This window comes from Vanellus vanellus (assembly GCF_965231255.1).
Source record: "Vanellus vanellus genome assembly, chromosome: 12".
NCBI lineage: Eukaryota > Metazoa > Chordata > Aves > Charadriiformes > Charadriidae > Vanellus > Vanellus vanellus.
The window spans coordinates 8,198,923-8,271,011 of record NC_138917.1 but is presented as its reverse complement, the minus strand read 5'-3'; the positions used below and the strand labels follow the sequence as shown (position 1 = coordinate 8,271,011).

The window sequence follows — 72,089 nt, the reverse complement described above, 5'->3', positions numbered from 1 at the left end:
AACCCCAGAGATGGTGGGACTGAGGCCGCATTCTTGGTTTTCAGCAGCTCAGAGGAGTATGCGTGAAACAGGCTATTCATTGATCTTAAACACAAGGATAAGACCAGCAATTCAGCACCTTGTCTACGTGCAACAGAAGCAAAAAGAATTCAACAAGAATAGAATAGGTGTTTGGTTTAATTCTAGATCAGTAATAAGGAAACCAGTTCTTTTAATGTGCTGTCTCTATGGTAACTGCGTAACAGGCACTCACTACATGTATTTGCTCACTGCTTTTTGCATTGCACAGGAAACATACATATGAATCCATGTGCTGATTTTCTTGACTAATCACACAAAAAAGCAGATGTCCAAAAAATAGAATTATCTAATTTCAGATATTCGTTTTCGGATCTAGACAGCCCCAAAATACCTGTTTTAACTAACCATCTTTTTATCAGTGGGAAAGCAATGAGTGGGTGGGAAATATTCCCTCAAGTGCAAAAGTCTGGACCTTTGTGGGCAGGAGAAGAATTTTTATCTTTTTTCGTCTGTGCCAGAGCTGCGTCTACTTTCTCTTTCCTACACCCACTGTGCCTCAAGCACATATGTAAGAAGGTGTAGATTTTGTTTCTCTGAACAATGACTTCTTCCTGGCAATATACAGAGGTCCTTTTGCTACATCTATCTGCAGCTTATCAGTAGGGTTGAGTGCATGGTATGATAGGACCAGGTTACAAGCTGAAGGGGGTGGGTGGGATGGCCTTTGTTCAAAGCCATCTCCTTTTCTGGAGACACAAAACATGAAGCAGGCATTTATATTTGAATTTTCACTTGGTCTTTTTGAAATTCATAGGACTCATCTGGACATTCATAGTCTCTAGATTTGGCCCTAAGGGAGAAGTTTTAATCTGCAGGTATATCAGGTCCTCAGTACTTCCGCTCTGTGCTTATACGGAGAAAGGGGCTTTACACAACGTGTGTCCTGGGATACCAAAGGTCTTTTATCTCTAAAGCTTCCCAAGACTGAAGCATGAACATAGCCCAAAAACAAAAATGAAAAGAAGCAACAAATGGTAATGCCAAGAAACAGACTGAGTTCAAGGCAGATTTATGATAGGGTTTCCTACTTTTCTTTCCACTGAAGTACAAGGAAATAAAAAACAATTAACCTGCTTAATTTACTCACGTCCTGAAACCAGTAACAAAACCATTTTGGAAGCCAATTGAAAATGATTGTATAATCTCTTCTTAGTTCTCCTAATGTCTCTGGAAAACATCACAGTCGGCTCTGCCCTGGGTTCAGACACTCACAGGGTGGCTGGAGCAACACAGCACAGTAACTACCAAGTCCTCTCCAAAATCCCAGGAGTGCTTTATTCAAGATACTAAGCTATAGACTCCAATCATTCTTGTGCTTACTGCAAGTGCTTTTAAGCATATAGCGTCCTTATTTCAAGGAATTGGTGGCCTCAGCTGGCTCCAGCATTCATAACTCGCACTTTTGCTAGCGACAGAGAGAAGTAAATGTGATTTTAAAAGATTTTGGGTCAAGTTCATTTATGTTTAATGCACCAGGGAATGATCTGCCCCATTTTGTGCATCTCAATTTTTTTGACTATTTGAAATACCAAGTGTTGCTGTATCCGAGCAAAGAACAAGACTTATATAGTCACACATACATAATTCATGGATTTTACTGCACTAATGAAAATGCAATGGCTTTGTGGCTATGACCTAACATAAAACAATGAGTTTTTACTGTGAATGGCTGCAGCTCACTTTGTGTTATGCTGCAAGGAGCGAGAGTGGGAATGTCAGCATGGCTGGGGCACTGATGAGACCGGATTTTCACCGGCTTCCTCTTGGCAGGGGCTTTGTGCTATTTCCTCTTTCCAGTCCCAGGCCTCGTCCTTTCAACTGATGGCTCCATCCTCCACTCTTTTCTTTTACCCACTGACACTCCACCTTTCCACTGCAGAGCTTCTTCATATTCTACTACTACATTCTGCAGCAGCAGCAGCTTTTCCACTCCAGCCACCCTCCTACTTCCTGTCCCATCCTTCTTCAAATCTGGGGTTTTGACACTGATTTCCCTTCTGATCCCTTCCTACACACATTTCTTGGTTTCCTGTGCTTATCCCTGAAATGTTGATCCCACCTTGCTATTTTCCTGTGCTTGCCTGGCTGGTGAAGGGAGCCTGTCCAGGTATGTGCCAGGAGCTCAGGTCATATGAAAGATCTAACAAATCACAGCATGTGAAAAAAGGCAGGTAAGGTCCAAGCACCAGCTGAAGGATGAGGTTTAGAAAAATGTTTTTGATAAAAAGCACAAAATAAATAGCACAGTAGTGAAAGTAAGTGCATATTTCACCCTCAGAGCAGACTGAAAAAATGCGGAAGAAAGTCTAGTAAATTTAGCTAATGTTGATTCAGCTGATGTCCCCAGGGCAACCCACTAGATCTGCTTTATCCTTCAGGCCATTGCCTCCATCTTGGAGTCTTCATAAAGAAAAAAACAAACAAAACCCATCACCAATAAACAAACAACCTGCAAAAAAACCCAAACAGGGTTCATCTGTATGTATGTTTTAGTCTGTGCTGAGCCTTCCTGGAAGACACAATTCCAGGAACCACTGGTGCGTTTCAGGTACTGGCTGACCAGCTGGAAACATTCAGTTGAAATTCTCATTACCAAGTATTTGGCAGAATTATGAGCATTCATTCTCTGAAGTCAGTGATAAATGCCAAGAAAACCTGAAGTTCTAGGACTGCCTATTAAAGCACCTACAATGACCACATCGCAGAGCATGTATGTATGCTAAAATATCTGATTTAATGTAATACATATTTGATATATATTGATAAAAATATTTTTAAGTAGTTGATGTAAAATGTAAACAAAATTTACTAATTCCTTTCCCACTTTATCCCTACAAAGGGATTTTTAAGTTTGTAAACATACCATAATGTACCCAAGACATGGTGTATATCCAGCGATACATAGCTAACTCAGATGAAACACAGAAAGCCTTTAAGAATGCACAGAACAGCAACTGCTCATTTAGGATACCAGACCAAGAATAGTATCCATTTGAAACACTAAGGAGAATTTAGGTCAGGAGAACATAATTACCCAAGTTGGAGTTTGTCCAGGTTACCTGGATTACTACTGCTAAAAAAAGCAGAATGGGACCATCAGTGAGCACAAGTGATTAGGATCTGCGTTTAGCAAAAGCTTTTAAAGATACTAATGTGAACTAAGCATTCCATTCCAACCAACCTTTGGGATGAGTTGTGCCTCTATTTTATTAAAACCTCCCCTTTATGCATTCAGCTACTGCTTTCTGGCTAGTCACAGCAGTATACGTAATTTATTTTTCTCTAAATGCAAAAAATTACATATCCTTGAGGTCTTCTGCATTATATAATTAAAAAAAAAAAAAAAAGCACTAAATGCTAAACAACTGACAGCTAGTCATCTCTGCATTTTTGTTTTGGGGCTCCCTGTGGTCTCAGTCCTGCAAGGAACCTCCAGGTTGCCCAGGATTAAGGGCTCTCATTCCTATGAGCCCTGAATTGGTATCTCCAGATCTAAACCTATTATAAAGTCAATCAGTTCCCCCAAACCTACTGCAATATGTATCTGTAAAGCATGATATATTTCAAAATGTAGGTTAATAGGGTAAACTGGGTAGCAGTCTTTGCACAACGCGTGATTTGGTAGAACATCCTTGCGCACAGTTTGTCTCTGTGCTCATGCCAACTCAGGCAGGCTGACCCGCTTTATTATAATCTGTCACAAACCAACACTTCTCTTCACCTTCTGTGCACTTAGCTTTCAAAGAAATTAAAAATAATGAACCTCTCATTCCCAGAACAATAGTTACTGCTAAAGGAAACAGGCAGACTTGGACATGTTCAGGGTTGAGTAATTCCTGACAATTTTCCTTTCTGTGCTGGCCTGTCCCTTGCAGACCTATTTGCTGTATTTGCTGTATTTGCTGACTCACAAATCCTTCCATGTGGCAGACTTAAAAGACTTTATTATAAATACGCTAATAACCTGAGCTGTTGCTACTGCTAGCTGCTAAGCTCCTGCTTGGGGCACTGGTAATAATGAGTTCTTATATTCCTTTATTTTCCATGAGGGAGAGATAAACTGAATGGGTTTGTTATCGGACATCTGCCCTGTAGGATTCTACAGCTACTTACTCCTATTTCCACTTCCTGGGGAAGGGATGGATTGCCTTGGTTATTTGCTTGCAGATGGAAAAAAAAAAAAAAGCAGCTAATGCTCCCTCCTTTGTCTGAGTGAATTGTGTTATTCAGCAAGAACTGTTGCAGTTATTTGTTGTGGAGGGCTGTTGTACTTAACACAAGGGCCCAGGGAACACATATCTGTGACTCTTCAGCTTGTCAAGAAGCAGAGCAGTCATTTCTCCGTGCTTTTTAACACCAGCAATGAGAACAGGACTGGACAAGCTGCGTTGTGTCCTGGAGAGAGGCCACGACTTCAGTTCAGGAAGGAGGCTATGGCTGGAGCTTTGCCATAAGCAGGAGAAAAGGAAGTCATGCTAAGCCTCTAGTGAGCAAGGTTCATTACCAACTGTTATAGCCACAAGGCTTTGCTGCCCACTCCTCAGCCTTTCTCTGCTCCTTCCAGCTCCTCAGCCTAGAGGCTGGCAGAGTAGAATAGCTCCCCCATTCATATTTTTATTCTGTGATGTTAATCAAGTAGGCTAATTATATATATGCCAGGGTTGACATTGGCAGGAATAATGAAATTAGAACTACCTCCCACCCCCTCACGGTTTTCTCTGTTCAGACCAGAGCATTATTAATCCCCTAACACCAATTCAGTTTAATTCCATTCTTATAGTCATGGAAAGCTCGTGTGCACATTAGACTTTTGCCCCTAATTTGCACATGCACCTGAGTTTTGAACATTACACCTCTAGAAAGCCCCTTGGGAAAATGGGTCAAAATTAAATGACAAAAATATTTTGCTGCTACAAAGGACTGTTTCTGCAAAACCTCTGCTTTCTTTGAGAACATGTTGATTTTCATGTGTTAGCATGTAAAAAAAAAGTCCCCAAAACGTGAAATATTTTGATGTGGTAAAGTTATTCTGCTTTGGCTTTATGCCCAGGAAATACAGTTTTCTCGTGCATTTTCATTCAGAAGTAATAGGATTGATACTATAATTATTACGGGATTGCTATGCCCTGCAAACATTTGCTGTGTTGTATGCTTGAGATAGAGAGGGGTTAATCACTCATGAACTATTTCTGAGGGAGAGTCTTCAGGCTGCACCAGTCATTTCATATGCACTGCAACTTATTCATTGTCAGAAATATCACTCGAGAGACTACAGCTGCTCAGACTGGTATCGAATAAAAAGGAGATCTTCCATAGTAGGCACCAAGGGCACTACTGAACCAACAACACTATTTAACAAATATATTCATAAAACATAATCATATAAGATTGTCTGATTAAATACTGTACATTCTGTTCTTTAAAGTTTAGACAATAACAATATAACCCCTCATATCACCTTTACTGTCTTGTAGTATTTAACAATTCCTCAGATTGTCCCTATTCACTTTCAGCCGTGCTGATCTGCTAGTTCTGTTCAAAAAGAAAATTTAAAAATCAAAATCCTTTTTTTTCTTTATATCAAGTAAGAGACAATCAAAGCCAGATACATCTGGAAGCTCACCAAGACATGCTCTTTAGAGAGTTGAAAACGATGTTTTGGCTGAATTTTCCCTATTTCCTGTTTCAGCTACTATGATCCAGGAAATCACCCCTCCCATACAGCTGGTTCCCCTTTCAGCTAAAGGATGCAAGTAGAAATGTGTTGTTCTACCACGACAGCACACCACATCCATTTGTGTAAAATCTTAGATGGACTTAGAGGGAATTGTTTCAGCAAACGGTCAAAATCAGCTGAGATAAATCAGGGAAATCCAGGTTCTGAATATGCATGCAGCATATAGAGAATAAAACACGAGATCCCCCTGAGCTATTCTGCTACATCATGGGCAAGCAAAGGAATTCCTCAAATCTCCTGTTCATCACAAAGCTCATCTGATGGACAGAACTTTGCGTAAACATGTTGTTTGCACAAGTAGAATGATAGAAAAATTAAAGGTGTGATTATGCCACTATAGACAGATATCCAAGATGGAACCAAGCAAGCAGCTAGAGAGACAAAACCATTCCAGTCCAAGCAGCAGCAAAATAAATTCCCATCCATCGAAGCTCACAGTGCTCTTCTAAGCTGTGGTTAGAGGTCTGCATGCAGCTATTGAGTAGTTGCTTCTGCAATCAAGTTAGTAACCTTTCAGAACAGGGTGTAAGGAATAGATGAGGCAATAATCTCTTACACCATTTCTACAAGACTATACAGGGCTCATCTCCCAGGGTCTGAAAATTTTGGCACACAGAAAGCATACCAAAGCTTTTCTGGCTGTAGTAAGGGGGACTCTTTCCAAACAGAGCAACGCAAGACCAGCAGTTATAGACCTCACCTGACCGAGATATTATGGAACTGAAAAGAGCCACTAGACTGAGTGATTTCATTGCCAGGATCCTACTGATCTGAGTATCTGGAAAACAAACACCTGATATTCCCACTGACTCTGGGAGCAGCTGCATTTGCTCAGCCTCAAGAAGCAGAGGAACAAAGGGCTCCCAGTACACAAAGGGTCCATGATAAAGCTGCTATAGGCCCATCTGCTCAGAAACGATTTCTGTGATTGAGAAAATAAGAAGAGAGAAAAGCCCTTAAAATGTGGGCCTTCATGGGTTTTAGCATGAATCCTTTACAGTTTGTGATTGGGGTTGCCATAGCAATCACGAGCCTTTCTGAATAAAGGTAGATCTGAAGCAACATACAAGTGGGCAGTGTTTGTAGCCTCTCTGGTGTCTGCACACATTCAGAGCAGCCCTCCTGTAGCTGTAGCATTGCCGCTAAGACAAAAAACACATGCTGAACTTCCTCTCTGGCCTTTGGCGAGTTACTAAATCTTTCACCCATCACAAATGATGGGAGGCCTTGTAGAAGGTGAAATCCACTGCCTTTCAGGCTTTGGTACTGAATTTGTATAAGAGCAACAGGATCTACTTCTACGATATGAGTGTTAAAGAGGCAAATTACAATTGCTCAGAAAACTCTGAGTGCAACCAGGACTGGATTTTATCTCTTTGTTCACAAAGTACTTAGAAAATAACACTCAGTGAAAATGCCAGAACTTTTCAGGATGTTAGCAAGGGGAAAGAGTTCACCTCCACTAGCCAAAAACTTCACAGTAATCTTGCTTGAGAAGTCAGCACAGTATGGCCATTCAGGAGAAGCTGCAAGAGAGCAGGCCGAGTACTGGAACTTCTAACACTTGAGACAATGCCAGTCCTTTATGTGGATTACAGAACATGTTTTCTTCTATAGACAGACTCACATGCATTTTTATTCTATTACCACAGAATTTACCCACTTTTGACTCAAAAGCCAAATAGCGTGCGTTGCTAAACCCCCAGCGACAACAAGCACAGCTTTTTTAACTGAGCTCTTGTTTAACTTTAACTTTAGTATAGTAGCTTTTTAATAACCTCCTAACCCCCTGGATTCAGTATGCTTTGCGTTGCTGCATAGCCTGGAAGGGCAGTTACTGTGCGCATTAGAGTCGGTACTGCATTAAACATCTGCTGTGTGAAATCAGCAAACTCCCCAGCTGAGCAAATTGCTGGGTGTTGTTGGGACTGTGCTTGGTGCTGTGGTCATTTACTCGACTTAAACAAAAAAAATCCACCTCTCATACAAGCCTTAACAAGGGACTGCAGTGCATGCCAGCTGTCAGGATGGGAGAAGCACTGTAATTGGAGTGATTAAAAGCTCACAATGGCAACAGACATGCTTCTCCATTTAAGGTGGAGTGAAACTGTCTTATAATAGTGACATGGCTGCTCCAGTAAAGCCTACAAAATTGTGTCAGTCATCTTTGCCCCAGTATTTTTAACTCTGCAAAGCTAACTCCCACAAGTTGGCACCTTCATAAACACTTCTGTCCTGGACCAATTTTGTTCATTAACTTAACAATAAATATTGGGGAACTGAAGCATAAAAGGGGTCTGTTAACCTCCAAGCTGTACTATGGATCTGTGTTTTAAGAAGGTCTTACACTGGGATATGTTATTACAACAGTGGCAATTTGGGTGCCTAGTCAGGCGAACATAGGAGGGCTCTCATTTATTATTACACACAGTACAGCAGCAGTGGTCTGGGAAGGAGAAATTTCCACGTGTATTTGATAAGATCTCAGAAGTAAGGATCCAGAATCTCAGTAGAAATTAGTGCCTTCCAAAGCAATGGAATTACAATTGATTTGAATTGACTACACCAGGGGGCTTTTGCAAATGAATCTGCTGCTTTGTCCCTCAAAGAGTTGACCCAAAGAGTGTGGGTGTGCAGGATATCTGAATATTACCTAGGTTTTCTGGAAAATTGTTTCACTTCTCCCACACGTAAAAGAGACCTTGAGAAAAAACAAACAGTGCTGTCCTCTATCTCTGAATGCCTTCTCTCCATGCACATTTCGTGCTGGATAAAAATAGCTTTAAACCCTGGGTTAAGTAAGCTGCTTACATTCGCAAAACCTTTTTCAAGTGGACAAAGGAGGCACAACTGAGACGCCATAAAAAGGCCTTTGGTTTCAAGAAACCAAATGAAATGCTGTCCTGGTATCATTTTATGTGTCCAAGAGGCAACTAACATTGAGATGCTGATTGCAAAGAGCAGAGCAAGCATGAATATGGAGATGTGTGAAAACAGGGTGTGGCTGTCTAGTTCTCCTTTCCGCATTTCTCTCTCAAGATCAGACTAAGTTCCTTTTCAAGACTAACTTCACAGGAAAGAGACAAAAATCTATTCTGCATATCTCAGCAATACATCAGGAAAAGATAGTATACTTACAAGTTGGTCAAGATCTTGACTACAGAAGAATCATCTGAGATCAGGTCATTTCCATAGCTCATAATTTTGAGACTCTCTCACAAGAAAAAGTATTTCTAGAGACACCCACTTATTTCTGTTGTGATTATTTCTGATTTAGAGCTCAAAGGAAAGTTGATGAAATTCAGAGAACAGGATATAAGGTGGCGTGGTGCATTTTTAATCTGTAGCACGTGAAGCAGTAGGAGTCTGTAAATTACTCTGAAGGGACTGAGAAGGTAACTAAGAAAAGCAAGCCCATTGCCTCGCTAAATCTAGTAATCAAGGGTCCACAACCAAAAAAAGGGTGGGCAGGAAGCTAAACAAGATATTTGGAGACCTGATTCTAGTGCCCAGTTCTACAAGTCTGCTCCTTGCTGGCTATAACATTTCAGGCAAGCTTGGTCTCCTCAGTTTAGCACCGCACCCTCCCTCCCCCCAAAGAAAAAGTCAGAAGGCTAATCATCTCTTGCAGTTATCCACATTGAGATACCCTTGGAGAATTACGGCCCGAGTCCTTAAAGTTGATCTTTGCAGGAATAGGAACTAAAGCATTCTTAGTCTTCCTTATTAGTTATTACTATCCCCCCAAGAACCCTTTTTGACCAAAACCAGAGTTTCTGTGGGAATTGCCGAGGCAGAAGCAGGACAGGTAGCCAGCTGACAGAGGGGACTAATAACCATCCTGGAGCAAGCCATACCCACATCTGAATCAGCATCTTTTGTGAGGGCGTCCAGCTTAAAAGTGCAGTTTTCAGTTGGATCCCTCACCACACTCACTTAATTCTAGGTACTACAGCTTGTGGGGGCCACACTCCACTCCTGGCCATGAACAGATCAAAGTCTAGAAAGAAGAGAAGCTGGAAATAGTAGCCAGAATCACATCTACATTTTTCCAGTTTCTAATGTATGGAACAAGCAAAAGTATGTCACATTAGTAGGTAATATCTTAAAAATATAGGTGTGCAGGAAAGAGCAGACTGTATAGAGACATGAGAATGAGACAAAGGAATTCTTACTGGACACAGAAAAAAAAACTTCGTGCAGAAACTGCTCACAAAGGACTGAAGAAGGGAATCACTGCCCCAAAACCAGGGTTTTTTGAGACAGGGGTTTATGACCTTTTAAGATACTGCTTCCTTTGAGGGAGCAAGTCTGCGTTAGCAGTACCAGAGAAATCCCAAATCAGATCCGTAACCCACTGAGTCCAAGACTCAATGAGTATCCCAGTGCAACAGTCCAAACTGACACTCCCTTACTAAACTTAAAGCAAAAGTCAACCCACAGTAAATTCATACAATCTGCTTCTGAGAAGAGATGCTCCCAGACCACACTCTCAGCATCGCATGCACTTCGCATTGCTACAAATAGGGAAGCTAGATGAAAATAAGGTGGGTGGACAGATTTTACGTGTACTCTCTTCACAAAACAGTAACTGCTTCTCTAGGAGAGCTGCACCTTCCTACCAAACAACCTGATCTCAGGGTTGTGTTTCCTCCCCCGCCCCGAGTGATTAACCTCTTGGTCAGCCATTAACACAGCTGTCAGAAGAGCCACAGTATTTTTCCCCTGTTCTGTATATAGAGCCCAGCCAACATCGTGAACAGGTCCCTCAGACTGGATTTATGTAGCTCAAGACTTCATGTCATGTCACCAGCTCATGGTAATACCACCCTTTTCTTCCCCATAGATGCTCAAGAGGCCACAACATGAACCTGTCAGGAGACTGATCTGGCTTTAAAATCAGGTGATTTTTAAGCTGGATCAGTTCCCTGATCCACTTTGCTGTATAACAAAGTCCTTTGACAAAACCGAGGGCAGGACAAAAGCAGGAACAAGTGAAAATGGAAGAAGAAACCAGAAGGGCAAGAACACAGTAATCTGGCATTACCACTGAATAAAGTCATTCAAGTAATAAAATTATTACAAACAAACAACAAAAAAAAATCACATTACTGTGCCTTAGGCAGAATTAAGTATTAATACTTGCAATAGGTAGTTGTGGAAAGCTGTTTGTGCCCTGAGCCTCAGAAGACTTCAGCTTGCGAAATCTCCAGTTGAGAGAGCTACTGAATGCCTTGAACCAAGAAGAGCACATGCAGCCATTCTTTCTCAACACAACAATGTTCACATCATCTTAACATATATAAGTAAAGACCCTTAATGAAGATTTTTACATCCCAGCCTGATGCACAAGATGCATGTTAGCTCTGAAAAGCATCATGTAGGGATTTCAGAGAGTTCCATTTTTTTTTTTTTAATTCCTTGTCTTTCTCCTAAAGAGTTTAATGAGGAAATATCAGAAATGCTGGGAAAGGACAGGTCTCCTGTGGCTATTCAGTAATAAGTCACAGGCCAAGTCTGCTAGTCTTAGTATGTGGAGAGGGATTTCTGCTCCTGTCATTCAGTCTGAGAGTCAATAATAAGGAATTACGGTTAATTTAAACACATACCTGAATATGCCAGACGCAAGCGATGCAAAACTGTCAAAACTGTAGATCTTTCTTGAATTTTCTGTGGAGCTTTCCATGGGAGATTTTGCCAGCATGGAAAAATCTTTTGAAGAAATGAAACAAATATGTGAGTCACCTAAAAGTGTCTCCTTTTGAACAAAGAACTGAATTACTCAACCACTCTAATGGGGACCAGTATTAGGCTGAAAACCTAACTCTACTGCTTCAGTACATTAGTGTCTCAGAAGACAATTTACTCTAGTGTCCACGCAGGCTAGAAGTTGCTAGAGAGCAGGGAAGATGCCCATGTAATGCTTTACAGGACCTAGAACTGGAAGCAAAGAAACTACAATATTGCTAAAGAGGGAGAACTGAAGGGGGAAAAACCCACCTCCTTCATTTATTTCAAAACAGACATACATGCAGCAGCATTACGACAGCTTTACAAAATAGATGGGACATGCCTCTTGCCTACAAAACTCAGCAGTGATACTGAGCAAGTGAAGCCAGCTGAAGACCGTTCAACTATTCAGCACATCATCACATGGCCTGTGACCAACTATACATTTACGTGAGACAGTAGCTTCTCAGGGTGCTGCGGGTTGCTTTACGGATGACAGCCTTCCTAGGTCTGATTGCGTAATGTTGTATCAGCTTTGTAGAACACAAACACGCCTACAATTACTAAAATACACTGTCTACTTGGGAAAACCAAAGAGAGTTTAAGGACACCTGTGTGCAGGGGAAAAAGGGAATTTAGAATCAGGGCATGGTTCCTGGGCTCAATACAAGAATTACTGGGTGAAACTTTGTGGCCTTTGTTACGTAAGAAGCAGGTTAAAGCATTATAATGATCTCATTAGCTTAAAAAAATTAATGCACTGTGGGGCAAACAAGGAAACGGACTTCTAAATGAAAACACAAAAAAGCACTAAAGAGATTGAACAACTATCACGTTCAAGGTAATGCAAACAGATGATGGAGGCAGCGTTTCCACACACTGCGCTGATGCTTTCCAAAAAAACAGAACTGTAAGTTCTCTCCCTCAGACTACACAGGACACAAGAACTGATTGGGAATTGAGCTGCATATCATGCACAGTAGAAAGATTATACTGGTGAACGCGTTTTGTATCAGGTTCAAAACACCAGTATAAGACATAGATTGCTCATCTAATTTCTTCTCTCATATATTAACAGATCTTTCATATAAGCTTTTAAACAGTGCATTCAGCGGGAATTTCACCTTCAAAAGCACATGGCATTGGGTCTTTACGAGTTAGTAGGATGGTATATATGCTACAGCAATGAGAAGGCAGCCAAACAAAATGATAGGAAGCAGAAAATTCATTAAAGAAAAATGTAGACTAAACAAGAAGATCAGAGAAAAAGTATTTGATACACCATTACTTAACATTTAAATCACTAGCCTTTTTATTTATTCCTTATGTATATCATAATGGGGAAAGCATTTTGACTTGTCACTAACAGTTGCAGGTGGTGGTTCTTAGCTTTGAAAATCTTTGGGGATACCAAAGATTTTAAATATCCACTCTTTTTTTACACAAGTGTTTTACCAGAGATAGTTAGAGAAAGCTAATTGCAAACCTTGATTTCCACCTTTTGCATTTAAATGTATAACTAAGAACATGCCAGGTGTTAGCCAGTTCTAGAAGCTATCCAATCAAGAAACCTAAACCTAATATTTGAGAAACTATCAGCTTATGCATTCATTACACCCAATGAGCACAGCCTACCAGCAAGCTAGAATTTATTTATTCCAGAAGTTTATGAATAATTTTAACAAATCCACCTAAGAATTTTACAATTTGTCAGCAAACAAAGGGAGTGGCAGAATTTCTCAGATAAATTAGTTTTAATGAATTATTCACCAAAGCTTCCTGTATAATGAAGTAGAGAATAATTCTATATTGACAGACAGAACTAGGATAACAATCTAACAGGTATTTTTCATCTTTTGTTTCTATAAAGTAGCAGAGAAACACTCGTATTTGTATCCTTCATCACTGCCGTTAGCACCACTATGACCCAAAGCAAATTTAACACATATGGTGAAATATTTACTGACATAGCATTGCATTCACAGACTTTTACTTTTTTCTAACAAAGCAAAAAAAAAGGGGGGGGGGGGAAACAAATTTAAAGACAAATTACAACAAAACATGTCTAAAATCTTTACAAGACATTGTCACAAACTAGTTTGCTAGCAGAGCATTCCTTCTAGCAGTCTTACCCCAAGGCCTACTCAAAGCCAATCAATCACTCTCTACCCTCACCCTCATCATTTCCTTTTAAGCAATAGCTGGAAATAGCCCCATCTGCTTTAAAAATCAAAGAGCAGCAGCTGGTGATCAGTCCCCGTTATAGAAGCCTGTGAGACCTAAGGATATTGTCCTGAGCAACCCGGTCAAAATTAATTATAACCTAGATGGAATTAATTAGAGGCTATCTTTATTTCATCTCCATTGTTGTGCAGACAATTGTTTAGCTACTCTTCACATGACTTGGTAATTACAGTAAGATGAAACCACTTAAAATGAAATGTCCTGAATGGGCTTTGATTTAGATTTACAAGAGTGTGTTTGTGGAGGTGGGGGGAGAAAGAATGCTGTTTGTTAAATATGTAGGAAATCTATACACACACACACAAACGTTTGTCAATTCTTGTTATCACTCAGCTGTGGTATCAAAACAGAAAAACTACTTCAGAACAACACATTTCAGGAAATATACATGAGAAACACAAACAGCTTATTATATAGTTGGGAGAACACAAGCCCGTAACAATGAGTGGTGTAAATGAACAAGACTTCAATACGATTCAAATCATGCATATGGTATAAATATACACAGCTATAATGGCATGCACACGTGTGTGGATGTGTGCTTACAACATGTGTATTTATTTTCAGACATGCATTTTTTTCTTTTGTGCCAGTAGGCATTCATTTATTACTTATTAGGTGTTCTTGATCAGATATTAAAATACTTTGCAGCTGGACATAAGAAAGGTGCTGGTAATTTGCCATACTTGGGGTGAAGATGTCTTAAAGCTGAGGAAAACCCCTTCTTATATTCAGAAGTGGCTTTTCTGTTAATAATCATACAAAAAAACACAGCCCCACCAGACTAGCTAGGAGAAAGTTATCTCTATCACAGAGAAACTCTGATGGAAAACTGTTGTCAGATTCAGAAGATTTTAGATTCAGGAAATCTTCCCCTTGTAGCTGAAGGTCTAAGAAACCTGTCACATGTGAGGAACCAATAGTTTTATCTTGCACTGTGGGAGTGAGTTCTTCAAGGCACCTTAATACCAGTCCAGATCAAATGGCTCTAATCAGCATTTCCACAACCTACTATCAAGGCAGACATGTGCCAACAAGCGATGCAGACGCTTTCCAGACAGGTGGATTTCAGGGCCCGCTAAAAGGCAGGAGTGTCATCTGGACTGCAGTAAGACCATGGCAGTTTTCAATTTGGTTAGTAACCATTGCTCTCTTTATAAACAAATCTCATTATAAACATAAACATCAGGAATCAGATTCTCTAGTTTGATAACATAAAAAACCTTTGACTACAGAAAAAAAGGGGGAAAAAAAAGCATTTAAGTGAGGGGAAAACCCACCAATCTAGTAATTATCTATTGAAGTGAATTCTCCCTATAAACAGAGAAAAGCTAAATTGTTCTAAAATAATAATGTCTCTTGTGGGAGGCTAAATGCAAGATGACTCTCCCAATGGACACAAGTGCTTCATGCTTCCAGAAGTAATAAATAAAGCATCCCTTGTAACTGGCAAATGCATGCTTGGCACTCCTGGGAATTAGGCTAAGCTGAGTCTATAGCACAAAAGTGAAAGTGGAGCTGAATGCTTAATTTATGTGGTGCCTGCTACTAGGAAGACCTCGAGGCCCTAGGTCATGAAGACACTATTTTTAGAGAATGAAATCCTATGAAATTATCATGAGTGTCAGATGTATAATACATGAGGAGGCAGGGAGGTCCTGGCTCAATCTGGTTTTTCTTACATGTAGTGGTTCATGACAGAATTTTTGCCTCATCAGTCATGTGGCAACCTCAAGAGAAGGAAGAAAACAGCAAAGAAAATTGGTTCTTCTTGATAGCGGGAAACTAAGCGCTCAGCTTTCTCCTTTCTGAAAAAAGTCTCACACACTGGAGCAATGTGTTGGGAAAGTAAAAAGTCAGCTAGTTTTTGGGACAGGTTATAGTTACAGGCGGAGGCATTTCAGTGGGAGCTCTTCAAGTCATTCTAAATTAATCCAAAACTTTTCTGAGAGCAATTCAAGATAAAACGAACTCTCTGCACCCGTGCAGCCATCTCTGGTACAGCAGTACTGATTTTCACACAGATGTATAGACTTATACCTAGTATTATGATCTCATATATTAAAACGTCATCAGTTATACAAGGGAAACATTAAATGTTCAGAAAAATTTTAAACTGAAAAAATTACACTAATCATGGCTGTCACAGATATGCAGAGACAACTAATGGTAGCAATAAATGAAAATAAAATTTGAAGATGCATTTTTTTCCCTGACTCTAACAAACAATCCTGTGACTATATGACTTGATTTCAAAACGTTTTTATCCTCTGGACATCAGTTACTGTTTACTGAGTTGCCTCCCAGAAACACTGCGGTAAAGTATTAAAACTACTGTAAGCAGGAAAAGGTCATCAATTACATTATGCTCAGTAGAGCACAGAAAAACTTGATAATTCCAAATAAAATGAAATATATGTGTTTTTAAAAACGACATCATCCCATTATGTAACTGGTTTAATGAATAGGAATTTTAGTTTAAATCTAACTGGCCACAAATGGTTCTCCATAAATTAGCAAAAAATATGTGATTTATTTATGTAAAATCATAAATATTTCATACACCGTTGTTTAAAGATACCTTTCTGTAATACAAGTATCATTTTAATCTTAACAGCATAAGACAGAGTATTTACAGTTTCTCCTGCTTTAGAAGAGGATTTTAAAACCTTGTGTCCCAACCAGCCGCACTATAATTTCCCACATTTAATTAGAAAATAAATGAGATCAGTTTATTTAAACTGGTACTTGAAGTAAGCAATTAAGTGCTTCACTAAATAGGACTATGCGCTGTAAATCTGGCCTTTCATTACATGTACAGTTCCTAGCACAATAGGTTTCTAGTACCAGACAGAAGCTTGCAGGGATTCCTTTAATAAAAATATGCTATTTAAGAATATCGTGATATATTTCCACTGCCTCTGGGAGGCTTACACTAATACAGTCTATTATCTGTCCTTATTATATAGAAATAAGTGTGCAATTAATTGCCAATCTGTAGTGGATTATGGAAACATTCCAGATGGATGGGGGTTTATCACAGTATTTTTCAGCAGCAGCTACTGTAATTTCCTAAGTTTGGGACACTGAATTTACAAGAATTTATTTCTTTGTCAGATAGGTCTTCTGAGCAAGAATTTCCATTTCCTTTTACATCAGAGGCAACAGCTCAAGATGTAGCACAAAGCATCTGTGAGATAACACAATATTGCTACAGCAGACATGTCTTTGTGATCAGACACACAATGGGATGTGTGGGTTGAACGTTCCCTCAAGAAATGAAAATGCGATCAATTGACTTAGTTAGTATTTTGCTCTGTGGGAAAAACTTTATCAGACAGTCTGGAGTTTCATTAATCCATGGCATTGCATGAGCTGTGGCAGCCTAAGCAGAAGAAAGCTGGGTCATGTTTTATTCTCCCCTGTGCCAACCCTCCTTAGCAATTTGGGGGTAGGGGGGAGTTGTTAACCTTTCTAGCCCCTTTCTAGCCTTGACTTCCAGTGCCACTGTGGTTAGGTAGTGCAGAATAAAACTGGGCTGACACATCTGGAGCTGTGTCACAGATGGCTCTGCTGTCACTGAGGCCTCTGGCCATCAGCAGGTAAAGCTCTCCTGGAAGCTGAATCCAGACAACATCTAGAGGAGGCCAGGAGACCCTGGCAATACATCATAAACTAGGGTAGGGGTTTTAAACACACCACTCTCTCAGGAACTGTTCTTTAAGATATTCAAGTAAGATGTTATTGTTGTTCACAAAGCTTGTCAGTGTAATCTTCTTCTTCAGGGAGATGGAAAGAAAATGCATGGAGAGCTCCTTCTGCTCTTGATTTTTTCAGCCATTTTGAAACTACCAGAACATGAGCTCCTGTTACGATGCACAGTGTCTATGCAGCAAACAGAGGGGGAGATCATAGGAATAACCCCTCCCATTCTATCACCCTTTGGGGTAAATTCATACAGTTCCTTTTCTACAGTGGCAGCAAGCATCACTGTTCATTAGACTGGTGCAGATAAAAAGTCACCTTCAAATAGTACTCATGTTATATAGCAGCTCTTATTCCATGGTCTCAAGACTTCTGTTTTCTCCCCTCACCATAAATAGACAGGAAAGCTACTAAAATGCATGGATAAGATTTATATTGTTGTTTGTCTAGGTATACAGTTCCCTAATAATGAATATCTTACTGCTTTTTCTATGCACTCAGCAAGTATCAAAATTCTTCTAAAGGCTTATAAATGCATTTTTGCATAGACCACAGTTCAGCTAAGTAACCTAATACTCATGTGAACTACATGCTCTGCTTTAGGAATGTTCACTTTAATTTAACTTAAGATATGCATCTGACTGTAAAATAAAATATTTTTTTTTATTCTTCCAGCTATACCTAAGCTTCCTGCTGATTCCTCTTCCTTTTTAGCACTTGCCATTCTCATTTAGTTTCAGATTGATAATTGCCCCCTTTACATTTTCTTCAACAGACCCACACACATCCAATGAATCTCAAATTGCTTTTGCCATGTGTTAGCATTAATAATTAATGAAACCAGCTGATTGTTCCAAGTGACCCATTATCATGTCAGGGCAGAGATGAACCAGAGAGAAGATAAGATTCATTTCTGAACCTCCAATTTCAGTCTTAAAGTTCAAAACCAAAACACCATCAGCAACGTAAATCTATTTCTCTCAAGAGATCTATTTTTTTCTGAGAGGTGGCCAGAACAGCCTCACAGCCTGAAAAGCAGATATTACCATGCTCAGGACTTTTTAAACATAAACTATTGTGTTCTCCTGCAGTATGTGACATTTCTCAAGGCTTTTCTGACATTTAAGTACCATCCAGGCATTTAATAACAATCAAGAGGAGAAAAAGAACGGGAAAGGGACACATGCATTAGCATGAAAGATTAAGGGAAATGAATATGTATAGGAGACAAAAAAGAACAAAATGCTAGTATACAATGGGATGCCACAGAGCAGAGTGGGAGGGCTTCTGTTCATTAAGTGTTGATATAATGGATTTAACTAAAATTAAATAAAATCCAATTTAAATGCTAGAATAAAAAGACTTGAATGACCAGCTAGGGAACAGAATGGGTTTCTACCTCTCAGAGGTCACATCAATGGTTGACTAACAACAGCTGCAGATGGTCTGACAGCAGAAGCCTGCAAAAATAAAAAATTACAGGGTTAGATCAACTCTACTGGTTCTTTTTAACCCCATTATTTACTGTTCTTCTAACATAGGAGTTTTCCTCTAGCACACAAAAAAGTACCTATCATAGATGTCTTAACAGAGTTAGTATCTTATTAATTTTTATCATGTCTCAAATTATGTTAGCTTCTACATGCGTTATCCTAAGACAGTACTATTCAGTTTTACAAGAATAATTGATACTTCAGCAACCAGACGGTAAATTCTCCAGATGAGAAAAAGCAAACAAACAAATAAATGACAGCTCACACATTTATTCCAAGTCATGAGAAAAGCTGTATGGGAGATAGCACTGCAGAGCTTATTGTCAGCCTGCAGTTAATGTAGGGCTCCCTGCTTTAAGATTACTTAAGGATGACTAACTCATGTTACATTTATTTCCTCTAAACTTGCCCTGGGCTACATGAAAAGCAGGAATTAGTTAACTATTTGGAGGAATTTTCAGAGAGTGCCACAAACAATGTTTAGAAATTCAACACAATACTTCTGTGGGGTGCAATATCACATGAGGTTGGACCACAAGAAATGAAGACAAACCCAAACATGTAAAAATAACGTCTTTTCCAAAGCCCTGGGTTACAAAGCCATGAAAGTGTTCTAAGTGTGATAGCAATTCAGAGAAGGAAAAGTTGATATCTGAAAAGTTGAAAGTGCAATATGCAATTGCGTAGGTTTCACTGTTTTCGATTGTGTCTACTTTCTATGTCCTTGCTTTAGTCAAAGCGAAAAATTATCACTCACCACTCTTACAATTAGCCTTTACCGGATGCAAGAGCTTTCTTAAGAGCCATCCTACTGCCACAGGATCAGAACGTTTTCCAGCAAATGACTCACTTTTTTAATCCCCTACATGTAACAGTAGGGCAGAGAAAACAAGCGCATTTATATTGTTTCTAGTTGGCTGTGCAGCTAGAAATGGCGCTGCTATGACTTCATTCTCACCAAGGGACTTGTTATGGCAGGCTGTTCATCATGTTTTAGTCACGACAAAAGGGAAAACCTGTGCATGGTTATTTAAGGCAATCACTAAATCATTTTTCTGTTGTGTCTGATATTGATTCACTCTTAACAGTGCTTGGCTTTCAATGATGCTTATGTATGGTTGGCAATCTCATCCTACTGTGAGATGCATTAGGTATTGCATCAGAGATTAGCCTCTCATGTAAATTACGGATACAATCTCTCTTCGCACAGGTTACAATAGTATCGATAAAACATGCCTCAATGAGATATTCCCACATTCTATCTTAATGGAGAATACCTAAACTCCACCTGGATCTTCTGCTCCAAAAGACAGGCTGGAAACTCCAGCGACCAGATTAAACACGTGGAGCAACCTGTACTAGTTTAAGGAACAGCTGGATGATTTACCATGCTGCTCCCAGCTCAAATGCAAATGAGATTATAATGCCATAATACAACGATACCTTAGACATTATAGTTCCATAGGGTCTTTTATTCACATAAATTAAGAAGAACTCTATGGTAAGCAAAAGACAAACATTTAATCTGCAACCTTAGTGGACTGCACATTTGAAGGTACTTATTACTTGCAAAGATGTAGGTATATTGTGATTCTTCTCTGCAGGAAAAGGGAACCAAGACCCTCTCCAGGGATTTTGTGAGGCTTTTGCAAAACCCACCACTTTATCATTTTAGAACAGCCGAAACCACTTGTAACAGTGGCTGTCTACCTTCATTTTTCCTGGAAATGTTAAAAGTGCAAACCCCACTAGAAATAGCAGCTGTGGATCATTTATGATGCCTTTACTACCCACAGTCTCAAACACACTGTTTCACATTGAGAGAACATGGCTGACCCGTGAATGATCTATGAAAGAGACACTCCTAGCAGCCCATTACTAAAAATGGGATCTACTGAAAAAAATATAGCTGGTGCGAGTCTATTACGAACAATAAAGTGCATTCAGTACTAATTAATCTATAAAGTTACCATATGAACAGACTGGCAAGATCCTCTTTGTTTGGTTATTGTCCTACGTGCCAACATAGTGTTATTCAGGGCTACCGGATCAGTTTGTTAAGTACATAACAGTGTGGTATATGACTACACTTCCTGGGGTTACTTGTACTTGACTTTCTGTGTACAAAAAGTCTGACTCAAGCCCGTGCTAGGTTTGCAGTGCCATTCTTCTCAGGCATTTCTCACTTGTGTTTCAAAAAAATGGCTGAAGTTTCTGGTTTCCTTCAAGGAAATCATTTTGCTTGCCCATCGCGCTGTAACTGGAAAGGGACAGCAACTCTTTCTCACCCAAGATGAAGTGAGGGGAAGAAATAGCCTCAAAAATCAGACCTGTTGTCATGGAAACCAGAAGAAGGATTTTCGAGGCCAAACTGGATGCATTTATAAATTAGAGATGAGGAAAATCCTACCCATTTATAACAACACATGAGGTGGAAAATGTCTTTATTATAGGAAGTCAGATATTTATTAGCTCAACAAATGTTGCAGTGTAAAGCAGTACGTGAGTAATTATTTTCTATAATACAACATGATCTTGTCAGAACCAAAAGTACATGTGTTTGAGAGACAGACAGTAGTAGCCATAGAAACAGCCGGCTCTTCCTGAGTGGCGTAAGTTATCATGTAACACAGTTTTGGTGGTGGCCTCACACTCCTGCCAGCTGTGTGGCTGCTTTTGTGTGTGAAGGGAGGTTTGGTGCACCTCAAGCCACTGGAACCAGCATGGTTTATTCTGCTTAACTCCACCATTTGGCAAGTGTGCAGGCTCTGAAAGGGGGTAACAAAGAGAGGGGGCTTCCTTCTGCAGGATGAGAATAAAAGGTAGTTCCAGGGGTACTTGTAACAACAATGCTATTTTTTCCCTGTGTTGTTAGAAAGCGTATTGATACAGCACTTGAGTAAAGTCGGGGCCATTATGCTGTGCACTCTTTCAATACTTCTATGGACAATCCCTGCCACAGCACGCTTGCAACATGACTCCATGTACAAGAGAACAAGTAACTGGCCTGAGGCCATAGAACAAGACAAGGGCAGACCTTGAAAAAAAATGTTTTTTCATAGTTCAGGAGCTTATTTTTCTTCCCCAGTGGCTCCCAACCATTTGCACAGACTGTTTCACCACTTCACCTTCTTTCCTCCCCCCCACCTTGAATCTCCTCTTTGCCACGTCAGCTGCCAGCAGAGAGCCCAACCTAAAGGCCTGGCAGAGCTTGTTGGTTTGGACTCTGATCTGTGACATACCTCCTGTTTAACGTTGGAAATCACCGCTTTAAACTGCAACTTGAGCCCTGTCTGGGGACACACATGCTCTGAGTCACCTCTAGCAGATGACTTACAGGGCAGCTCTTCAAAGCTATCACAGCTCTGTTATGATCTTGATCTCACCAGTACCTTACTCAGGATAAAAGCTCACATTATCCTGTTCTTGTGTAATGCGTAATAGGGCCCAAGCTGTAAAAAGCTAGCCTGACCTTCAAGAAAGCTCATTATACTGTGGAGAATAGTTGGATTTACAGTTTAAGACCATTTGTTGTTAATGATGGTTTCACTCTAATGTAATAAAGTACAACTTGAAAACAGAAAATAGAGAGAAAGCTGCTATGTTCTGCTCTGGAGAGCACCTGTGAGAGACAGATCTGCCACACTTGTTTTGTGAAGGCACTGGACTACCCACACATGGGATAAACGCAGAGATGGAAGCAATTTACTGCCCTACCTTCCTCCCAGAGCTTCTGGCTCCAGTAGGCAGGACAGCTGGACCACACAGGAAGCTGCTCCAGAACCAGGTTTTTACAGCCCAAAGTTTTGAAAAATAGCTGTAACGACTGGAGTAATCTGGCTATGCTGAAATGTATGGGGACGTGGCTGCATGCTATTGCTGCAGCCATGAAGGCAGCAAACTCTGGGAAAGAAACAGCTCTCACATTTTCATCTGGTGTCTCACCTTTTACCAGATACTCTTGGAGCAGAGATCCCAGCACTGAGCAGTCAGCAACAACTGGGTGCTCCCATAGTCTGCACTGGTTTGGCAAGTATTGCTTTGGGCAATAACCATCCTATCATGGGCACTTGTTTACTCAGTGAAAGGTAAGCCAAGTACTTTGGACTCCGATAGAAGTACTCCACTTAACCTGGACAGAAATATGGGAAGTAGTCAAAAAGATGATCTACGGTGAAAAATAAACTGCACTGCACAAAAAGAAAATTAATAGATAAAATCCAGGCCAGGTGGTACGGAAGAAGCTAGTGATACAGGAAAAGAAGCTGCAAGTAACCATTAAAGCAGTGCAATGCTAGTTGCACAAACACCCTAAAATCGCAAGAAATTTATTAGTTTACTTAATGGCTTTTAAAATCACACAAGCCCTGATCATGTTTCCATCACTTCTTTTCAAAACCTAGGAGTTCTCCATACAACAGATGACAAAACACTGGTTTCTTGTTACATGGTGGGTGTAAATACTGTACACTGCCAAGAAACACAGCTGTCCTGCTGAAAAAGACTTCCTTGACTAGTAACTACAAATCTAAGATGTTTGTAAGGGTTTTTTCTCCCACTGTTTGAATAAAGAGAGAGAATCTGTATGCATTAAGGAAGTGAACAAAGGTGAAAATGAGTTCAGGAATGTTACCAAGATTTTCCCATCTCCTACTCAAACACTTTTTTGTTTGCCAGATACAATGCTCTAAAATCCTTTGATTTTTTCACTGTATTTCCACCTTATTGTCTTTGTTGGTGTTAACACTTCCAGGGTTTTGGATCAGTAGACAAAACAGTCTGACCAGAAGAACACACTTGTGATAGCACATTGTGAGACTATCTATGTTCATACTCAGCTCAAAAAATCTGGTCCACAGTGCTACTATGGGTAGTGTTGCCCACATTACAATTGAAATAGATGAACTGTAGTCTGTGCTCTGAGGAAATGAGACCTCTGGCATCCGGAGCAAAAGGTTCCTCTGCTTTTCATCCTGAAGGACTATATATGGAAACAGCTAAAGTTAAGAATTGTCAGACTACGGAAAACTTACTTATTAGAACAAATACTGTGAAAAAATTCAAAAATTCCTTCATGGAAAACAGCCTTTTTGAAAAACAAACAAACAAACAAACAAACAAACAAACAAAACCAAACCAACACAAACCAAACCAAAAACAAACAAAAAAGAAACAAAGCCAAGGACTGTTGATATTCAGTGAGACACAGAATTCTCCCATTTGACTCCTTTACTCAGCTACAGGCTTGCTCTACTCCTCTACAGTTTTTTCTAAACACAGATTACAAACCTTCACAAACAATACAAACAAGTTAGGTAATGCAGTAAGTAATCTGGTGTATTTAATTCAAACTAGGCCTGACCTAAGCAGAAAATAAACAGAAGTGCTTGTGTACAGTTTCTAAGCATCACAGATTGCATATTTCATGGAGAGGGTTCCCTTGTTAAGGACTATTTACCTTGTTAAATTTACTCTAGTTTATATGAAGATTGTAGCAGATGGTTCCCTAAAGTAAAAGATCTCATCCTCCAGCCTGGGCCATAGGCCTTGTTACGAAATAAATTATAAGTGCTGTATATCAAACTACATTAAAAGCATGTTAAAATAGCAACATCTCATTTTGGGATACATAAGTATCCCAAAGTATCCCATAAGCATCCCAAGCCTGGGAAATAGCAGAGTTCAGGACAGCTTGCCAGCTAGTCTCATCACTGGATGAACCAGGAACTCTCCTAGTTTCAACAGGTACCGTTTCAGAGCAGCACAAGCCTGATTCCTGGGGCACGTGAAGGCCTTATTGTTTCCACCATACAGCCTGCAGAAGTGGAAGGGACTTCAGACTGTGTCCTATCTAAATTCTCTCTGCCAAGTGAATCCCCCTTCAGTCTGAAGTAGATGGATATTCTTCCAGTTTGATGCATAATCATATTTCTCAGTTGCATGAACAATCACAATTGCATGCACAGCAGGAGCAGCTATATAAACCACTATACTGCTTACACATATATCTTGTGAACATCTGACCCAAACTATATTCTCTCATATTTCAGCTGCCCTGCACTTCCTAAATTCAAAAAACCGAAAGCAAGCTGACTTGCAGAAGACATTGGAAGCGGCTTTTTCTTTATGTAAATCTCTTCTAAGAACAATAAAGTAAGTCCTAGTTCAACATTTTTGATTGTTAAACTATATGTATTTAGGCTAACTAATAATTTGTACGTTTTTTTATAAAGAACATCTGGATAACAAAAAGTAATGTCTTCCTCCAAATTCTCCCAAAGTAGAAGCAACAAAAGTATCTCTTCTCATTACTCCAGAGAGCTTGGTTTTCGTTTCTTTTAGTTCTGTGGAGTCCAGAAGTCAGCATGGTCAACACCTCATATCTTCATTAGTGCTTCATGCATAAGCCCTAGAATGTTTTCCCACATAATTTATCCCACCTTTCAACTATTTGATCTAGCCATGTAATAATTCCACCTAGCACTTCCCATGAAATTGCTCTGAATCATAGAATAATACAGGATGGAAAGGATCTGTGGATCCAACCCCCACTCCAAACACATGCTACAGTATTTCAAGGCAGACAAGGCTAGGGCAGCCTAGGAGAACTTCAGATTCACATTCTCCCCTCACTATGGGTCACGCATGTCTTTCCAGTCACCAGGATCTAGTCCACAGCCCAGAGTAACCTTTATGATCTACATACATGCAAGACATACTGTGATTTAATTTAGTAAAGTTAGGCATTGCAGTTTTGCTGTAGACATAGAGGCTGCATCTTGGCAACGTTTCCTCTCAGTTAACAGACTACGACAGGAGGCTTTTGTCCCTCCTCTAAGTACATTTTCTAAGATACCGCATATTACCATCTTTACCCGTAATCAGATTCACCTCTTCACTGCACCCTTTTCTTCTCCTTTTATAGAAGGGAGTTGGTTACTAACAGGCAGAAGTTTTTGTAAAGGGAAGTGCAAAGACTTGCAAAACCCAGAACTTCCTCTGTGACTACCTAAGGACGCAGTTCTGATCACAGTCAAGTTCTTTCTTTTTGCCATATATGGCAACCCCATAAAAAAACAGAAGACAAATCAGGTAAGTAACTGCAAGGTTATAGCTGTCACAGCAGCCAATTAAATACAGAGCTGAATAATACGTATATAAAAGGGCATCAGTGTGTAGGTTTGGACTATACCTTTTAAAGTCAGAGGAACTTTGTGCTGAGGTCACACTATAAGATGGTCAGTGGGCTGAGCCTACAACTAGTTTCATCAACAATCAACATTTTTCCAGGATTTTACTTACTGTGGCTGTAGATGGCTTGTAAAAATTCAGGTCTACATCAAAACAGGAAATGCAGAGCCTAATGGCATTAAAAGGAGGTACAATGACTTTTGTGTTCACTAGACCCTAAAACACGATCAAGGGTCTTTTATAATTTAACTCCACTGTTTTCAAGAGGTTGTTTGACCTCTTTTGCAAGGGCTAGAGCTCTGCAATATACTGTAACTAAAATGCTGAGTAACAACTGGGAAGTTAAAAGTATCAAATGTGTTTCCTCCATGTGACTTAAAATACTGCTTATTTAGTGTAAGAGAGTTTTGAAGCCAATAGCTTGTTTGGAAGTATAGTGCAATTTCCCCTTCCCAAAAGGGAATATACCCCCAAAATACCCTGCTGAAAAGTGCCACTGATGTGATAGCACCATTCTTTGGAGTTCACAAAATTCTCTGATGCCTGTGGCCTAAGAGGGCTGGTTTTGTGCTCAAGGCATGTGTGAACGCAGCAAATTATAAGCTGGAACAGAAATCACATGTATGATTTTCTATAGTCTTGGCAAACAAATAAACCTCAGCCTACTCCATTTTATCCATGTCAAAAGTATACAGTGTTTTAAATAAAATAGTTTGAGGCATTGTGGGTTTGTTTTTTCAGTCTGCAAACAAATACACATCTATCGCTAGTTCACAAAATTAGCCACAATTGCTTGCAGAACCCTCTTGTGTCTTCTTCCTCTTTTTTATATACCACTATATTCTTGAATGTCCTTAAAAGGCTTCTTAGTGTTTTCTCTCATTCTTACTGGCAGAAACACAGTGACTTAAGACACATAACTAGCTCAGCTAGAGCATCTAAAAATACACGTGGGGAAGTGGCTAGTCATTTAAAGAGTGTTGCAAACTATTACCTTTATGGACCAGGTTTCTAACTTGACTTTATACACTCTTTGTGAAAAAAGTCGTGCAAAAAAGCTATGAAAGGGTGTTAGTCTGTGACCTGGAAATTCCCCCACAGTAGGAACATAATCTATGCAATTTAGTGTTAGTATCTTGTGGCTTTCAGAGTACCTTTACCCTGCAGTTTACAGCCTAGCGTTACAGGCAAGTGACAGAACGCCATCCAGTAGCAGCAGGAAGCTCCGTTTATATTGTTAGGTAGAGCAAATAAACCAACAGTTTGTAGTCACCTCTGTTACAAATGGGCAAGACTTGAATGAAAAAGGGCAAAGCAGCACACATCATCTTTGCAAAAGCAGCTGCTTGGAGCTAAGGAAGGCCAGGTATACTCTTCAGTAGCTTTTGACTGGTTTTGAGCTCAATAGAGAGGTCGTGAAGTCACCATATGTTTGTGAAGATGATACTGGTCAGCCAGTCTGCCAGTCAGTCTTAGCTGGTTGGCATTCAGTCTTAGCACAAGGTCAGTTAGTCTAGAATCTCTAGTCCTGTATTTTCAGACTGAAAAGATATCCTACAGACAGAGCTACAATGTGAAACACAACCCCTAAATAATAATAATAAATAACAATAATAATAATCCAATTGCATGTGAAACTGTACATCCACAGAAACACTAGCCATTAAAAATAAAGAAAAGATGAAAAACATAACTTGAATTCAAAAGCTTTGTTTTTCTTATTCTGTATGTTTCATTTTTCTCCTTAAGCATCAACTGGAAATTCATTAATACTGATATAAACCAAACCATCACAGCAGACTTTTTCCAGGACCTGCTTATGTAGCCCAGGGAGGGAGCTTCACCAAGAATGGAGTTTCGTCCTTACGGTCCATATTATGCAGATTCAGTGGGAAAGAGATGAAAATAATTTCGTTTAGGAGCTTTTACTTCTACATACATGCAGACTGTAAACGTGGGAATATAAACACGCTTTCAACAGCGTTGAAGCACCCAGTGTAGGGTACACTGCTTTCTAAACATGTGGTGCCACCGTGTGGACAAATAAGTTTCAAGCGGTTTCCAGATGAGTTGTGCTGAATTTGTGCTCGCTTTACTTGAACTCACCATTCATTTCCTCAGGTTTTACTTGCCGTGTCCTGATCCTGCTGATACAAGCTAGTTAACTTCCGTGGCTTTAGTGGTGACCATAACAAACCTGAAGCAGTACCCATTTATTCAAATTTGACCATCTTGGAATTCTGGTCAATGTGTTTCTAACTCTGAGCTGGCAACAAGAGTAATATTCTACAGTTTTCTTGTGAAGTTTGGCATACCATGAAGATTTTTAAAAAAAGAAAACGGGTAATTTTGGAACTTAACTTTATCAGGGTTTTGACCTGTTGCAAAAGAACAACAAAAAAAGGGGACCTCTGCCATAGCTAGTACAGATCATTTTCTTTCTTTTGTACATATAAAGGAACGTAGATGCTTTCTGTTGAAAACACACTGATCAGACTATAACTAAAAGTTAAATGCCAAAGCTGCTAACCTGTTCCATGGTATCTGGTTGCAGGAACGCAAACACCACCAGCTTTGTGGGAACGTGCACATCTTCCCCTGGCTGGAAGGAGTCTTCACACTGAGCTCTGGCTGCAAACAAACCAACCAGAGTCAGACAAACCATGGACAAACACGGCGTCACTGATATGAAGGCAAAGGCCTTGTTACACAGGAACCAAACCCAGTGGCTGAAAGTACAAGGGGACTGCTGCTGAACTAACGTAACTGAGATGGAAAGTTGTTGATCTGAAAAAAAGTGAGCTCTGGGACCAGTTTAGCAACCACTGAGGCTGTAATTTGTCTTGTAAGTATTCGCATCTCTGACTGAAGGCATGGCCGATCCCTAAGCGCTGTCCCTGTAACCTCACATTTGTCCCTCAGCCCTTGTACCGCCTGTACTTCTCAGCCTGCAGGCTGGCCTGATTTTACCAGCCACAGATATTAGTTCAACTATTCATTGAGAACTTTTTGTGTTTTCTCCCCCACTCCCTGTTGCTGTGGAAATTTACCAGAGTCTGACTGTATACATTGAAAATGACATGTAGGTGTGTGTATACATATTACGCACAGGCACACACACGCTCCCCCCTCCCTCCCCCCCAAAGCCAAGAGCTGTTTCCAGCACAGATCAGGGTCGGCAACACCTTCTCCCACAGACCCCTCTGGGACCTGCCTCGACACTTATTAAACCTGCTTCAGCACCTGGCACCCAGGCGCTTTAGCTCTCTCTGACAGGGGCCGCTGGTGGTGCTCGGTCCGCCCCAGATACGGCTCGGAATTTTTACCTTCTTTTTGAACCACGTTGTAGGGCCAGAGGGCCTCAGGGAGAAAGGCCACCCCTCAGGGAGACGGGCCGCCTCAGGGAGAAGGGCCGCCTCAGGGAGGAGGAGATCGCCTCAGGGAGAAGGGCTCCCCCCTCAGGGAGGAGGGCGTCCTCAGGGAGAATTGTCCCCTCCAGGAGAAGGGTCTCCTCAGGGAGGAGGATCACCGCAGCCTCGCTCGGCTCCGGAGCCCGCCGTCTCACCGCTTTCCACAGCGAGCCCCGCCACCACCCGCCTCTCCTCCCCTTCGCGTCGCGGGGCCAACGGCGCCGGTCCCTCCCCGCCGCCGCCGCCTGAGGGGCGGCACCGCCCGGCGCCATCCCCCGCCGCGGCCCAGCGCCCGCCCCCGCCACGCTCCGCCCCGGCCGGGCGGCCTGCAGACGGCGGAGGGCTCCGGCCCCGTCTGCCGGGGCGTGTGTAAAAGCGCAGGGGCCGATCCAGGGGGGCGGAGAGGGGCTGGGGTGTCCTGCCGGTAAGCAGAGAGGTGGGTCCGCTGTGCTGTCCCGCCCCGCCCCGGAGCAGGGGTCCGTCGCCTCACGCCCATCGCCGGCATGGGGGGGACAACCGGGGGGGAAGGGATGGACTGAGCAATACCGGGAAATGAACCGGCAGAATGGCAAACCGCGAAGCCTTTTGCTCGGCCCTGTGCCCATCCCGCCTTAGCGCCGGTGCGGGGAGAGCGGAGTGTCGGCGCCGGGCCTCGGCCGCGCTGCCCGGGAGAGCCCCGCCGGCACGGCCCTGTCACGGCGGCGCCGCCCGCTCGTGCTGCCCCGGGCTGAGGGAGAGCGGTCGCGGACCCCCTTCCGACAGCGGGTCGGTGCTTAAATTAATAACGTCTTCGCGGTTTGTCTTCCAGGCTACGGTCGTTTCCGTTAACCCTTTGGTGTTTACCCCACGATCGCCATCGTCCCCGCAGGCAGACGCGGCTTTCGGGCCTGTGCTGTTCAGTGGAGGTAAAGCAGCCCAGCCCCTGCCGCTCGTGTGCAGTTGTTTGTCAAAGTCAGTGTCTGTGACCGACAGAAAGATTGCGTTAGGCTAAACACACAGCCCTTCCGATGCCGCTGGAGGGCTGTGACGGGCTCGTCTGCAGAAGGATATTCCGTGGGACCGGGACCCCAAACCAAAAGTGAGCTGCCAGAAGGGAATTCGTGGAAAGAAAACCACGAAAGGATGTTTTATTCCCCTTCTCAACTTTTTTTTTTCTTTATTTTGTCACCTCAGGAGCGTGTCTACCCCAGATAGATGGGAAGGCCATTTACAGTGGTGACTGTCACTGTAGTCACGGTGGAATTTGGGGTTTCAGGCTCTTCTGTGGCACTCAGGTCCATGCTGTGCCGCACCAGGGAGAAAGCCAGAGCATGTGGCCTAGACAACACAAAAAAATTAGTCTCTGTAATGCAGGTGAATCCTGGGACAGTGAGAGAAATTGTAGTTGTACCATTAAATGTGTAAAACAAACAAAAAACCCCAAACCACTCCCCCCCAACTCCAACCTTAAATCTGTGGGTACCAGCTCTCAACAATTTATTGACTTCATGTGAAGGTGTGTGCTTTTGTTGGGTCTTGAGTCATCTTCCTAAATGCCTTTATTACTGTGTTTCTTGGCAGCTTTTTGAATTATTTTTGTATTGCGTCCTTAGAAAAAAGCATTCTCATGTCATCCTCAGAGACTTTACAGTGATGGTGTTTTAGTGCCCCATATTATTGGCAGACTTCGCATCAGTCCATTACTGCATCAGAAAGATGCAGCATAATCTGTCATAAATAATCCATAATCAGGCTATTTCCTTCATGTTACTGATGTATTCCAGTTGACAGGCTCGTGGTCACTATGTACAGGCTAATTTAATCATTAAATCATATTGTTTTTTCCATTGGATAAAACTTGAATGAGGTTTGCATTGGTAGACAGGGCGGTCTTTGCAAAGAGCTGACAGATTGTAATTTTTTAAAGCACGGTTACTGTTCACGGATATTCTTCAGTTCATTAAGTCAGTGACTACAGACACTAAACAGTAGTTTTAATAATAGTTTCCTGGAAGGCTAGTAATTTGCTCTGCTTCTAAAGCTTGCACTGGTATGTTAGTCTGTTTGATACATCTTCCGTGGCTATTGTGATACCTTTCTGTGTTTAAGTTTTTTTTTTTTTTTAATTCCTTTTTCTTTGCTTCAGGTTGAAAAGATGGGAAACACAGAAAGCAATGCCTATCGGAATCACCTTTCCAGATTTCTTCCTGAGGAGCAGTCTGACATTGACGGAGTGTTTGATACCTTATCAGGATTGAGTAGCTCAGCTGGAGCAAAAAATGGCAAAGCTACAAAGAAAACTGTGACTCTAGCAGCACTACAGGCAAGACAATCTATTATTTCTCATGTATCTGGGATGTAGGCCATTGAATGTAATTCCAGAAAGAAACTAAAGACGTGGCAATAGTTACTTTTTAAGGGTTGCTCGTCTCAATTTAATACTTAATGTTTTGGGACAGGCTGTGTATTTAACTTCTTTTTTACAGTTTAACATGGGTAGTGAAGTTCAAGTTTGTATTTATCTCTTAAATTGCACTGTTGGGTCAATTTGCAGCTTTACTGATTCTGAAGTAAGTTGGGATGTATGAAAATATTTTTAGAGAAACCTGAAATATGGCAAGAATATTCTTCCCCCTGGACTCTGTAGTGTGTGATTATTTACAGATTTTTTGAGAAGCTGTCACAAAGTCAGTTTGTATTTGGTTATATCTTGCTCCCTCAATTGCACGCTGTCTCTTTTCACTTGCATTAAAGGAGATAATTCAATTTTGCTTGATTAAACTGTGGCTCCCTGTTTTAGCTAATTAACACACATTATGCTTTCTGATTAACTTTGCATTCATTTTCTAATCAAGAAAGAAGAGGAAAATGATTCATTGCAATACTTGATAACTTTAGTTAGGCAGGAACCAAGCGGCCAAATGAATGTAGTCTTAAAAATGCATTTTTATGTATGCTACACAGTTAATGGAATCAAATTAAAACTCCAGGAAAGAGGCAGGGTATTTTAAAATATTTGGCAAGGCATCTGCACACAGACCAGCTTTAGCCTTCTTCCAGCCTGGCTGTTTATGAGCTATCACCATTTTGGAAGCAGTGTTGCTGCTCCCCAGCGTCTCAACCCTAATACGACCAAGAACCTGGTCCTTGGTGTCTGTTATTTGATTGGGACCTGGAAGAAGTTCTCTTTCTAGCTTTGCCCCTAGATCAATGTGACATTTGATAAATGTTTGTCTTTTCCCTTCCTGCCTTTTTGTTTGCCAATTTAAATTAAAATCTTTTGAAAGACTGCCTGTGGTTGCCTAATTCCTTAATGCAAGGACTATTGCAGTGGCATGGCTGTCTTGGAGGTGTCTGTGCTCATGCCCCAGCTAGATTGATAGGTGGTACATTTGATGTAGCAGCAGCCTGGTAACATTGAGGGGGGCCCAAGCGTAACCTCATGTGCTCTGCTTAGGCCAAGTGCTTTACTAGAAGGAAACTACGTGGCTTCTAGATGAGAGCAGCTTGCACTGCAGAGCTTGGAAAGCAGGTAGAGCAGGTATCTTTAGATACTTTCTTGAAGCCATTTAAGACAAGGATTCTGAACTCTCAGGTGTGAGTTTGTTAGATGCTTATTAAAGATTCCCTTTTTACAGTCCTCGTTTTTTGCACCCCAGGTCTGCTCATTGGAATAGCTATAAGCGTAACAAAACAGTGCAACAAAGTTGATAGTGGTGGGAAGGGGGCGGGAGTAGGTAGGTAATACTGCACTGAGAAGTAAAAAGCCCTTGAGTATAGTGGCTTTAGTTATGTTCCCTGCTGCTTGTCTCACTTCAGGCTCATGTAGCACTTCTAGAAAGCCTCTTAAAGACAGCTGTACCCCCTGTGACCATCCCGCCCTCAATAGGAAGCACTCTAATGTGCAAGACTGGGCTGCTAATTCTGCTTCTGCTGAAATCAATGGGAGTTTTACCACTGACGTCAACAAAAGCAGGGTAGAGCTTGGCATATTGGATCTCACCCTATACGCACAGCAACAGCTATTAACATCAAATAGGAATGGCCCTGGTGGCTTCAATAGGAGTGGTATTGAGCCGCAATAGATTGGTAACAGTAGCTCCGTTGAAAAGAGCTGGAGTGCTTTTACGCAGGTGGAGTTCCATTGATTTCAGCTTAGTCCCCGCTGTGCTACACCCCTATATAAAAGAGCCAAGTCAGGTGTTCAGCATGTTATGCACAGTGCTTTGCACAGTGAAGACACTGTGTAATCATGTCCTAATGTATGGATGTAGTTTAGATGATTTATTTTTAAACTGTGTAATTATCTTGAACGCTGTGAAAGTTTATTGAATCCGGAGTCAGATCTTTCCCACAGTGTTGTAATGTATGGTGCTGTATAGCAGTTAGATTTCAATTCAAAGGGCCAGTCATGCAATTGAGATTACTAAGTTTTGATTTCAACTGTCTTAATGTCAGGGATGCCTTATAAAAATCAGGTGATCTCAGTTTTGTTTCGTGCTTGAATTAGATATTGCTATGCAAAGGGAAACTTCTCAGAATTGTTTCTATGTGTGTATGTTGGGCTAAACACGTTGCCTGCATTGTCTTGAGGCTGAAACTGAGATATGGAAAAAAATTTACTTTCTCTTTGTTTTTAAGTATCTGTGAACTCTGCTATCAAAAGCAGGGTTAAAACACAACTTTAAATGTTAGACTGGCAGAGTTGGTTGTTGGTGTTTTTTTAAGTCCATGGCATTTTTAGAAAAACAGTATCAACTTAAATCACTAAATTGTATTGGAAAGAAGATACTATACAAATAGAGATATTTTTTTTTTCTCTTGGAAAACCAGTCCTTTGACAAAAGTTTGTTGCTGATAGTACATACTTGGTATTGCAATCCTTCCTTCATAATGGTATATCTCAGCACAGATTAACTGGAATTTATTAGTTATTCTTCATTTTTAAAATTTGTTCTTTGCCATTTTTCTTGTTGTAGGCATATGTGCAGGAGCCATTACCAGAGCAAATGACTGTTCGGTTATACAACGGAATGAAAAGTATTGACCCGACTGGGAAATCATCTGGGCTGAGTGAACAGATTGCTAAGGAGCAGTTTGTAATTTTTATGTCAAACCTCTTAAAAGGGAATGCAGATGAGAAGGTTACCATAATAATGAGGATGATCTCCAAGACCGAAGGGCCTGTGAAGGGCAAACAAGTCCAGGAGGTAAACAGGCATTGGGGGGGACAGTAAGAGAACAGAAAGGGTTAGTTAATTTGGAAGTAATCTTTAGAGCACAAGATTCAGAACAGAGATTTCTGACTTTCGTATTTTTTAATCTCTTCACCACTAACTTGCTGATCTGGGACAAACAGTGTAGGCAAACCAGGTTACATGTAACGACTGTTTCAGCTGTGGGCTTTTCCATGCTGACTTGCCTACTTTGAGAACCAGGATCTGGACTTTGTGGAGCACACTGACTGTTTTGTCTGATGGTTCACAGGCTCACTCTAAAGGGTGCAGAGACTAGCTATGTCTAAGAGCCAGCAAGGGTTGTGGTGTGGCTGGTGCTTCTGGGAACTGAGCAAAATGCTTTCTAGATCTTTAGTTGCAGGATAAATATGTGAATCAAATACAGAGCTTGCAAGATGGAAGAATGGGATCTCACAAAATGCTAGTTCACTAGCAGCTTCTACCACTGCAAAATTTGGACCCCCCCTCCTTCTTTCATGCCGTATTTTATGGAGATGCTTTTTGAAGTAACATTTACAAAATGTCTTGAAAAAGGACACTTTTCAAGACTTAGGACACTGAAATAACACTTCTGTTATTTCTGCCTCTTCATGAGAAGAGATGTTTCTTCCATTGAGATTACAGCTTCAGTACTACTTGACTTTATTTTCAGAAAGTCCTTTGAAGCTCTTGGCAATTTTATTTAAGAAATGGCAAAATGGTGATGTTTTAACTTTTTAAGTTCACAGAGGATCTGATCACATCTGTAGTCCATGTACTGAGCTACAGGAAGGAACTGAGAGGTTGGAATTTGGAGAATACGAGGGATTCTGCAAGTGGAGTAAAGGTTCTGGCTTCTCAGCTGCTATCAGACTTGAAGCTTGCAGGTAAACAGCACTGGTGTAGTATATCCCAGAATGGCACAGAGCTCCTGTAATCACTGATCTCACAACAATTTTCTCTTCAGGTCACATCTTTGAATTTACATGGTGAGACCAATATTTCAAACCTAGTGCTTTGCAAATAACTTGGGAATTTTATTTATTTTACCTACCAGCTTTCTCCCCTAAATTCAGGAAAGCTTTGGTTTGTAGTTCCACTTCAGGCGGACACACAATACTATTTGTCATGGAACATGTCTATTTTACAAATACCTGACTTGTAGGTAACAGGCATTTAGGTGCATGTGCATATATTTATGACTGTATGTCCTTTTACAACACACAGGTTTATCTTTGCACTGTTGTGATAATAGATTTTGCTGTCTTGCAAAGAACATCTCCTAAATTGTAACTAGGAGTCTGTGTTTCTTAATTGTGACAGCCCAACCAATGGATGCCACAAGCAAATGTTTTTCAGTTCTGTGGATGCATCTGCTTAATGTAGTTGACACTCTACTGTTGCTGTCTCCTTTCACATGTGGTTTCATGTCCATTAAAAAAATGGAATATTGTATTTACACTTAAAAATCAACTAATTATTTTCCAGACTGGGAGACTTACTACTGTTTCTGTGTGTCTTGTTATTTAGATGGGACAAAACCTGTGGGTCCTCAGCTGATGGAGACAAATTTTGATCAAAGTGTCATTGAGGATTGGGTGTACCGAGTTCCACAGATCTCAGTTTTCCTCAGTGTTGTTATCAGGCAAGGCCTCCGTGTTCTGCATTCTCTCCCAGACCAAACCAAAGACATACTCAACCTGGTTCCAGGCTGCAAAGGCATGAAAGGAAGAGGACTTGTCAGTCTCTTTGACATCCCATCCATCATATACATCAACTCTCATCTTCCTGCAGAGCTACAGCACAAGTGGCAGCTTTTATTTTCTTCTAGGCTTCACGGAGAAAGCTTTTCACAGTTATGTGGGCATATAGTGAACAAAGGTCCTTGCATAGTCATCTTAAAGGACTTAGAAGGTTATATCTTTGGTGGGTTTGCATCTCATTCCTGGGAGGTGAAGCCACAGTTTCAAGGTAAAAGTCACTTTTCTTCTTCTAGGTATCTCACGGCTCTGGTAAACGTTGCCTATTCTGTACAGGTACAAGAATCCTGTCCACTTAATGGGTACTGTCGTTTTATTTTCATGACACGCAGTATTTCTTATACTTGCAAGTGTATTTTCCTATGGCAAAAATAACACTCATTTTTGAAAAATATAAAATACATGCTAAGTTATTTCTGCTTTGTGCCCAGTCAGGCATATTACTGATTGATGTTTATAGTTTGCCTGTTATTTGATAAGACTTTTAAAATTGCAGGACTTATTGATCAAGGAACAAGTATTCTTTTCAGTGAAATCTATCAACCCCTGTAGCTGCATAGGTTGAAAATGAAGGAAATACAGCATAGATGATGAATTAGAGTTTAAATAACGTGTCCAGCAGATGGCAGTCTTCCATCTCGGAACAGCTGAGCCAAACACCAAGTGAAGCCTCCTGTTGCCATTTGTAGGCTGTCTGTCTTTGTTTTCATTTTAAAATCCAGCAGCAAAAGGATCCTTTAGACAAGCTAAACTTTTTTTTTCCCTTGAAACCTCTGGGGAAAAGGGAGGTGTTCTTTGTAACTTTTTGGAAAGAAGTTTTGTGATGACTTTATGAAAAAAAAAAAAAAAAGGACTCTGGATTATCTGTCCTGCTGGGAATCCTCACCTTTGCTACATTAAAAACTCAATTCCTATACTTAATTAGTATTTGATAATTACCACTTCAGTCAGTTAATATAACGGTATGCTACATTGATTGCACAACACTTTCCTTATACTTTTTCCTGATAGAAGAATGCACGTAGCATACTAGACAATCACACTACAGGTCCCTCTGAATACCTAACTGGGCATAATGAAAATTGTACTCTAGATCATTGACCCTAAACTGATCTGTGTATCAACATAGTCAGAAGTAAGTGTGCCTGCGCTCATATCAGTTTGTACAGGTCTAGCAGTTGGTCAGTTTTGGATGATATGATGCAAGCCTGTGATGGGTGTACCCTCACATAGTAATGTAATGTACTAGTCATGCCTCTGACTCTGCCCTTGGTCACAGCCATATAATTACATTGATTTCTGTGACCCTGTACAGAGTTAACTGAGAATGAACAATAGGTCTAGATCTTGATGAGAGATAGGTATTGGCTTTCTGAGATTGCAGCTGCTGTCTTTGATTTATTCAGCTGCACTTCTTCAATATTTTTTTCCTATCCTGTTTGTACGCAAGTTATTGCTTGGCCAGTTGTCTGACCTCAGATGCTCTTCTGTTTACAGGTGACAACAGATGCTTTCTGTTTTCTGTTTTCCCCTCTCTTGCTGTATACACATACACGGGGTATAATGACCACTACATGTATTTGAACCATGGCCAACAAACAATGCCAAATGGACTTGTAAGTATTAAGAAACGACAATTTGAAAATAGGATTCGTGGCTGGTGTTCGGAAGTGTTTCATGTTTTTTGCTTCTGTTACTGTGAGCAGATTTATTTCACTTGTTATTCTCTGAGGAAGTTTTCATCCTGTCTCTCTGCTATTTGAGCCACGCTTTTAGTAGGAGGATTTTTTAACGAAAAAAAAGCAGTAAAGCATCAGTGTAAAGTGTGAACTACGGATAATGATGGAGAACTGCTTACAGTACTGATAGGGTCTATACTTTTCTTTACAGTTGATATGTATATTGAAGTACTATCAACTATCGAGTATTCCATCAACTGAGATGGAATTTATTGTGTCTGACCCACGCAGGTGTGCTTTATGTAGGTTAGATTTATGAAGGTTCTGGGAAGAAATCTTTTTGCCAGGTTTGGTTATCATGCAAGCCCTTCTAGCACCCCTCCCTGTTGTCTGGAAGAATTGACAGTATGTATCTGCATCACTGAAGCAGTGCAAGCTAGCTCATCTGTGTAACTGAGGATCCCTCCGCTGGCTGTTCTCACTGCCACGCTAACTGCTTTTTAAATTACAGAAGGCTAAGAAAGCCCAACAGAATCAGAGTACAAGAGTTGCATGTAGGCTGCTGCCGCTGTTTTGCGATTACAGTGGGAGAAGCTCCGTTTACTCAAGTTCAGGAATGAGGTCTCCAGATGCAGAGGAGTTTCTACAGAGCTACAACACACCACCTGTTTTGAAAAGTGCTATACAGTTTTGTAGCATTATGTGCCCATAACTTTGGGAATTGCAGCAGTCTGTAGTAAATTTGCTCTGAAGAAACCAAACAACATCAAGTTAGATTATTTGTTTCTGTAGATACTTTTCTAAATTGAAAAGAGGCAGCAAACCTGAGCGCTTTCACCCTATTTAAAATGGAACTCTTAATCCATAAACAGAAGCCAGTGAGCTAAATTTCTGGCACAAGAAACAGCTGAAGTGCTGGTATACTGTAAAGCGTAGAGGGAGGGCAGTATCACTCTGATAAATCCTTGTTTGTCTTCAGGAACACTGAATTTTGGTACAGGAGCCCAGGTTCACTCAGAATATCCTTTTTCCCTACCCACTGAAGTGTGGCATAAATACTGAAAATAGCAATTTATACTCTGAGTTTCATAAATTGCTCAGTCTGTTTTACATGTGTAGCAAGTGTTTAGTGTGCTGCTTTACTTCACAGGGTATGGGTGGACAACATGGTTACTTTGGACTCTGGATAGACAGTGACTACGGGAAGGGACACAGTAAAGCAAAACCTCGATGTACCACCTACAACAGTCCCCAGCTGTCAGCAAAAGAGGATTTTACACTGGATGCCATGGAAGTTTGGGCGGTGGGAGACCTCCCTGAAAGTGCAGGGGTAGGTGAACAAAATTGAAACCTGTGAAATTCTGTCCCGATTGGAACAGGAGATGCAAATGTAAAACTTGCAGTTGCAGTTTTTTGATTAAACACTGTCTCTCCATTATAATGAATAATGTTTTTCTTAACTGGCCCTGCGATGCCATATAGTTTATAGCAAGTAAATGGCAAAACAGTAGTGGAATTATTGAGGGTGCCAACAAGACATCAGGAGCCGTGAAATGGTAGAGTCAGAAAAGCCGTACTTTATCCTGAATTTCAAAAGGCCTTTCTGATATTGAGGAACGGTCTCCAGAAGGAACCTCCTTGGAAGGGTTCAGTAAAACCCAGTATTTGTAAGACAGAGAGAAAGCACTGGAAGCTCGCAAGTAAAGCCTAATCTATAGTTCAGGAAGAGAATCCAAAAGGTTTCTTTATCAGTAACTTTAAATTTACTATTGTTTTACAGTAAATTTATGTCAGTAGATTTATGCTAGTCTTTCTATACCTGATTTATTTCCAGGAATGAGTAGGAGACCTCTTTCCAGTCTCCTCTGTCCTTGTAATTTATTCTCTTATTAAACTGTCTGGTCTGCACATTTTGGTGTTTGGTTGGGTGGGTTTTTTTAAATTTTATTTCTTTTCATACTAAGTTAATGTGCTCTGTCTGTTCAGAGGACATATAGCTCTAAATAGAAACAGAACAAATTGTTTACAAAAAATGTTGAATTGTACTCAAATCTCTTCTTTATAAAAAAAGTTCACGTCTGCACTTTAAACTGAGGTCAAGTTAACCAGGATGTTCTGGCTGGCTTGTAACCTGAATAAACTTGGAATAGTTCACTGTCATCTTAGGAGAAGTTTATGACTCGTTTGTGTAACTGCAGCACTAAAAATCATTTGATGTATCCCAGTGAATCTTAAATGCCTTACTTGGAAAGTATGTATGCTTCACTGGGACAAGCTCGCAAAGCAGATTACTTGTGGACTTTTGAGTATGTCTCTTTCTTGTTGCCTGACATTGATTCATTCATAATGACTTTTTAAATTGACTATGTTTTATTTTTTTTTTTGAAGCCAAAAGGTAAGAAGAGTATCCTGGATATAGATCCTGAGGCTCAGGCCTTATTAGAAATGGCTGGAAAAAGTCGTCAGAGTGAAGGTCTGCGAGAACCCATTGAAGAGGATGAGGATGATGATGATAACTAAAAGAATCACAGTCACATGAAAAAAACCTCCCCTCCCCCCCCGTGTTCCTGAGTGTTAATGTTCCTTGGACAGGATATATTCTCCTCCCTTTTTTCCCTTACATTTACCTAATTATCAGGGATGAAGCTTAAGCCTTGTACTTATGTAATACTTAGGTCCAATACAACATCCTGCCGGAAAGGTTTTTTTGGGGGGAGGACAGAAGAATTAACTAGGTACTTAATGATTAGACATCTCTAAGTTCTAGCTGAATATGAATTTGCTAGCATTCCTGATAGATCCTGTCTGCATACAGAAATAAAAACAAAAGACGAAGTTATTGACAGTACGGCTTACTGACTTGGAAAATTGATACATATTTATATAAAGCCTGTTCAAGACACTGATTAAGGCTCTTATACCTCAACTGCACATATTTATTTGCGTGCAATGAAATTAGTCAGCGAAGCTTGCAAATTGTAATGATGTCTTACATTGGTAAACATAGAATAGTCCGCGTGATTTCATATGAGGGATGCTATTAATTTGCAATGCTCCAGTTAAAGCATTAGATTTCATGTTTTCTCAATCAGGTTTTCAGCAAGTGACTCTATATGGGCTGTAAGATGTACAGAATGCTAAGTATTTAATATCCAGTTTTATAGTACCACACTACATCTTAGTGCATTTCATTTAAGAGGTTTCTGCAGAAATTTGCCTATTGCTTTTTAAACTTAGTAGAACAGAGCCATTGGGAGTCATTCAGCCATATTTATCCTAAGAACGGGCCATACCTCCAGCAGAAATTCTCTAGGGAAGGTACCTTCTTTAGCAGCCTCACTAAAGACTGGAGCAAAAGATTAGCCTGTAAAAAGGATTAACAAAGCATCCACAGTTAATTGGGAATAGTATCTGCAGATACCTTGTAAAAAAAGGAAAAATAAAAAAAAATCAGGGTTATGTCTGTAACACATTTAAAGAAGAATGCTCTATACTTTATTCCACACAATTAATCATTACTGTATGATGGAAAAAAATGCCCGCAATGTGAAACGTAACTAGTGGGTTGGAGGTTTTACTCTGTTTTGTTGGCTGTTCACCAGTCAATGCCAATTTTGTCAGGTCTCTTATACTCAGGGCTTTTTCTACTTGAATCCGTTCACATCTATGAGTAATTATTAGCTTGACCTTGCTAATTCTATGTGTAATTAACTTGTCAAAAATAAACATAATTTCTACCAGAAGCTGTCATTTCTAACTTGGCAAATTGTGTTTGGTTATTAGTATGTATGATTGTCAGTCTTTCTCCTCCTAAGGAGAAGGACTGTATCAAATCTGTTGCGTCCTAGCATGAGTTTGTCTTCTGTGAAGCGCAGAGCAAAAAATGTGTTGTAATAGTCTATAAAATTCTGCAATTCCTAATCATGTGGCCTTCCTTCAAATTCTTTCCCTTAGCGTTATCTTGTATGTAGTCTTTTTTTTTTTCTCCTACCCGATGTTTTTCCTAGGGAACCAGATTTGAATATTCTGAATAATCTGCACTTGTGCCTTAATGTAGATCCCATTTTAAAAAAAATTATTAAACAATATGAATTCAGCCTTGAAAGGAGAGCATGCAGAAATTGCCCCAGCCAGACACCCTAGAACTCAACTGTGCATTTTGTGTGCTACCTGAACTAATAATTGGGGCATATATGCTATTTGTTCCAGTACAGAGTACGCTGTGAAAGGCCTGAGCTAATGTCCTTTTATCTTGTATTTGCTTAAATAAACCAGATAGTCTCCCAAGTTTGTAACACATAGAAAAAGATGTAAGCATTAAAACAATGACACTATTACTTTTGTATAATTTTCTTCTCTGTGTATTTCAATAAGAATTTTAAATGGCACAAAGTAGGGAGTGCTATACAGACAGCAATTAAGTACACGATGCTCCCTGTAAGTGTGGTGATGCTGGCTTCTGTTTTAACATTCTCAAACTCCCACCATAAGTCTCGGAGGTATTCTTTGCTTAGGCACTGGCTGAGCATACTAAATACTTGAAATGGGTGGCATACAGGAATGCGATATAGTTGAATTTCTGCAGTTACACATAAAATAAACAACTAGACTTTCTTTTCCTTCCATTACAAGGCAGAGACTTGTTTTTTTTGAGGACTGAAACAATTTGCAAGGATTTTTAAAAAAATAGGGAGCAGAGACCTTTGCAGATTGTATCTAGGGAGTGTGAATTGCACAAGCTGCTCTTCACCAAAAATATTTCAGTGGCCAGGTTTTCTTTGATTTAAAATAAGTATCAGTAGCTGGTTCTTTTAGGCTATGGATCCAAAATGAAATGCTGTTTAAACATCATCTTGTGAAGATCAGCATATTATTTTGACCTCTGAAATTGTGTTTTTTGACAAGTTCTTCTCTGACACTCTTAATCTTTACTTTGAAGGTAAGGTGTTAAGCTGGGGCAAGAAGAAAACTGATACTCTGGCACTTCTACCAAATGTATCGGTGAAGCATTATGTACTAGGAAACTACTAATTCAACCAGCAGATGGGATTATTCAAAATTGTTCTTTAAATGTAAAAGAGGGGCTTGAAAGAGACTCTAACTTTTTTTTTTTTTTTTTTGCCTTAATGATTAAGCAATAGGTGCTTCATGTTGATGCATCTAAAAATGTTTGGAAGGTGTTTATCAGCAGTGGGTTTAGCTATGATCCAGACATCTCTCAATCACTTTTATGCAGCTGTTGATCCAACTGCAAAGCTCAACATCCCTGCTATGTCTGTCAGTCAGCTTTATTCTCATGCACGTGTGAAAGTTAGTCCCTTCCCCATTAAATCTATCCACTACTGCGCATCAGATCAGTACAAAAAAATGACGGCAGCTTTTGGCAAAAGCTGACAGCCGAGGGTTGGCGCTTTAGCTCTCTACTCTTTGTTTGGCAGCTCCCCACAGTTCCCTTGAGAGTTTTGCTGAAGCAAGGCGAGACATCGGGGAATGCAGAAACACTGTAGATTGACCATAGGAAAAGAAGCGCTAGTCAAGGCAGGTCTTTTCCAGTCTTCTAATTTAATATAAAAGGACGGGTCTAAATCAGCAGTCTCATTCAGATACTTATCCGTAACATTTAAAAATGTAGACTTTATTAATAAAAATCATTTTGATTTAAATAAATAAAAATTCAGTTTATGCACAGTAGATTTTTTCTGTACAGGTGTGAAACGGTTATTTTGTCTGGGACTATTGCAGCATTCTTGACATATATAGAGGTCAACATTATAAAAATATACCTGATCTTGGTTTAAAACAGGAGCCGCTCCGGAGGTTTCTGTAGATGGCTGAAATAGCCTGGGCAGAGCATGTAGAAGGAACAGACTCTGGAGTAGGAAGGACTGAAGGTACAGATTCACTTCAGTATCTTCAGAAAGGACGTGCAGCATCAGAAAATGGTGCATTTGGATTACCCAGCATCACAGCTCCATTCCAAGTGTATCTTTAGAGGAAGTTTGTATCAGTTATGATGTCCCTTTGTGTGCTTTGGTTGGCAGCAGCGTTTTTCACAGAGTTTGACGAACTCGGACACAATGAAAACGGAGGAAGCCAGTCCGGTGAGAAACAGCAGGTCTGCCGAGAGGAAAGAGAGCGGAGGTGAATGCAGCGGGCAGTTGGATTTTGTGCTGGGCAGGAATCCCCAGTTAAGGGCCTTCCTGCAGCAGATGTTTGTGCTGGTGTAAATGGATGTATGGCCTAGCTAGGCTTTTCCTAGCCGTCGAAGTAGAGAAAGGAGTGTGACAGACAAGGAATACCCATACAGTCAGTTGGTACAGTCCACTTGATGGGTGATAACCTCTGCATTAATCATTTGGGATCACTGAACCCTGCTTCTGACAACAGGCCTCATGTAGATGCAACACAATGCAGTACGGTAGAGTTTGCTTAGATGATTCAAATGGTAAAATATGCATTGCATTTCAGCTAGGAAACATTTACCCCGCTTTTGCAAAACGGAGTGACTGCATAATGATCCGAGATAGATTTATGTAGGGAAATATCATCATACAGAGCTCGTGGAAAAATCTTGGCATGTATCCATTTACATGCATTTACGTGCAGTAAATCAAAATTCAAAACCTAGGCTGGAATAATATTAAATACTGCTAGTGTTTGTGTACAGCTATATGTATGTATATAGGTATAGGAGCTGGTTATTGATTTCCCCTACCAGCAATCTGTTGGGAGCTATTGCGCAACAATTTGGCAATCTCACCTGCCTTTTAAAGTAGCTTTAAACAAAACAAAATATTATTTATTTTACAACTTACCTAGCACTCCTAAGTTCTCTGTCTGGAAGATCTTTTGTAATGGTGGGACGTATATAACAGCCAGCTGCCCCAAAAATGACCCAAGCACAGAATATAAGAACATGCGGTTTCGAAAAAAGCCTATTTCAAATATCAGCTTTGTCTAGAGAAGGGGGGGAAAAAAAAAGAAAAAAAAGAGAAATGTAACATTTCCCAATTTCCTGTTGATACCTGAATGTCCCACTGTTTCCCTCCATCGCTTCTTGAAGTTACATGAGTGCTAACGTAGGCCGAACTACATAGTCACAAGCGTAGTTGCAGTTGAACTATGGTGGATAACTTTATATATAAAGACGATAAAAATGCTGCTTTAAATGACATTTAAAAAAAAAACTGCTTCCTATGCAAAATACTAGTATTCTAATGTTTATGTTAGTGTTTTGCTGACAGAGCGATCTCACCTGAGAGCGGCATGTCAGGGCATTGAAGAGGTCAAAAAACACAAAACAGGTGAAAGTCATTGTTGTGGTTCGAGGAGTTATGCCACTTTTTGGATTCTGAAACCACATGTAAAAATTCAGGGGTTAGTTAAGCCTTACAAAAATATGTCAATTCAACAGATGAATTAAATATTCCCTTTAATGACCCCAGTCAATTTGAAGGGTAGTAAAACAAAGGAATAAATCTAGTTCTAACCATTACAGATAGCATTAATTTCTCTCTGCTAATTGTTGAGTTTATGATCTGATCAACCATGTTTTATTGATGTGGAATTTGAGTAAAGAATATTCTACATTAAATTACTTAAACTGTTATAGTAACAGTCACTATTTACTATCAGCAATCCATAGTACTTACATACTTGGTATCTTCTACTTACATGGTAAGCTAGAGGTGAAAAGCACCTTAAAGCATTGATATCATATCAAGGAATAGTTTTCCCATTCTAGATAGGATGCTCCAAATTAGAGGCAACAGAGGCAGGCAGAAGCAGAGCTAGGAGGTGACCCTGGTTTCTTAACTCTCTGCCCACACCAATCCTTCCCCACTGGATGTATTTCAGAAAGTCCTTTGAGTGTACGTCAGAAATTGCCCTTCACTTTGCTCTCCACCCTGATGAAAACAAGATATGGTTGCAGATTTCCTCACCTCCTTCCAGAAGACAAAGAGGGTTCCACTGATGATAATTATAGCTGACATGAAGATTTTCAGGATCAGCGATTTGCTAAGTATAGTATCTGTGACACATCGGGGTGGCTGTTTGATAGTATCCCTATCAACAGGTTCAACTCCCAAGCTGCCCAAAGAGAAGCAGAGGGACACATTTAGTTAATGCGGATCGTCCCAAAACTACTGCTGATAAAACAGGATGGATCTGGAGGATGAAATTCTTTGGAATACAGCATGAGAGACCATATTCTGGCGAGGTTACATGAGGCCCCAAATTTGCTAAGACACCTATGACAAAGACCTCTTTTGCATAATAGGCCACTAAAATGATATATTAGACTACCATTGTGCATCATACCGGTATCCCACCCCAGAGGGAGAGCTAGCTGTGAGATGGTGGCCAACATCTCTTCCATGTTGTGGAAGTAGTAATTGTAGTTAGCTGTAGTTGTAATCAACAGGGGGATGAGGTTCCTCCGTGTTGTAATTTTGGGGCATATACCCCCTTATGTACCCAGTAGTCCCTTGCCAGTCAGATCTGCAGGGCTACCAGCAGGTGGTGCACCCACCACAACAGACCATTCATTCATAGGAAAACAGTGGGATAGTAAAGTGATTCCACCACAAAACAGGAATATGTAAAATCTCAGGTAAACCTGAGGTAAATGCTTTTGGAGGGATCAGGAGGAAACAAAAGTACAACTTGTCTTATATAACCAGCGAATGATTGGCACATTGGTAAGAAATGATAATGGCTTGTGGTCCTAAACCAAATTCAGACATACGAAACCAAAGAATATTTTGCGCATTTGACTTCCGTACCTCTGGGCTGGCGGCCCGTCCATGATGATGTTGATCCATAAGATCTGCATAGCATTGAGTGGGTTTGGTAGGTTGAGCACTGTTGACAGAGTAATTAGGCTCAAAGCTGAAATGCTCCTGCAAAGCACAGAGGAACATTACTCTGCGTGGCCTCACCCGAGAGGTGCTTTCACGGGAACTGAAGCAAACAGGAACTTACGTGCTCAACTGGAACCGGACAAAATTTTTTATGTTGTAAAATATTCCCTTTCCCTCTTCTATTGCATTCCTGGAAGGGAAAGGGGAGTTTATTAAATAACTAGTTCTTGCAGTATTTTACATTGAGCTCCCCGTAACACTTAAAAGACAAGTTGTCTTCTCTAGCACTTATTTCAGTTGAAATTCAGACTCCAGCTTAGGAGGAGGACATCAATGCAGCTTCTCAGTTAAAATGTCTTTATCAGGACTGGGAGATCTGAAAAGCCTGGTTTACATGGCCAGGTCTTGGTTCATAAAACAGGCACGTGGCCTATTTATATCCTCACTCTACTCTGCCTGCTCTGTTCATTGTTATGAACCAACAGAGCATTGCAAATTATGTCTTTCCTCTGAGCCTCCTGGCTGAGGCAGAGAGCATAAGTTACGATCCACCCAGACTTCTAGGCGCTTTCAAATCCCCGGTTAGCTACAGCAATGAGAAACCAGGGCTTTAGGATGAAAGGTAGCTTTGTCACCACCGCTTGAAACAAAAAAATCATTGCCCTGTATGCATCTGAAAACGAGCCAGACCCACACTTGGTGTCTCCACACACTGCCTGTTGACTTACACGTCACGCGTCTTGTGTTATTTCCCAGGCTACTCACACAACAGACTTGGTGCAATGGGTAGCCAGAAAATATGTAAAGTAAGAAAATGTCTGATGGTAAGAAAATTGCTAAACCTACATTACTGTTGAGAAGTCATCATCCACAAGAATCATGTTGGCAGCCTCTTTGCTGACGTCTGTACCAGCTTGTCCCATTGCAATCCCGATATCGGCAGATTTAAGGGCCACGGCATCGTTAACACCATCCCCTGTCATTGACACAACTGCACCGGCCCTCTGCAAAGCCTGTGAGAGTGGAGAGATGAGAGACTGAAGCCAGGAGAAGTTCCTGTTGGCAGCCACAGGATTTGCACGTAATATTGCAAGAGCAGAATAAGTGCTATGCAACTTTGAGGGTAAAGTAGACTCAGCAGCCCACCGAGGACAAAACTCAGATCAAGAGTTAAGAGACTGGATTTTCAAGAGTGTAGAGAATGTTACAACTCCAGCAGGAGACAGAAGAGGGGAGTAAAGTCCTCAGAAATCATTCTCTTGATGTTATGCTTGCTAATCACAGAATCACAGAATTTTCAGAGTTGGAAGGGACCTCTAGAGATCATCCAGTCCAACTCCCCTGCTAAAGCAGGATTGCCCAGAGCACATTACTCAGGACCGCATCCAGGCGGGTCTTGAAAATCTCCAGAGAAGGGGACTCCACACCCTCCCTGGGCAGCCTGTGCCAGTGCTCTGTCACCCGAACCGTAAAGAATTTTTTCCGTGTATTTGAACGGAACTTCCTGTGTTCTAACTTGTGCCCATTGCCCCTCGTCCTGTCACTGGGAACCATTGAAAAGAGCCTGGCTCCATCCTCCTTCAACCCACCCTTTAGATACTTGTACGCCATAATAAGGTCTCCCCTCAGCCTTCTCTTCTCCAGGCTAAAGAGTCCCAGCTCTCTCGGCCTTTCCTCATAAGGGAGATGCTCCAAGCCCTTAATCATCTAATATCGCATTAGTGTCTATCAAATGTCCCAGGCCAGGTCTACGAGAGAAATGCTAGTGTCATTGGTGTAAATAATGCAAATGTTCTAGCTTGGGTTTTGCGGTCCTTTAATTTGAGCTGATCCTGTCTTGGAAGCAGGTTGTCTACAGAACTGAGGGGCACCCCCGATACCTTGTTTTTGTGAGGCACAAAATGGATATGAGAGGCTCTTAGTACCTTTATGATTTTTAGTTTGTGCTTTGGACTTGTTCTGAAGAAAATGGAAACCTGAAAAAAAACAAAAATAGAACCTTGTATTAGATGGGTGCTATTGGAAATGGAACCAGGCCTTGGTTTTGTAGTCAAAACCATTACGTTTTTGACAGTGGATGATAGCTCTGCTTCTGCCAATTGGTCCAGCTCTTCCCCAGACATGGCTTTCAGCTTCCCGTTGCAAAGACCAATATTCTGTCCTGCAAAAAGAAGCCCAAAGTGAGATCTGCCCATCAGCTCTGGAAAAAGCCGTTTCCTGTCTCAAAGAATAGAAGCAGCAATTAAAGAATTTACTGGGAAGTATTTCTGAACCCGGGGCACACAGCTCTCTGGCTCTGAGCTGGGCCGGTCACCCTGTCCTTACTCAACTGGAGTTATGGAAGCAATACAATACCCAGAACTGGAGCTGCTACTAAATCCGTCACTCTATTCTCTGCTGCTTGCTCTGTGCATTTCTAATGCTAAAATTCAAACCAGGACAGAAATACAGGGATACTCACACGCCAAGCATTAGTGGAGTCTATAATCCCAGCAATGCCATCTGTCTCATTTAAGGGTCTTACACTGAGATTTTGCCATTTCTGGCACTAAAACAGTGGAATTAAGTCACTGGAATTTGGCCTGTAGTTCATAGCTGTTCTATTACTGCATTTAATATGATTTATTTCAATGGAAAAGCAAGAACACAGTGGCATTTAAAACTTCTATTGCACACACAAAAAGAGTGACAAAGTTGATTATTAAGTGATGTAACAGACCCACAGGAAAGAAGCTAAGTTTCCTACCTATAGCCACAGCAGTTTCCAGGGCATCTCCAGTTATCATCTTCACTGATACACCAGACTCAAAAAGGACTTGAACAGCTTCTCTCACTCCAGCCCTCGGGGGATCAATGATTCCAACCAGACCTAAAAATGTTAGTTTGCCAAGTTCCGGACCTGAAGCCAAAGCAAGTACTAGAAACAGAGGGGGAAAAAAAGAAGACAAGATTAAGTTATTAATAATGTATTTCCATACATTAAAATTAACATTTGGAGGAGATATTACATTGCCAATTTTCCAGCAGAAAAAGTCATTAAAACCAGATCCTTAGTCATTACATTCAGATTTGTACAGACATAAAAATTTGGTCCACTCAAATAATACCAGTTTATCTGAATTGGAGCATTTCTGTTTCATGTTTCTCTTAGGATTTCTTTCCTTCTAATTTAAAGCTGTCTACCAAGTCTTCCCTAAATGCAGATGGATTAAATGGGGACAGTGCAATGTTAGACCAGACTCTATTAAACTACTATCTTAAACAACAGCGCTCCTATAAAAACTCAAACTTTTTTTTTTTTAATCTAAAAATGGGAAATGTAAATTCAGTTAAACCAGTGAAACTTCCATCGTGTAAACATCAAGGCTCTGAACATTTTGTTTCTGTTCTTGGTGCCTACCCATATCATTCAATCGTTCTTAAATCACTCAAGGATATTTTGCCAGGGGTTCATGTCAGCGTTGCTTTGATGATTGAATCACAAGCTCGCAGCAGCTGCCTGAGCTAATCGCTGTTCTTCAGAGCGGTCGTTTGCCATTCACAACAGCAGATGATTCAGATATTGTAAAGCAAGCTCTGAACACGAGTTACTAACCGCAAGACACGGGGCTGGAGAATACCTACATTAACTATACCATCTTCCAGCCCCGGCTGCCAAGACTCGTTCTCATCTACTTACAACCTGGGAACATGCACAGGAGACGGTGTCTTTGTTACGGTGTGAAGGTCTGAGACATTTCTGAAAGGATGTTTCTAGTGATGAAGGAAATGACACGTGTATAAAAACTTCTGTGGGCTGCGCGCTTACACGCACTCAGGATCAAAAGGAGATCATTAGATTTGGTCCTAATAAAGGACTGAACCAAACTTACAAACAAAAATCTCTGTGCCCAAATCCATGTTTTGAACCCCTTTCAAAGTTGCTTTTTGTTGCTCTTGCAACAGCTTCTCTAAAAGCAAAACTTGGCAGAGCAGTGCTTAGATTGGGGCCAGTGCGAAGCTCTTCAATGCAACATTCAGACCGTATCCCAGGCAATCACAACACCCTGTGGAGGAAAACTATTCACCGTTTCCCGTGCTTATTTTCAACTCCTTTCAATCTCACTAATTTAAACCCAGGAAAAAAAAAAAAAAAGATTAGTCGAAAGCAAGCAGCTACCAGATCTAAGACAGGGCCCTTGGCAAACTCTGACAAGTATTATGAAGAGATCGTGCAAGTGATGCCGAGGACCAAGCCTCTGTCCATCCTGAGCAAAATAGAGTAGGAAAGCACTAGGGCATGATAACCTGTAAGCTTAAGAGACGCAGACAGTAATGACTGACCCCGTAGACCCGAGGAGCCCATTCTTTTTCCTTCCTGCTGGTAGAAGGCTTTCTGCTGGGGTGTAAGGGATAACGAGATGCCACCGCTGTTATACAGAGTGCAGTATCGAATAACTTCCTCAAATGCTCCTTTCATAAAGTAAATATCTTCCTGATCCTTTAAAGTAAAGAGATAATAAACTTTATAAAAAAAAAAAAAATGAAAACAGGACATTTAAAAATACTGATAGTTCATAAGGCTTTACATCTTAGATGAAAAAACCAAAATTCTTTTGTTTACTGTTTTACCTGTTTTGTAAAATGCCCAGGTGCATGTAATATTTATAAGATGTGATATTTCTGCTCTAGCCATTTTTCACATTCAGAATGGTAATGAAAAGGTTGGTGAGCTTTTAAACTGGAGCACAATATCAGCCAAGACGAACTGCTTAATGCAGTCAGGGAAAAACGACCAACATTTTCTTTCAAACGTATCTTTCCTCCCCTGTCAGTTATCTCTGAAAAGCTTTTGTTTTCCTGCTCAAACCACTATATGAAAAGTATTATCTTCTCCCATTCAAACACAGCTTTACAAGCTAAAATTACACCCAGGTTGGGAATTTTGAGGTTTGTTCAGTTTTTCTCCTGACATAGTTAACTTCTGAAAACATTATTTGCTAAAGAGATACCATTTCATGCCCATTGTTGAGGCACACAATTAGAAACATGAAACCAGCCAACACCACTGTTTGCTTTACCTGATTTTTCAGCGTGCATTTCACAGCCATCCACTTTTGTTCAGAGCTAAACGGAATTTCCTTCTTTCTTACATAAATATCTTTTATGTCAGCTAATTCCATCTAAAGTACGGTAAAACAAAAAGAACAGTGTAATGCAGAACAATGCCAAAGCTTGTATACATTTTCCATATTACAAGCATTGACTAAACCATTCTATGATTCTATGACTGTTGACTGTGTACTTCCAGGCAGTCATGTACCAAGGAGCTCAAGAGAAAGCACCTGTAGAGCAAAACTCCTTTTTCAAACCCATCTTGTCCTTTTGGTGCCTGATATGGGATGAATTAAACTGGAGTTTGAAGCTTGCTCCCTGTTGATTTTTGCAAGAACTGGGGAGCTGCACGGGTGTCTTGGTAGGGCTTTGGGTCAAAGGAGCCTCAAGTCCTTTCCCTACACCTGCAGCAAAGTCATGGGCAGAGCAGGTTTCTCCCAGCCCGAGCTCAGGCTCCCCCACTTCGGTTATTTCCCAGCCACCCTACTCGGAAGAAAAGGGAAAATTGCAAATAACCGAATGAACAATTGTGGATGTGGTTTCAAATTATTTCCTGATGAGTTAAACTCAAAAAGCAATTCACCACAAGAAGACCCTTCAGCTATGAAGTGTGACGGGTCAAATCAATACATGCCCACTTTGGCAGCGTGCACAGTGCTCTAGGCAAAGTGGTAGCAATCAGTAGCTTCCAGTCTCTCTCTCCCCAAGCTCTCATCAAACTAAAAAAAAAATAAAAAATAGAAGAGACAATCCCCCCTCATATTTTGCTATTGCTTGGCTGCTGAACAGCAGAGCAAAAGGCAGATTTTAATTTAGCATTTAAGGAAATAAAATGTCATTGTTTTACCAAAAAGAATCATGTTTTCCCTGTTAGAGTTACAAGGTTTAAAAACGGGAGGCAAGAACAGATGTTTGCAGGTGCCTCATTTCATCAGGTACCTTCTGTGCTTTACAGCCCACCTGAGGTCTGTGGAGCACAGGCTGCGTAATGCTGATTAGATGATACCTTGAGGTGTTTTATGGCCCTCTGCCTATGAGCATGAATGCAATATTCATCAAAAATTCTGGTTTTACAGAAGTGTGACTAGAAAAAAGTAAAAAGCTAGCAGATGACCCAAATCGATGATGACCCTCTGCCATGCTTTTCATATGGCCTGTTCTCACTCATTTTTCACCCTTTGTCTTCCTCCTGAACTCTAAATTAGCACATGCAGAAATTAAAAAAAAAGGCAGCCCAGTCTCAGCCTGAAAGAAATCCATTAAGCAGCGTAATTGCAGAGGTTAAGCAAGCAAAACAATTATTGCTGTTAGCACAGAAGGTCAGGGAAGGTGCTTGCCCATGACAAGAGGTTTATGTGGGAGAGGTGTACATCTATGACCTTGGGGAGAAGAGACAAGGAAAGACTAAAACCAGTCTGGGGACTTTAAAAGTCTGATCACTGCTGTCAGACCTAACGCTTCCAGCTCTTTTTAATTTTTTTTTTTCAAATTTCTGTAAAATTTTATATCTTAGCCATCTTACCTTCATTGCAAGGGCAATGAGAGCTCCTTCTGTGGGCTGTCCCATCACACTATTTTTCCTGATAATGGCATTATTGACTACACAGCCAGCCTAGAGAAAGGGACATATTTGCATGGTTTATTTTTTCATAGCTTTTCCATCTCTTTAAATGATATAATGAAGGATTGGAGAATGAAAGCAGTCACATCCCTGAAGATGTGCTATTTCCCATAGCAGCATCTCTTGAGATCAGTTCTTGTGCTTTCTAAAACCAGCTTAATCTATAGGATACATTGACATTTTGGTAAAATGTTACATTTTGGATAAACTAACATCAATAAAAACATGATCTACATCTAACCAGCTTGATAAGTTATGAAAATGAAAACTTAGTCTCCCCTACCATTGCTTCTAATGTGCAGTATGGATAAAATAAGACCTAACCTCCATTTGAGATTCCAACTCGGATCATTTCAGTCTGCTTTAGCCTACAGTTGAATGTGCAAGACTTTATTTAATGCTAACACAAAACCCAGAGTCCATCACAGTACATTTATAAATTGACTATGTAGCTAGTTAAAGTCTACAATCTGTCCACATTAAAAACCTGAACAGGATAACATTAATTGGTCTCTCCTCTGCCAGAATTTTATTTTTATCCAAAATGTCATTGAGACTTTAAGCTGATGACTCTGGTCTCTCCCTACATACCCTACAATTGCTACCTTTCACCCATAAGCTTCAGGTAATGTATCACAATTACTCAGAGCCTTTCCACGAAAATCCTCCAGCGAGACAATTAATTTTAGACTTACAAAAGTGGCTTTTTCACACTCATTACCCAAAGTTATCTGTGTGAATGAAAACTGAATGTAAATAGGACAAGCTGTTTCATAACTCATACTTACCTCCACTAGTTTCCCAACTGAGACGTTGGAAAATTCTTTCAGAATTTCCCTTGATGGCAGAAGATAAACGTTTCCTTCTCCATTGTAGCCCACCCCGCTGACCTGAGGAATGGAGAGACAGAAAGAGCAAATTTCCCAGTGCCTGGCAGGACTATACTACATCTGCATACATTGGGGTGCACTTGAGCAAATTTCTGATTTTGAAGGCATGCTGGGATTCTTCTTTCTAGCGCAAAGCAATGCTTATAGAAAAGGCTGCAGATAATGAAAGTGTAATCTTCCAATCGCTGTATAGGAACAGAAAGAATCAGCTTATCTTATGCAGGACTGGGTCACCACAAGTTCAGAAGTCTCTTGCAGCTCAGTCAAGAGATCCAGCCCTTTGGCAGCAGTGCGCTCACTGGTTCTACACTACTGATGACTGACCCGTGTCTCCGCTGCCTTACAGTTTGCACACCCGCATTTTTCACCCACTTTGCACACAGGGTGAACCAAGCAGAAGGATCAAGTCACTTGTATAATAAATATTCCTACAGAAGATGGACCCACAGAGGTCAATGAGAGGTTTCAATATTTACAATAATTGCAGAGAACAGCAGATTAGGTCAATGAACACCTTTGTTTATGGTATCTGAGTTGCTTTTGTACACTCAGCCCCACCTCTGCCTGTCTCCAGCACCGCAAAAGTCCCTTGGCTTTAATGGAACCGGTGATGTGTGAGAAACTGCTTGTTTGGGGACTGACTCAGCATCCCTCATTTGAACTAAAAGCAAATTGGCCCTGCTGAGCTTGCACAGGGAAGTCTGTGTTACCGTCTCGTCCATACCTCTGCCTGGAATCCATCCGAGGTCACAAGCTGAGTCACTGTCATCTCGTTGGCTGTCAGAGTGCCTGTCTTATCTGAGCAGATGACATTGCAGCAACCTGATGCGGGAAAGATTTTTTTTTTCTGATTTTTTTTTAATCAGAACTAATAAATAATGCAACTGAACAATGAGATTCTAGGCTCCAGGAGAGGCAGAGTATGTTTCCCTAATGTTACTCAAACCGCACCAATAAGAAAAGGGAGAAAATACCAAGAAATGGATGAGTTTCCTAATAGCATGTCATAAGGAAAGGATCTGAGTGCACGTCAGGGTATCATGCATATAATTTGGATGCGAGATGTGGGAGGAGACATCACAAGAGGGCCACATCATCTTGAGCATCATATGGTGGGCAGTCAGAGAGAAGGCACTGATCTCCAGGGAGTTAATCAACATTTCTGAGCTGCAATATCACACAACAGAAGAGCTTTATATATTCAAAAGGCATATCAAATTCCTACTCTGCCCCATGCTTCCTCAGATGGACCATTTACCCCTTGGTTCTCTAAACCAGGAACAACAGCCCTTCCCTGCCTCACCAAGGGATTGTGAGGGTACATGTGTTAATGACTGCTACAAAACATACTTAAAAATCCACAGCTAAGAGCGGAACCTGCCCCACTCATGCTCTGCTTTGTGACAATACTGCTTCAGGAAAGCACATTTCTTCCAGGGCACATTTACACCTCACTACAGCTAGTTTCCACTCCCAAAAAGGGCTTTAATGAAAAAAAAAAAAAAAAAAAAAAAAAAAAAATCACACCCCAGCTCCCTTCTAAGTCTGAATATTTTCCCTGGCTCTGCAGATGACCACACGGCTTGGGCACAGACCCCGTGAGCATGATGACCACCATGTAAGAGCCTGGAGAGACTAAAGCAGATTGGGCTGTGATTGAATTAACTGCAGTTTTGAAGGGTTAGCACAGAGCAAAGCTGTCACCTCCCATATTTCATTTTTTAGTTATTGACGATTAAAGAATCAGATAAAGAAGAAGGATTATTTTTCTCCTTTTCGGAAGTTTAAAAGACATGGCGCAATTCATGTGTGGGAGAGTACAGATTTTGCTGTGCTTAGACTGTCTTGCAGAGTACCCGGGCATCTGGCACTTACGCCTATTTGGGCGCAGCCCTACCAGAACGAAATTCTTCATGAGATAAGGCCGTTTCAGATGTCCTGACCCAGGACAATTAAATAAGGGTGATAAGATTCCTTAACTGCAGAACAAACAAGGGGAGCTCAAACAATAGCAGCATGTCCAAGGAAGACAGTTTTTAGCTGCAGGAGCCAGCTGTGCAGCAGATATTTGCGACTGCACGGTTCAGGCTTGGAATTTAGTATACTTTTTAATGAGTGGTACTAAATGCACAGCACGTCTTCCCCTTCATATAACTGCCATACTGGCCAATGTCAGAACAGCAAAGCCTGGAATAGAGGGACCTGGGGATGAGGGGAGGTGGAAGAATAATTTCTTTACAGTTCACTCTGCCCTGCAGTTGTGAGGGTGGGCTGGCTTTCTCAAGGTCCTCTCTATCCCACATTTCCATGACACTCTGAATATTTGGAAGACGGCCACACAGGCCGTGGAAGGACACATGGTTTGGTTTATGCCACCAGGCTCGACTTGAGGGGCTGCAAGACTTTTTTAGCCAGACACTGAAGAAGAGGACTGGATGGACCTGCAGGATGATCCCAGAGAATGGGGAGAAAGGAGAAACCAAGCCTTTCAACCTGAGCAGAGCATGCGTGACTGCAGAGGGGCTCTGCTCTCCATGGGCCAGTGCCATGGCTTGGGTTGCACCATTCCTAGCCTGTTAACCTCACTAAAATAAGGGAAAAGAGTGAGAAACACAGGGTAGAAATTTTTTTTAAGTCTGAGCAGGTTGTTCTGACCCAGTAAGCATATTCCAAATTTATTTTTTCTAATCTGACCAAGGCTCACTTGGCCAGCCTGTTGCTATTCAGTTCAGAGTTTGAAGCCTGGCAGGCAGATGACCAAGCTGTGTGGCCCCTTTGCAGCCTTACCTAAGGTTTCTACTATAGGCAGCTTCTTCACAATCACCCTTTTCTTGGCCATCCGGAGAACGCCCAGCACCAGCGTTACAGTGACCACGATGGGAAGGCCCTCTGGGATGGCAGCCACCGCCAGGCTGGGGACAGCAGTGACACAACAGCTTCAACACACGGGTCAAACTACAAGTACTGACAAAAACATGTCAAAGGGACTTTCCATGGGGTGAGTTTTCAGGCTTATACATGCGTATCTGAATGGGAGTATGTAGTACTAACCACTGGGACTCCTGGCACACCAGAAATACAAAAGAAGGATATCTATCCAACTCTTCAACCTTTTTCTGGATGATTTTGACAGAGCAATTGCTTTTCCTCTTTACATTGCCAAAAAACATTACTTTCTGGTTAAGTAGGGATTTAGGGGTTGGATTTCATTTCATTTATTTAATTTTCTGAGGATGGAAGTTGAATATTCCCTGGCATCATGGCTCACATGTCGGCTACTGGCTCCTGGCCATACGCAGCCCCTCATCTCCTCTTTTTCACATAGGTACAAGTTATGGCCAGACAGAATCAGCTCCCCAAATGTCCCCATGTCACACACACTGAACCGGAGCCACATCAAAACCCGCAACACCTGACATGCTAGAAGAATCCTGACACAGTCTGTATCTGTCCCTTAGTTATTCCTTGGGTAACTCTGAACACTTTTAGGTATGTGCAAAAAGTAATCAAGGAGGACTTTTGAAACCATAGGCTGCTCTCCAAAACTCAGGCTTAATCACTTTTCTTGGCCACCACATTCCCCTTGGAGACAGGAAGATAGCACCGAACCAGTTTGGCTTCTACATTGTCTCCTCATCTTAGTTTTTTTTTCTATTTCCATAGAAAACTATTTTTTTTTTTTATATACAAGGATTGATTTTAGAGCCATGACAACACCAAACAACAGGTTTTATGGGTACTACTAAATCCACATGGTTTATTATGTTTGATTAAGAGATTGTGCATGCATTTTATGCCACGTAAAATGCGCGTTCCTGTCTTTAGACGTAAACTCAGTAAGAACATCAAAGGCTCCTATTTGCTGTTGCTACACTCCCACTAAATTCATAGTACAGATGGGAAAAAACATTCACAGCAGGATGAGGTGGAAAAGCCAGTGAAGACTTTCCAAATACTGATTTCCAGAATTAAACAAACCCTCAAACTTGGTTTTTTTTTCCTAGTAAACTCTGTTGTAAAGCTAACATTAATTTTGCCAGTGCAAAATCAATATGTATTTATGAAGGGCCTTAATCAAGTTCTCTTTTGTGAAACGTCCCGTTTTTTTGACCAGGGAATTCCCTGGGAAATGTTTCATTAGAAATCATAGAGAAAGGTTCTCTCCAGTCCTCACCTAACTCCAATCGTGAACATGCTGAGGAGATGCTTCCCTTGTAACCAGCCAATAAGCATTATCAAACCTGGTGGGGGAAAACCATCTGATTAAAAAACTTCAAGAAATTCATAAATCTCTAACCTGTTTTAACTGTTGTTGGGGAACTGAGTATGCAATGAGGTCCCCCATATCTCTCCTTCTGAGGTGTCTCTGCCTGAACCCCCACAGTCCAGGTAACCCACATCAACAAGTACTTTTGAAAAAAGCAGCCCTGGAGCACAGAGGGCTTTCACAGCTGACCATGCAAGTATTGCGTCCGACTCACCAATTATGCCAAAGGAGAAAAGGGTCAGTTGCTTCCCCAGTCTGTCCATGCTTTTCTGGAGAGGTGTTTTGGGAGTCTGGAAACATTAGAGAATAACTGGTTTTCTTTGCTTGTTACACAAGATAAAAAGACGACACTCAGCCCAGAATGACTGACCCACACAGCCCTGATTATCATTACTGTGGTCCCTACAGCTGTGCAATATACCCTAGTGCTTACCCACCCCAAACCCCCAGCTGGGTCTGCTGGGCACAGACCATCCCGCAGGCAGGCAGCCTCTGCCTCAGTGCACTCAAGACAGGCAAAAAGTGGGAGGAGAAAGAATTATATTCAGTTATAGCTGGGGGGCCAAGGTAGAGACAGACTAAGGGCTAAAGCAGAAAAGGGCCTTAGCAATCAAGTCCCGGAGTGGATAATGAGTGTGCAAAGCCTCTGGGACAGAGATAAAAATTCTGGTCCCTCATCTGCATCTCAGAGGCTTTGCCCACACATGACCCAGAAGTGTCTACTTCTGCTTTGCTGTGATTTCATGCATTAATGGACCAAGAGTTTCTAGACCTTCATCTGTGTTAGCTCAGAGCTCTGGCCCATGAAATGTTGGCACGTAGACAAGTAAAATTTTATGTATGTAGTGGAAAGGGGCAGGTGGGAAGAAGAAACCATGATGTTTGGGTGACTACCAAGTTAGACACAAGCTGATCGTCACAAGTCTGGATTTAGAAGCCCAAGCCTTGCTTAGAACATTATTTTTTGGATACAGCACTTTGGTGTCCCTCAGTCACACAGATGTTTTGTAGCAGAAACAGAAATGAACCCAATGCATTCATTCTTGGAACTGCTTCTCCTCACAGACTTTCATCCAGAACATTCACCATTTCCAGAGAGACACAGAGACTTCTTTACCTCTTCAGCTTGCATCATTTTGAACACCTCTCCAAACTGTGAATTTTCACCTGTCCCAATGACTACGCCCTGAAAAGAAGGGGGGGAAAAAAAAAAAAAAAAGAGGAGGAGATAAAAAAATCTAGACTTTCTGTAATTAATGTTGAGGAAAAGATCAAGGTTGACAGGACTCACTTTTCCCTTCCCGTATCGCACCAGAGTCCCCATGAAAACAACGTTTCTCAGCGTGGTTATGTCTCCGGCTGCCAGTAAGACACTGTCAGTCTTGTTGCAAGGCTCAGCTTCTCCGGTAAAACTGGATTCATCCACCAGCAGATCTGTAACCTAATTAAAAAGGCACATTTCTGGCACTGGTAAACCAAGAAATTTCCAAACCAGGCTCTTGTACATATAGTTGTATTTACCTCTATCAGCCTGAGGTCTGCAGGAACCCTGTCGCCAACAGACAGGTATATGATATCCCCAGGCACAAGCTCTCGTGCTAGAAGATGCTGCAATTTTCCTTCCCTTAGGCTACAGTAGACAAATGAAAAAAGAAGAAAGGAAACCAGGCTGTGAGGTTTTTATTCTTTCTGCAGGCTTGGGAATGGGACTGGCAAGAAAGCAAGAGCCCTGCCCCAATGAACTTCCAATGTAAATAAGAACATAAAATCTTCATAACAACGAGGAGAGATGATTATGTTCAGTTTGGGCTCAGTTTTAATTCATAAACAGATTGGCAGGTTATGGAAGACTTCTATTTCAGCAATAAGCGACTTAAACAGTACTTATATGGTAGATAGGAGTGACAAGATGGTGTGCTTTCCGGTGGCTCATGCTTTAAATAATGAAATGCAGATTCTTTTACCTAAAAAGAAGCTTTTTAAAGCTAGAATTACCACTGGCATTTCAGTATTGTATTAAAAGTGCAGCCTTTCAAGTGGTTAGAAGTTTATGGTGTCACATCATAAATAAATAAAGAACAAGCAGTGGCATTTGTAAGATTCGAACCTGGGTGAACTTTGGACCAGAAGAACACCCCACGCTGCTTTTGCAGCGCAAGGTTTCTCTGAACCTCACAGCTTATTTATGTTGGCCACGACAAAACTGATTTGCAAGGACATAAATAGGAAAAGTGTTTCCTGTAATCTAAAGCACTGATACTGAACATCAAAGCAGTCAGGGAAGTGCTGTCTGATACACTCTACAACTGCTCCACTGGCAGTGGTGTGACTGCGCTCGCCTGTGGCTGATCTGCACCGAAACGCCCGGAGTGCCTGTGCCAGGCACATACGTACAGTGATGGGCAGGCGTGGGCGAGGAAACCCAGCCCACCTGCACCTCCGCTCATTTTGTGCCAATCGACCAGAGGCAAAACAATTCTAAAGCCAAAAAAACCTGTGGGTGAGGTTTTTCCTCCACAGGGAGTCAGTGACACGCAAGATGCTGTAGGGACCCTTACGCAGGGTGCAGAGCAGGACATTTCTGGGACTCTCCTGTCTCTCAGCACTTTTTCAATTCCACTGGGTGCTTACTTTAAAAATTCTGCCTTCGTAACCCAAACCCTGCTAAAACCCACCGAATCAGGCATGCCTCACCAATTGCACTCGGGGGGCACCAGCTTGTTCAGTTCTTCCAGGGATTTTTCCGAGCGATACTCCTTTTAAATGAGAAATGAGAAGAAAGCTAAGTTACACGAGTGGGCTCGCTCATGACAGCCCCGGCTGCAGACCTGATCTCCGGCTGACATACCTGGATGAAGGCCACAGTGACCACGATGAGCACTGCCTGCAAACAAAGAGGTGTTACAGGTGTGAGCACACCAGCTTCAAAGAGCGAAGGGTTGGCTTGCAGGAGAGGTACCACCTACCATGGTGATGCTCGCAGCGTCCTCATATTCTTTCGTGATGACGCTTACCAAAGCGGAAGCCAGCAACAAGAGAATGAGGGGATTTTTAAACTGAAGAAATAAAAGAAATTGCAATAGAAAATTAAATATGGAGTTGCTGATGCTGAGCTGGCCTCAGATCTCATCAGAAAGGATTAGACATGCGGTTTTGCTGCAGGGACCCTCCTTGCTCGTGACAACAGCATTGCTCTGCCCGGACAGAGACGGTGCAGCACCTGTGGTCAGGCTGACGCTGGATCCTGCTCCCTGCGCAGGAGATGGGCAGCACCAGGGACCAGCAGGACAAGGCTCACACCAAAAGACATGAGTTTCCTCTCGTTTCCCCTGCTTGCACAGGCAAGGCTTGCCTTTGCAGCCATACAGCGCAGGACTGACTCTAAAAGCTCCTTGGAGGCATGATGGGTACAAACAAAAACTTTATTGTCTTTATAGAATTTGAAACCAGAAATCCTCTTTTTTTTTTTTTTTTCCCTTCCCTTTAATTAATCTGCTAAACTCTGCGCTGGACCCAGGGCTGCTGGAGTCAGATCCTCACTTTTTTCACTTTTAAATACAGATTTTAAGAACCTTTTTCCTTACCTGAGAACGTTACAGCTCTGTTTAGCTAGTGTGGGAATTGCTGTATGGGAATTAGGTCTGGCAAAGACCAGGCTGCCTGTTTGGGTAACAGATGTGTGGTGATGGACAGTAGGAAAGCCAAGGTTTAAATCTATTCCTTGCTGAAGCCAAAGGCGAAAGTCCCTTCATTTTTCTTTAGAAAGACTGAGCTGGAGGGGATGTTTTACAAAAATAGCAGGTGGAAGAAGCCACTTCAAGTGTCTGCTGAGGGACAATGCTCAAGTACAGAGGTGTGAGTGGTGTGGGACTGCACACAGCTCTTCCAGAGAGACCAACAGGTTGTGGAAGGATCAGAGATGCACTAAAGAGTTCGTTTGGTATCCCCTTAGGAGAAACAACTTATTAAGGAAGAGCAGAAAAAAAGCACCATCTCACTTTTTGTTAAGAATAAAAGAATCCTTGAAGAGATTTAGTGATGATTACAAAGTGCTTAAAGAATATTGATCATATAGGAAAAAAGGGATAACCCATGAAATAAAAATAAAGACTTTCAAAGCCACTAAAATCTTCATGATTCAGCTAAGCAAGAAGAAAATCAGTCAAATTGCTGGTTGAAAACAAACAACAAAAAACCCCACCCCTTCTCGTTCAGTTAAAAGCTCTAAAAGAGAGCTGCAGAATGCATTAAATACTGATGAGAACCAGTTAATAAAAAACAAAACTCAAGGATAACTCAGCTGGGGAAAAACAAGACAGCAAATACCACCTTCTGCCTGGCTTTTTGGGGGCGGCTGGTTTCAAATTGTGGATGTTTACAGCGCATGGCAGCATGTATGAATGTATCTGCTACTGACACATTGCTGACAGAGACACTGACGTTCACCTGAGCCCTGCAACTGCCTCTGCTTTTGCTGGAGGTTTAGGGATTTCCTTCACTGGGGTGGCTTTCAGCTGCTACTGGGTTTCCTCAAACCTTTCATGATTTTATCGCTCACCTTAAAGGGAATAAATATGCTCCAGAAATCAGGTCACTGATCTACGGCTTTTGATTTGTGGGCTGCGTGGAGATAAAAAGGTTTCTTTTTATTTTAAGATGTTATCTTCACATTAAATGACCCCACATCTGAATCTCACAATGGTTTTCCTGGGAAAACAGACAGTTTCTGTATCTGGGGCACAGCCTGTTCCAAGGCTGAATCCATGGAAGCAGAAACCTTGAATACTTCAATGTAGAGACACACTCCGGCCAACCCAGCCAGGGCTTTTTGCCAGGAAATGAGCATCTATGCAGTCCTTACCTGGTCTAGATATTTCTTCCATATCGGCTCTGTGTTCTCTACTGAAAATTCATTCCAGCCATGTTTTAACCTGCGCTGTAGCACAGAAAACTCAGAGAGTCCAGTTTGTAAATCAACCTAGAGGGAAATTTAAAAAGAAAAAAACCAAACCAAAACAACAGACATTACATACTGTAGAATAGTTATAGAAAACTTCTTAAGGCAAAGTCATGCTAAAAAACTGCAAGTAGACTGGGCAAGATGTTCAGGGTTCAGTCCCCCACAACAAAAATAAATCTATCCACTATTTTTCTCTTTAGGTATTTATTTTTGTCAAACTATAAAACTTTGCCATCAACCATCACAGAAACCCATAAAGTAAGCACAAGTTAATTAAAAAAAAGTATTACCACAAGTGAGAAACCATATAATAGATGACAAATTAGAAATCTAAAATAGTAAAGGAAAGACCTGATTTCTGGTTTCACTGTACATTTAAAGAAAAAATAAAAATAAAAATACCCTGGCAAAAATTCAAAGAGAACAAATGGAGAAGGAATTAGATCTATTTTCCCTGGATTTAAACAAACAGCAAGGGCAGACACCAAAATATTGCTAAGCATTGTAGCTTCCCCTGGTTGTGGGGCCTCAGACTTTCTAAATTTCCATCTGTTTTTCATATATGGAGTTAAGTGTGAGTTATAACATCAGATTTTCTTTTCCCAAGGACAAACTCCAGAGCAGACCAAGTAACCGGAGTTTCCTTGCTGAGCCCCAGTGTCCCTCCATCCCTCCAGCTACATCCCTGCTGTGGCTGCGGGGAAGGTCCAGCGGGGCCGGGGCAGAACGGCCGGTCCCGCCACCGCGGACATCCCTGCCAGGGCTGATCTCCTCCCCCTGCGTGGGCAAACGGGTCTCAGCACTTGAGCTGAACCGGGCAATGGCTACGGCTTCGCTGTTTGCTTGGGGCGGGGATGGCGAGCTGAGTGTATACCTAACAACTCAGGCTGTGAGCAAGCCTTTGAGAAGCCATCTAGGACAATAAATGCGGTGAGTTTTGCCTCTGAAATGGAACCTGCTACAAAAAGCAGGGGGGAAAGGGCTGCATGCATTCGCACAACATTTTCCAAGGAGCTGCTGCTAATCCGAGGGGGTGAGCTGTGCAGCCTGTGCCCGGGGCCCCTCTGCCAGCCTTGGCAGAGCACTGCGACCGCTTCGCTTTCCAGGTTGGACAATTGAACTCTTTCACCTGCAGCTCACAGAGCCACTCGCTTCAGTGAAATCCTTCCCCAGGACAAAGTGAAGCTCAAATGCCCAATGCTGAGCCTCGAACACAGCCAACATGAGGATTCGTCCCACGTAAAGGCAGAGGCTTTGGGCACTCCAGGAGTTTGCATGTGAAACCAAAGACCTCAGTCTCTTCCCAGAGTCAGATGACACAGACTGCCTTGCTATGTTCACAAAGACCTGTAAAAACGCTTACATTTAAAGCTTTTGCCAAGTCTTCTTTATGGCATTTACACGCATCTTTCGGGGGCAGAACTGTCACCTCCTTCTCCTGCTCAATTATTTTCAGCTCACGCTCCTCATGGGTCTGAGTAAACGAGATAAAGCAACCGTTAGGCAAGAGCACAGTTCATAAATGCATTTCAGCATCTCTCTGCTTCTTCCCTTAATCCCATTCCCTTCCCTCACCTTGCCAGCCGCGTGACTTCAGTTAGCTAAAACACTTCCTAAATCACAGTGCTTTATAACATTGCCTAATTAATCCTTATTACAGCCTCAAAGCCAGGTGCACATTCTTCTGGCAGAAAGAAAGGCTATTAGGAGCTGGATTACCAAAAAGACAAACCCTCCCCACTGCTGTGGTCAGAAGAGTGTGCCGGGCTCTGCTGTTTGCAGGTATCCTGCCTGAGCTGCGGATTTTTCCATGCCAGTGTCTCACAGCCCACTGCACACTCAATGCTGAGAGCAAGGAAAAAAACTATTTTCCCTTGTTAAAGACATAATAAATGAACAGCAAACATGAGATAGAAAAAAATCTCTGAGCCAGAAGGAGAAAGCAAAAGTCTCGCCAGTCTCCACAGCTGTTTTCCTCCACCGCTGGCTCTGCAAACACCTCCGAGCGGGACAAACCCTTTCTGCCCCATCCAGGCTGCCCGAGGGCTGTGCCCAGCTCCCAGCATCCAGGGGCTCAGCACCCCAACCTCTCTTCCCTTTCAGGTTCCCTCAACTCTTTTTCCAAAATGCTCGTTCCCGAGCAGTGGCATCCCCTGAAATCCCAGCCAGGCACACGACAGAGGCAGTACAGAGTGGGAGAAACCTCACCCTTCCCGAGGGACAGGAGAATCCATTCCCATTTACCTTCATTCATAAAGCACAAGAGCATGTGTTCATTAAGAGAAGGACCCCAAGCGAGCGTGGTGCTCAGCCCCGGCAGAGCTCAGCCCCCACCAGCTCTCGCTGGCCAGGGCAGCAATCATTTGGCACCAGCTCCTCGCTACCAGCGCCCTGGGGTGTTTGTTGGGGAAACATTCGCGTCCAGCTCATAGCAGCACCTGAGTAAGGGTTTGGAGGACTTCAGGGGTGCCTGAAGTGGTATTTGGAGAATTAGCCTTTCTATGAATATTCAGGATGTTTCTAGGAACATCTGTGTTTTGCTATCTAAAGCCTAATGCAGAAAATCCCTTTGGCTGTTCGCTCATGCCAGTACGCAGAATTGGTTTCTGTCTTGTAGCTTCTGGAGAGCTCATAGCAGATGAGACAGGAGCATCTCTAAGTCCTGCTCCTGAAAAAGGCTTTTGCCACTTCTATGTGTTGCTCCCCCCTTTTTATCACTGTTTACTGATCCATGGTACAGCTGCTAACACACGAGATACTGGTGCCAACCTGTTCTCGGCAGAAACGCAGAAGAGGGTGCTGTGATCCCTTGGTCTGTGCAGTGCTCATTTAGAAGCCGTTTCACCCCAAGAACAACCTGCCTTTCCAAAACCCCAGCAATTTGCCCAAGATTTCCAAGGACTTCCCTGCTTCCTTGCGTCCCTCACGCTGGTGACCACACTTTGCCCAAAGAAGCTGCAGTATTTCTCCACTGTTTTGACGTGTACTGGCACTGGGCATCACCCTTATTTCAACATTTCCTTAACAGGCATCCCTAGAGGTAACAAAAAAGTCCTTCCATGTTTAAAACCAACAATCTATTCCTACTTGTGCAAATTCATGAGTTCCATGTAACTTTGTTGACACCCAGATGCTGCAAGACCAAAAGCCACCCACGCATCTAAAGAGAGGGAAGGACTTGCTGGGAAGAAAATACCAGGCTGTCACGTATAGAAACATACCTTGCATTCATTACTGAATGGATTTGATTAACATGGTTTCTACTGCTGGTGACATATGCATGTATCAAGGTACAGCGTTGCCTCAAAGGGGTTTAAATTTTAAATAAAGGAGCTGGAGGGCAGGAACGGACCCACGCATGAAGGTAACATGCCTACAGTCCTCCGAGCCAGCGGGGGAAGCCAGGGCTCAGCTCTATCACTAATATTTACCTTCGAAAAGGCGTGGAGGAAATGGATGACAAAAGCGTATGGATGTGCCTGAGCCGTAGGCAGCCAGCGCTGGCTGGGGATCAATAGAAACACTGGCAGCTCCGAGCTCCTCACAGCTGGGGGCTGTTGTGAAATGAAGTTTTATTGGGATGAGTTAATTTGCATTGATCACCTCACACCTTTACATGGTTTCCCCCGGACAAACGTGGCACAACTTTTCCTACCACACGAGCAGCTCCAGCAATGCACAAGTTGGAAACGCATCAATGGGGCCCCATCTGCCCCCTCCTCTGCAAAGCGCTGCCAGGGCAGAGTCCTTCACCCCCACGGAAAACACATCCCGCCCCATGTCTTTTAGGCACCAAGCAGTGTCCTGAGCAAACCCCTTCGTAAACCAGCCTCTCTTTGGGCATTACTTTCTTTTCTGTTTACATTGTAAAACAGATGTTGGCTATCAACATTATCCATTTACATTTTTAACCTTTATCCTTTAGGCATAACTCAAGCACAAGAGTGCACAACTCCATACAGCAGGGCAGAGGGAAGTGGAGAAAAAAAAAAAAAAAAGGAAAAATTAATAGCTTATCTATTGCTTTACAAGATCAGGAGATACTGGAGGCTGTACAGAGCAGCTGGTCGTGGCTGGGAGCCATGCAGCAGTCGGCCCCAGCGCACCTCACAGCAAGCCCGGTGCTGCCGGTACCTGTGCCGCTGCCTCCGCATCCCTCCCCCCGAAACAATCCATCAATTGTTGCACCGAGCAGCTCATGCGGGAAGGAAGAAAGCGTGGGGCTTTCTGCAGAGCACACAGCCCTTTTTGTATGCTCTGGCAAACAGCCCAATAGATCAGTTCTCAGGATTTCCCCCCACCTCTGCCTTTACTGAGGTTTTGCATACTTTTTCCCCCATCTTAGATTACTTTGGACCAGCTAGTATATTGTAATCTGGTCAAAAGTGGACTGGGTTATTTAGTCTAACAAGAAGCCCTTTAAAATATTAAGCGGAAACCCTCTTCTTATATAATCTTCATCCTTCCAAAAGGAATAAATCAAACCATTGCCTCAAAAGCCCTTTGAATTGCTTTTTTTGGTGCACAGAGCAGGCAGAGGACCTGTGTTTCAGGGGTGCAGGCAGCACACAGAAACCAACCCAGAGCAAACCACAGCCACCGGCCCCTTCCCACCCACCGCCCTGGCTTCAGCTCCTCACGCAGACGGTTTCTGGCTCCCCCATCACAGGTCTATCGCAGAATTACAGCCCGCTTATGTGAAATGAAGCTTCTGGTCTCCCTACTTGAAGACATAAGCCTCAAAATAGACCCTTTGATCGTTCAAAAAGCCAAGGAGTTTCCAGAAAAACTGTTTTAAAAACATTACCTGGGTTGGAAGTTGCCGTCAGGGGTATGTGAGGGCTGACTCAGGCTGGGTGGGCAGTGCCCAAACCATGGGCTCACTGCCCTCAGCTGCACATCCCTCACCCCCACTGCTCTCTTGCTGCTGCTCAAACTTGGCTTTTTTTTTTTTTTTTCTTAATTAAAGAAACAACAACAAAAAAAATCTTCCAGCTGCCTTTAATCTAAAGCAAAGCCCCTTGAGCTGAAAAATGGCACTGCAGGAAACCCCAGTCACTGCAGCTCCGCAGCTGACAGCGATTCCAGTTGAGGAGCCTCCTCCCCCACACAGACCAGTCCCATCCAGGCCAAAAAAAACCCCCAAACCCACAAACCTAAAACTCAAGAGTTTAGGGCAACTTCCTATATAAGGTCTCCTGGGAGGGGGATGCTGTAACCCTCGGCCCCAAAACCTGTAGGAGCTGGAGGAGGGAGTTAACTCCTTACCTACTGGGAGCTTTTCAGATGTGAGAAATTGGACTTGACACCTCCAAGGGACTGAAAGCGTGTGTGTAAGTGAAGTCTATGTCACTGCTGTGCAGAGGCAATCTTGTGGTCTCCCTTTTTGCACCGGGAAGGAAACCTGCACTATTTAGTTTATTTTGAGGGGATATAGCAAAAAATAAATGTACCTGCATGATAATAAAACTATTCTGATAAGGATGCTCTGCATATCCGGGAGGATATGGAGCCTGTGAAAGACTCCAGGAGATAAGTGTTCATTAGTGTGAAACCTGGCATGGAAAAAAGTCTCAACCCAAACTAGAATAGTAATTTAGACCCGAATGTAGGCCAGGGCTGGGAAGTACCTATACTTTAACCAATCTGTCATGTGGGAGAAAAAAATGGGGTTTAAGCAATGGAAATCTCTGTGCTGAGTAAATTTGATGAGACAATCGCAGACCCAAAGGTTCTGTGGCAAAAAAACCCCAAGGAGAACAAGCAAATTTGTCACCTAAACCACCACTGGCTACTTTTTTGGTCCATCTGCACCAAGGAGAGACAGTAAAAGTAGGGAGGGGGAAATCAGCGTTCATACACCAGCACTTTTCAAGCAAAGAAAGCATTAGTTCCAAGTGGACTCTGCAGGTCCAAACTAAAGCTCTCCTCGGCCATTTGTTACCAGTGATGACTGCAGCAACGGCCCAGAGGACAGCCGCGGGGGTCACAGCCCCTCCACCAGTGACCAGCACTGGTAGCAGGGGTTACCCCTGAGGACAAAGTTTGCCTCGATCTTCATTTACCCTTCTGCCGAGACAGCATTCGCATTTTGGGCAAGCACTCCAGAAAGCCTCCCACAGCGCCCATGAACCGCACGGCTGTCGCTCTGCTAGGAGTTTTGTTCATTTTGAACCTTCTGAGAGAAGAGAACAATGTTCCTGGCCAGGACTTTGGCCTGAGCTATATGTCCTGGGAGTATCGCATAGAAACAAGTATCCCCATCTCACCAGGCTGCCGGGTAAACATCATTAATCTTGTCCCCTGTTGTAAAGGGAACGACTCGGCGCAGAGAGAGGAGAGCACAGCGGCAGCAATATCAAGTTACCGGTGGGACAAAGCAGACAAATTAGACAAAATTAACCCCAATTACACAAACTATTTCAGCAGGTCCAGGCAAGAGGCACAGGCAATCCTCACCTCCTCTTCCGGCTCGCCGCTTCCAAGGGGCTGATATTTCTGCGCGAAGCGGAAAAATGACCTTTTCTGGAAGAGTTTGGTGAAACCGCCTTCTACCATCTTCGCTGCGCAGCGGTGGGAAGCGCCCCGGGGGCCACCGCGATGGGGCCACTGGGATGGGGCCACCCGCTGCCGGCAGCGCTGGCTCGAATTCCCCTGCAAGCGCGGGGCTATGGTTACAGGCAGGGAGAGGCAGCGTTTACCCGCCGCCAAGTCACGCCTTCAGCCGCAGGTGCCGGAGGGAGGGAGGCTATGCACCCTTCGAGCGGCGACGCAGGGTGCTTCGCCCTTAAAACCCTGCCAGGGGAAACCTGTCTGTGTTCAAGACCGTGGCTGATACGGGAGTGAGGTGGCCCTACGTGCGTGCAGGCCAGCACCCGAAGAGCAGGTTGAGGTCTTGCAGCTCTCTGTTTTCCTCCGCCCTCTGAAATATTGCTGCGGGAGGAGCGTCGGCGGGTGCCACATCTCGGGCAGGCAGATAGGGAGGTTGTTTTGCCGAGGCCGCTGCGTGCAGAGGCAAGACAGGTTACACTCACTGCCGAGCCTGTTTGTAAACTTCCAGGCTGGAGAAATCCTCCTTGAGAAATGCTCCAGTCAGCACAACACCAGTACTTATACGTATTTACATCAGGGAGAGGGCATAAATGCGTGATGTGTGAAGTTGTGATGCTCATTTATTAAAAACACAGTCTTTCATTCTGTAGAGGTGAGCACTTTCGTGGTGGATCTCAACATATGGCTAAAGTTAACCAGTTACATCCTTTCAGAAGATTTATAGCCGCCTGTCAGGGAGCATCGTGCTCTGCTTTGCACCAGGACACCTACGTCCTCCCCCAGGCGTCATGACTACAGGATTCGCTTAGGCTTAAATTGTCTCTAAGGTGTAAACTATGAGATTAAGATCCTCCTTTGACAGTAAAAACTGCATTGAGGGAATAAATGTCATTCCCAGTCAGAGAAAAACATATGTGCAATTTTCTGCAGGAGAATAGTTTTTTTCCCAGGACATCCAGCCACACATTCCTATCTTTGAGGTGGTGGACGTGGTGACACTCAGACCATTATGGGGCCAATACCCCAGACTCTCACCTGTGTGACAGCCCCTGGTACCCAAAACCTTGCCAACTTCCATCAAACTGGTGTTTTCCAATGGAGCATTTCAGTGTTGCCTGTTTGCATGTCCCAGGTCCCACCAGCTCTAGCAAAAGCTGATGAGCGCCGTGGGACACCCCACCAGCATGATGTAGGTAACTTCTACAGATAACACACCACGTCCCACTAAAGCGGGCTGGTGGAAGGGCTTCTTTCCAAAGACCGAGGGGAAAGCAGAGCGATTGAGAAACACTCTGCAAATATCCAGACTCTTGTAAAACACAGCTGGGGCTTCCTAACTCCCTCGGCTCCTGATTGGGAAATGCTTTCTTAATGACCCGAACTGAATGCGTCAGGCAGTTGAAGGAAGTTCCTGCATCGCTGCAACAGCCCTCCTTCCCATGGGAAAATATCCTGGGATAACGCTGGGCACTGATTTTCAGGCAGCTCAGATCCAGGCCCGACCCCGGGTTTAGGTAAGGTGCTTAGCCAGGGCTCGAAGGCAGCCCAGGCTCCCAGAGGTACGCAGAGCTATAGACTTTATGGAAATGTATGGGGATTAGGTGGCAAAACAGCTC

The 72,089-nt window shown here is 42.1% G+C and overlaps 2 protein-coding genes across 2 annotated transcripts; one reads left to right on the top strand and one right to left on the bottom strand.

The window, feature by feature from the left end:
- The first annotated feature begins 30,019 nt into the window (after positions 1 to 30,019).
- MEAK7 (MTOR associated protein, eak-7 homolog) lies at positions 30,020 to 42,515 on the top strand. Its single transcript, XM_082489348.1, has 9 exons — positions 30,020 to 30,027; positions 30,400 to 30,496; positions 31,717 to 31,893; positions 34,550 to 34,780; positions 35,529 to 35,673; positions 36,317 to 36,757; positions 38,044 to 38,162; positions 39,376 to 39,555; positions 40,614 to 42,515. Exons 3-9 carry the CDS (start codon positions 31,726 to 31,728, stop codon positions 40,743 to 40,745), a joined length of 1,416 nt encoding a protein of 471 aa, XP_082345474.1. The 5' UTR covers positions 30,020 to 30,027; positions 30,400 to 30,496; positions 31,717 to 31,725; the 3' UTR covers positions 40,746 to 42,515.
- Positions 42,516 to 43,849: 1,334 nt separating this feature from the next.
- Positions 43,850 to 70,479, bottom strand: ATP2C2 (ATPase secretory pathway Ca2+ transporting 2; the record flags this gene model as incomplete). Its single annotated transcript, XM_082489244.1, is given in 29 exon segments — positions 43,850 to 44,342; positions 45,041 to 45,182; positions 45,481 to 45,576; positions 46,169 to 46,316; positions 47,012 to 47,128; positions 47,211 to 47,279; positions 47,936 to 48,102; positions 49,015 to 49,065; positions 49,153 to 49,250; positions 49,836 to 50,006; positions 51,413 to 51,569; positions 52,150 to 52,251; positions 53,706 to 53,795; positions 54,593 to 54,694; positions 55,419 to 55,516; positions 57,482 to 57,606; positions 58,869 to 58,935; positions 59,176 to 59,251; positions 60,079 to 60,147; positions 60,253 to 60,402; positions 60,483 to 60,591; positions 61,656 to 61,717; positions 61,810 to 61,845; positions 61,928 to 62,017; positions 63,823 to 63,939; positions 65,285 to 65,395; positions 66,360 to 66,454; positions 66,457 to 66,472; positions 70,381 to 70,479. Coding segments are annotated over 29 exon segments (2,943 nt in total). The 3' UTR covers positions 43,850 to 44,229.
- Positions 70,480 to 72,089: the final 1,610 nt, after the last annotated feature.

Excerpts from the sequence above, each read along its gene's own strand:
- MEAK7 (XM_082489348.1), top strand. The coding sequence starts at position 31,726 with ATGGGAAACACAGAAAGCAATGCCTATCGGAATCACCTTTCCAGATTT. Across the intron at positions 35,674-36,316 it reads ATCAGACTTGAAGCTTGCAG|ATGGGACAAAACCTGTGGGT; the intron begins GTAAACAGCACT and ends CTTGTTATTTAG. Across the intron at positions 39,556-40,613 it reads ACCTCCCTGAAAGTGCAGGG|CCAAAAGGTAAGAAGAGTAT; the intron begins GTAGGTGAACAA and ends TTTTTTTTGAAG.